The following is a 72,089-nucleotide window of genomic DNA, read 5'->3' on the forward strand; positions in this document are numbered from 1 at the left end:
AAGGAAATATTTAGCATTATTCAGCATCCGGGAGAGTCTCTCTATGATTACTGGGAGAGATTCAAGAAGCTGTGTACTAAATGTCCCCAATACCAGATTAGTGAGCAGCTCCTGATTCAATATTTCTATGAAGGTTAGCTATAGATAGATAGAAGTCTTATAGATACTGTCAGTGGAGGTGTTTTGATGAATAAGACCCCCCAAGATGCTTGGGAATTGATAGAAAGGATGGTAGAAAATTCTCAACAATTTGGCACAAGGGAGGATGACCATACTCGTCGAGTAAATGAGGTAAATGTCTCATCAATTCAACAACAAATATCTGAATTAATTTTGGTTATTCGACAGTTGGCTGTAGGAAAATTGCAGTAGGCCAAAGCATGTGGTATTTGTAAGGACACGAGTCATCCCACTGATTGGTGCCCAGTGTTACAAGATGAAGGAGTTGAACAAGTGAGCATGACTGGCAACGTGCCCACGCCTCGTAGGCAGTATGACCCTTACTCCAACATGTATAATCATCCAAATTGGAGAAACCATTCGAATTTCATCTATGGAGGCAACAAGCAGCAAAATTCTTTTCCTAATAGGCAACATGGTTTTCAATCGTGGTACCCCTCCAAATCCCAATCTCATTCATCAAATGCTGACATGTCTTTGGAGGATATGGTCAAGACATTGATTGCCAACACCATGCAACTCCAACAAAATGCCATTCAATACAAACAAAGGACGGACACGAGCATAAGAAACATAGAAAATCAGTTGAGTTAGATGGCCTCTACACTACATCGTTTGAAGTCTCAAAAGAAAGGAAGACTTCCATCTCAGTCTGAAGTTAACCCAAAGAACGTGAGTACCATGACCCTCAGAAGTGGAAAAGAAATTAAAGGGCCTCCGATTCTGAAGGATAAGAGCCAAGATCAAATTCAAAAAGAGATGGAAGATGAAAGGTGTGAATGGACATCTATAATAAGCAAATTGATTTCTCTAATTTATGAAGAATTGTCCTCACAAACCATCATCGACCTTAAGGAAGATGAGAATGCAATCATTCTAACAAGTGACATAGAGTTGCAAAAATCTCAAGAAGAAGGATTTAAAGTTGAGAAGGGAATTGAAGTGCAAGAAATGAAACCCCAACATCAAATCACTCAAGTGAATGAATCCGATGAACAATTTTCAAATGCGGTGACATCTCCTCCATTCCTTAATCAACATTCTCCTGACTTTTATTCTTTTATTCCTGTTAGCAAGATTGACTTTATTATATCAGAAGGTTTTGAGTTTCATGACAGGAATAAATTAAGAGTTGCGATGACAAAATATCTTGAACAAATAAGTGCGCATGATGGAGGAGTGAGTGAAGAATTAAGATTATTGTTGACTTGTTTGGCGCCATCTACTAGTCCATGGAAAATCGTAACTCGTGTGCTCAAGAATTACTCTATTTAAAAGGGCCATCAGGATTATGTAGAGGATGAAGTACTGAAACGAGCCACAAGATTTTATCCTTCCTGAACAAACATGACAATGTTTAGCCAAAAACGTTAAAAAAAGGCGCTTATTGGGAGGCAACCCAATTTCTTTTAGTTATTTCTTCAGTTTTATTTCATAGTTTCAATATGTTTTCTTAGAATTTTTCCAAGTTTCTGGTTTAATTTTTCATTTTTGATGATTAGTAGGTGTCCCCCTGACATGACGTGCCCGCATCAAATCACTTGGAGAGCTCTTTCTTCGATCCTAGAGTGGACTGATTGACATGACGCCCCCGCGTCAACAAGGCGCGTGGTAATGAGCAATTCTTGAACTCCCATCAGAATGGTTTCTACCCTTATGACGCGCCCGCGTCAACCGGGCACATGGTAACTTTCAATTCAACGATTTTTCATCAGAAGGGTTCCTACCATCATGACGTTCCCACGTCGTATCCTAGGGAAGGGTAAAAACAAACCGAGACAAAATTTTTTTTTTCCTTTTCCTTTTCCTTTTCCCTTTTCTTTTTTTTCTCCTTTTCTTTCTTTCTTCGCTCTTTCTTTTTTCTTCTTCTCTTTCTTTCCTTTTTCTTTCTTTCTTTCCTAGGGAAGGCAGCAAGACCGCAACTTTAGGATCTCAAATTCCACCACTACCCGTCGATTTCCGTTGCCGCCATTAACGAGCTCTGCATGCCCTTTTACTCGTCACCCGTAACTGTCCACGGACCCCCTCAATTCTAATGAAAGTTTCGTTGTCCCTTCTACTTCATCTTTTAATTCTTTATCTTTTTGGTGGCTGTCAAACTACCAAAAATAAAATTTATATTAGACCTACTACCAAAACTGAATAAGTATAGCGGTGAGTAGGGTCGTCTACTCAGGGAACTGGTAGATTTATCACACACAGATAATTGGGGGATTTTTGGAAGAGAAGTAAAAGAAACAAATTAAAGATGTAAGGTCACTAACTAAACAATTGCAAGAAGTGCAATAACTGAAGAATGGAATAAACAATTAATTGACACAACCTAGTCAAGGAGAAAATCTCGGCACCGGTTCACACAATTGATCATAGATACCAGGGATAATTCATACGTTCACAAATAAATTGGTTCTAGCAATTTAGCAACCGCCAAACTCCCAATCTCTCCTTAATTATATGGTAGTCCAGAGACGTTCGTAAACTACCCTCTTGTAAAATAGATAACCCCAGAAACGCTCGAAGGATTTAATCTAATTACAGCTTTAGGAATTAGAGAGACCCAATTCTAGTTAACAAACACACATGCGGGTTCATTTAAACTAGATTAATTATTCCTACGACCCAGATTAGACTGCTTACGAGGCAATGAAATTGGTACCGTTGCCACTAATTTAAGACATTCAAGTGATACGCACCCCTGTCCTAATTGGCGGTATATTATTTAGACAACTGAACAACTGGCTACATTAATTTAATATATCTAAACAATAACAAGCAATTCAAACAAAGAATAATTAAATACCCACAAACGTAGAACTTAGAATAATAAAAATGATGTCACAATTGTTTATGTTCCGGCCCTTGATTACTCCTCAACTAAATAAAAGAATTAGTCTGATCTCATGCTATTCACACGATTCGCAGTTTCCATGGAGTTTCGTTAATTGAAGGAGTAAAAGTTTCGGCCGCCAACTTACAACTTGTGTTCAAAAGTAGGAAGAAAAAACAAAGAGAAAAATCCAAGACAGATGATAAGATCCCTAGTCTACTGCAGTCCTCCTATTTGTAGTGTTTCCGCCGTCCTTTTTGCTAGCCGAAATAAGAAGTTGTTTCTCAAACGAATTGTTTCCTTAATTCCCTCATTGGATTGTTGCCAAAAGTCCTCTTTGGAAAAGCTTCCTGATCCCACGTAGCTACAATCACCTTCCAAGAATTGCGGCAGCCTCCAGGGAGTAGGGTTGCATACTCCATCTTTTTCATGCAGCTCTGCGTTGTCTGGCGTGGGCACGCCAGACAAGGCCTGATCTTCTGGAATTTGCCCCTCCTTTGTCACCACTCTCCTGCAAACAACACAAATACCACATTTGGGCAGAAATCCAGTGTTTTGCACACTAAGTGACCAAAATTAAGACCAAATAACAGTGTCTAAAACGTACAATTATCTCCCTATCAAATCCCCCCACACCAAGACAATGCTTGTCCTCAAGCATCTCAAAGCTCAGGGATACAATTACAGCTACACACATGCAGCAGTCCACCATGCGAGTACAAATGTCTCATTCCTCTATCAATGTTATCAAATTCAGAATATTGCAAGACCTAACCCTTCCTTATAGAATGGTATATGATTACTCATCACACCGACAAGAAACACAAAGGGTTACACTCGTCACACAATAAAATGATGTTACCATATGCTTGCTAATATATCACATCGTCACCACTGAAACTAAATCTAATGCAAAAATCAAAAGGTCTTTACGCGGGTTGTAATGGGATTTAGGCACAAGAAGGATCAAATAGGTAATTTAGGCTCATTATGTCCAAGAGAATGCCACTGATCCACTGCATGAATTCCAATTTTCTTCTTCATTCCACTGATCTTTCTAAAGCATACCCATAAATTTCCCAACAATAGCAAGTGCAAGTGCAACCAAGGCCTTCACCCAATTATCTCAACAAAACACATATGGACAAATGCACTCTTTTTTTTTCTTCTTTTTTGTTTCTTTTTTTCTCTTTTTTTTTTGGGTTGGAAGGCGTGGGCACGCCTTGTAACCCATAGTTTTCTTCTCTCTCTCTTTTTTTTTTTTTTGAAGATACGCACAACTACATATAAACATACTTGCTAACTTCAATTGTCTCCTTTCAATCCAATTTGAAATCATCATGCATTGAAATCAAGGCGTTCCTTTGACACTGGGTGGAAAAAAAGAGGGTTTGAACACGAAAGGTTTAGGGGTGCCAACATGGGTTTGTAAACAAAGAAAAAGTCTAGGCTCAACAATGGTCAACTAGGGGAGATCGGAATAGGGTTGGTCTTTAGAAAGCTAAAAATGGCGAACCTAAGTGCCCTTATCCTTTTAATGCATCAAACTCAGAGATATGATTTTGGCATGCACAATAAAGCAAGTTCTAGAACAATCAAATTAAGTGTGATATCACTCAAAGAAAGAAAATCGAGCACTTATCAATACAGAGTTCAATAGCTCAATAGCTCACAACAGGGTATCAACAGTCAAATCTTGCAAATTTCCTCATTTAATTCCATTAACCAGAAAATAAGACATTTATCCACATAATAACACTGCTCATGCTTGTAGAGTAATTGCAATCATCATCATAGTATAAAGTTCTAGACACTATCAACTGAATCCACACCTATTCTTTTTGTTTTCATTTTTTTGATTTTTTTTTAAATATCAAACCTAAAGAGTTAAAACTATCTACCAAACCTAAAAAGGCCAAAGCTAAACTACTCCCCCCATACCAGAATTTTACATTGTCCTCAATGGAGCAAGGAAAAAGAAAAGATAACAAGAAAGGGACAGGGGCTTCCCTAAGGGCCGCGAAGGCACGAGAGGACTGTGGAGGAGGAGGAGGGTGAGGAGACTGAAACCAATGTGGGCGTAGAAGGCGGCTTGATTCTCCGTCTGGATACGGGTAAAAACCTGCAGGGCTGTGAGACGACCATCTAAGTACTTTACCCGGGCACCCAAATCAGTAACTGAATCCTGAAAGTGACGAAACTGGGTGTCCCAAGACAACGGAGCAGCGGAGGAGGAAGGACCAGATTGGGCTTCCTCTGGCGCTGTGGAAGGAACTCGTGGCTAGAAAATATCTTCCCTAGGAGATGTGAACTGATAAGCATCCCCCACTTTGCGAATGACCCCCATCCGCTCAAGGCTGCGCAGGTCCAAAGGTTCAAGCTCGCGAGCCAAAGTAAGCTTATGCTCCTTATCGAGATCAAGGACTCCTAAGCGGATGGCCAAATAAGTGATGAGTAAGCCCATAATCAAGGGCTTATGACGCTTACTAAGGACGGACTGTAATTGAGAGGCCATCCAGCAACCAAAATTTACCTGAACCTGATTACACATACACCAGAGGAAATAGAACTCCGCCTTGGCAAGAGTGCCGGAAGAATCCTTCTGACCCGAGAATTTATATGCCAGAAACCGGTGAATGACCTTCAGCACTGAATCCTTAAGATATGAGGCCTTTGACTGACTCGGGTCGTAGGTTTGCCTGTCAGTAGACCACTCCCGCCAGATCTCAATGTAATTAGTGGCGAAGGGTCGGGTGTAGTCGCACGCGCTGTTGATATAGGCGCTGGAGGCGATGGTGTTCTCACTCACAAATCCCAACAACAAATTGAATTCGTTGATAGAATGGGTCTGTGGGATGCCTCTCAACCGATACGTGATAACCTCCGGTGAATCCAAGGCGAGATCAGTGGACCTCTTAAACTCGAAGGTGGCGTAGAACTCATAGCAGAGCTCCTCATACGCCGGGCAGTCAATAACCAGAAACTTACTCCACCCTATGGCAGTAAACAACTGCTCCACCTCCCGAACAATATTCAACTGGTCTAGAGTTGGAGGATGGAAGCACTTGCAAGGGGCGAACGGCCGGATCACTAATGAGTTCATGCGCTGCTGTTGCTCCAGAATGAGGTCCTTCAGATGTTCCCCCCACACTCCAGGAGACAAAGTACTCCTGGACAGTCCCAAACGAGACCTAGTAGGAGGTTGGACCGGGACCTGCCTCTTACGAGGATTGGAGCTCGATGCCCCAGATGTAGCAGCCTTTTTTGGAGCCATGGGAGGTAAATTTGACAATTCCAAAGGCACCAATGGACAAAGAAATACCAAAATGGAGACAGGGGACCAAAAATAGACTACCCACAGTCAACTACTAACAAATAACGGGCGATTGGACAAAACGATGGCCCACTTGCATCACTTGGGTAAATAAGAGCGAAGACAGGTAGACGCAAAACCTCCAAATTGCAATTAACAAGCAAGTATAAACAACCCAACACCAAGTAACGTGTATCAAATGCTAGGCATAAGTAACGAAAAGTAGACCCGAGGCCCCCCTAATTTCAATCAATAGTCAAATGGTGTCCAAGAATAGTAATAAAGAAGCCAACCCAATAGCAAGTGGAAATCCAGCAAGGAGAAGTCCAGATCTGAGTCACAAAAGCAACAAGAGTGAAATAGAGGTACCACGTAGCAATGCCGTAGTGGAGACGCACGGCGAACGTGTACGAGGGTGCGGGGGCTGGCGTCGAAGCACAGCCAGGGCGGTGCACGGTGTCGGCGCGATCTGGATGACGAGGGCGCGAGTCGGGGGAACGGCGTGCGCGTGAGCGGCTGCCGAAGGCGCGTGGGTCGCAGCGGCTGGCGTCAGAGTGCGGTGGGCGAGCAGGTGTCGCGTGGAGGAGGGCGGCACGCCGAGCGAAAACGAAAGAGAGAGAGTGGAAGAGGGGCGGCCAGTAGCGGTGGGAGCCGTGGGCGGCGCGATATGGATGTGTGGCGCGGCAGGCATGGCGGCTGTTGCAGAGAAAGGCAGCGGTGGCGTGCTGCGGCTGAAGTTGAGTGGTGGCGGTTTCGGAGACTGGGTCAAGGTCTGGGGTAGACTGAGGAAGACCACAAGGAATGAAAGAAAAAGACAAGAAAAGAAAACGAAAGTTAAAGAAGTAGGGACTAATGGTTGTGCAAGGGTAGTATGGCGTGGGTATGCCTTAGAAGTAGAAGTCTTCTGCCCATGCCATGAAACATTACTATCGCCACCAGCTGTGCGGCGTGGGCATGTCTTGTAACCGCAAGTCAAGTGAGCACCGATGGCTTCAGAACTCGTCGCCTGGCGCCTCCCTTCAGAGCGTGGGCACGCCTTGAAAGCGTAAGTCTTCTGTTCACCAACTTGTATAACTGTCTGCGTATGGGTAATACAAGGCGCGGGTACTCCGACCCATGGATAGTGTCTTCTGCCCACGAATGTGTGCTCCCCACCTACAAGGAAATAACACCAAACACACCTCGGATCTACAATAAAGATCATGCATCAATAAGAATCCCAACAACTTGATGTAAACACACAAACAAGAAATAAAAACACAAAGAATGATGAAAAGATGAAACTTCTTGGGTTGTCTCCCAAGCAGCGCCTCTATTTAACGTCTGTGGCCAGACGATGGGGAGGTCAATACTTAATTAGAACTGGGGTCGAGCAGATGAACTTCCTCCACAGTACCAATTTTTGAAATATCCAAAAATGGCTTGAGACGATGGCCATTCACCTTAAAACTCTTGTCAGTCTCTAGACTTCTAATCTCAACAGCACCATTGGGAAACACGTTGACAACAACATACGGTCCAATCCACCGGGACCGCAACTTACCTAGCATGAATTTCAACCGTGAGTTAAATAAATAGAAACACCTTCTGCCTTATAGAGAAATGCTTAGTGCGCACTAATTGATCATGGAAAGACTTTGTGCGCTCTTTGTACAGTCGGGCATTGTCGTAGGCGTCCAAACGGATTTCCTCAAACTCCTGAAATTGGAGTCTCCTTTCCTTCCCATCTCTATCCGTGTTCAAATTGCACTGCTTAACTGCCCAAAATGCCCGATGTTCAATAGCCACAAGTAGATGACACATTTTACCAAAAACCAGCCTATACGGAGACATTCCGATTGGTGTCTTATAAGCTGTGCGGTACGCCCATAGTGCATCATCCAATCGGATGCTCCAATCCTTACGACTTGGGTTGACCGTTTTCTCCAAGATACTCTTGACCTCTCGGTTAGAGACCTCAGCTTGCTCGTTAGTTTGCGGGTGGTAGGCTGTACTAACTCGATGGTGAACTCCATATTTACGCATCAATGCTTCAATGGTGCGATTACAGAAGTGAGTTCCCTGGTCGCTGATGATTGCTCTTGGTACACCATACCTACTAAAAATATGGGATTTAAGAAACTCTGCAACACCTCGTGAATCATTAGTCCGGGTAGCCTTTGCTTTCACCCATTTTAACACATAATCGACAGCTAAAAGGATATAAAGACAACCAAAAGAACTAGGAAACAGTCCCATGAAATCCATACCCCAGACATCAAAAATTTCACAGAATAACATAGGAACCTGGGGCATTTCATCCCGGTGAGATAAACTCCCGAACTTTTGGCAGTTTTCACATCTTTTACAAAATACGTAAGCATCACGAAACAAAGTTTGCCAATAAAAGCCATAGTCAAGTATTTTCCTAGCAGTTCTCTTAGGGCCAAAGTGCCCCCCACAAGCATAACTATGGCAATGAGTGAGTATAGAGGGAATTTCCTCTTGTGAAACACATCGCCGAATAATTTGGTCGGAGCCTATTTTTCATAAATAGGGCTCATCCCAAATAGAATTTCGGGAATTTGGACAATTATCCTTCGTTACTCTGCTCCATACCATTGGGAAATTTATGACTGACCAAAAAATTGACAATATCAGCATACCAGGGCTCCTCACCTCTAAGCTGAAACAAATGTTCATCTGGAAATATCTCAGATATGGGCACCCCTTCTTCGTCTCTAATCAATCGACTTAAATGGTCTACCACTGAGTTATCCACCCCCTTCCGATCTTTGATTTCCCAATCAAACTCTTGCAATAGAAACACCCAACGAATAAGCCTTGGTTTGGACTCCTTCTTTGCCAAAAGGTATTTCAAAGCTGCATGGTCAGAGAAAATCATTACTTTGGATCCCAACAAATGATCTAAATTTCTCAAAAGCAAAAACAATTGCTAAAAGCTTCTTTTCAGTGGTGGTGTAGTTATATTGTGCTGACAACAACGTCTTTGAAGCATAGTAGATGACATGACTACACTTCCCACTTCTCTGAGCGAGTACAGCTCCCACCGCATATTGACTGGCGTCACACATAAGCTCGAAAGGCAAGCTCTAGTCGGGAGGTTGAATGATTGGTGTTGTGGTCAACATACTCTTTAGTGTATCAAAAGACAATCTACAAGTTTCTCCAAAATCAAATGCTACTTCCTTTTGAAGTAATTGAAACAGTGATTGTGTAATTCGTGAGAAGTCCTTTATGAAACGTCTATAGAACCCTGCATGACCAAGAAAACTACGAACCTCTTTGGCATTAGTAGGGTACGGCAAGCTAGTAATCAAATCAATTATCGCCTTATCGACCTCAATACCCCTAGATGAAACAACATGGTCCAAAACAATACCCTCTTTGACCATAAAATGACACTTTTCGTAATTAAGGACCAAATTTGTCTCAATGCACCGCTGTAAAACTTTTGTCAAATGATGCAAGCATTGATCAAAAGAATCACCATAAACTGTGAAATCATCCATGAATATTTCGATGCAATTTTCAATCATGTCAGAAAAAATACTCATCATGCACTTTTGAAAGATCCCTGGAGCATTACACAACCCAAAAAGCAAACGACGGTAGGCAAAAGTGCCAAAAGGGCAAATGAAAGTAGTTTTGTGTTGGTCCTCTTGGGCAACCGTGATCTGATAGTACCCAAAGTAGCCATCTAGAAAACAAAAGAACACTTACCTGCCAACCTCTCAAGCATCTCATCTATGAATGGTAATGGGAAGTGATTTTTCCTTGTTGCCGCATTCAACTTTCTAAAGTCGATACACATTCTCCATCCATTTTGGAGTCTCATTGGCACCAACTCATTCTTCTCATTCCTCACAAGGGTGATGCCGGTCTTCTTAGGGACGACATGAACTGGGCTTACCCATTCACTATCGGAGATAGGAAAAATTATTCCTAACTCTAAGAGTTTGAGAATCTCCTTCGTCACTACCTCCTTCATGGCCGGGTTGAGCTTTCTCTGTCGTTCCCTCACTGGTTTTGCCTCTGGTTCAAGGAGAATATGATGCATACACATGGATGGATTGATACCTTTAATATCGGCCAACATCCAACCGATCGCTGATTTATACTCCCGCAAAACCCTTAGGAGTTTTTCCTCTTGTAACGCCATCAAATCATTTGTGATGATAACTGGCAGGGTGTCTTGATCTCCAAGGTAGGCATACTTCAAATGCTTCGGCAACTCCTTCAATTTCAACTCTCATGCGTGCTCCATAGAAGGTAAAATTCTTTCATTAGAAGTAGGCAATAGTAGGAAAGAGTCTACTGACCCGTCGGAAAATGCGGGAAGCGAGTGCAGTGACATAATGGCTTCTATAGTGTCCTCCTTATCCTCACTTTCCACGTCTGCATTCGTCTTGCTTTGTTGTAGCACGAATTCCAGCTTGTCCTCCATAAAATTCTGCTCAATGTGATCTTGGACAATGGAATTAGTAATACCAACATAGTTAACAGACTCAGTGTCATCCGGGTATTTCATTGCATCAAAAATATTAAATGTAATCATTTCCCCGTCAAACTCTACAGACAGCGTACCTTCATGCACATCTATTTTGGTTCTAGTAGTACTCATGAATGGTCTCCCCAGAATGAGTACGGCCGAGTTAACTGAGTTATCATCATTCATGTCAACGATGTAAAAATCAGCAGGGAAGATAAACTCATTAACTTTTACTAAGACATCCTTAACTACACCTTCGGGGTAGACATTGGACCTGTCTGCTAGTTGAATCACCACTCTTGTATCTTTTAGAAGTCCTAAGTTCAAAACTTTAAATATAGATAAGGGCATAACGTTAATAGATGCACCTAGGTCAAGCATACCCTTCTCTATCCTTTTTTTGCCTATGATACATGGTACAGTGAACATACCTGGATCTTTGCACTTTTGTGGCAACTTCTTTTGGAGGACCGCCGACACGTTCTCACCTACCCTTACTTTGTCTTGGAGGTTCAACTTGTTCCGGTTAGTGTACAACCCTTTCAGAAACCTTGCATACTTCGGCAATTGCTTAATTGCCTCTAACAGTGGGATGTTGATTTTCACTTTCCGGAAGGTGTCCAAAATCTCCTTCTCCGACTCCTCTTTCTTCACCTTAGCGAACCTGCCAAGAAAAGGAGGGTTTATGTCAAAAGTCTTAGGAATGGGCGGCGGGGTGTTTACCTCCTCTTTCGTAGGTTTCTTGGGCACTTGTCCATCTCCATCTCTGGTTGCCTCCGATTGGGAGGATTGCACCTCCTTCCCACTTCGTAAAAGCATTGCACTTGCATTCTCTTTCGGATTGGGGATTACTTGAGACGGTAGCTTCTCTTTACCATTTTTGAAGCTGCTCAATGAGGATGCCAATTGTGACATTTGTGCCTCCAAGATCCTAATGCTTGCGCGTGTCTCTTGTTGAAACCTCTGGTGATCTTGTTGCATTCTGTGTTGGTCCTGCTGAAATTTTTGTTGCTCCTGTTGAAATCTCTGTTGGTCCTGCCTCATTTGACAAGTGCTGTCAGCTTGTAATTTAACCATGTCTTCCAAGGACATACCCGAATCAGATGTGGGTGGTTGTTGAACAGGTTGTCTTTGCTGGAATGGTTGTTGAAAACCTGAAGGTTTCGGAGCATAGCTGAAATTGGGGTGGTTCCGCCACCCTGGGTTGTATGTGGGCGCATAGGGGTCATTTCTCCTTTGAGAAGATCCAGACATGCTCCCCATGGCACTAGCTTGCTCGTATGGGTCATCTTGAAGGGTCGGGCACATGTCGGTCACATGTTCGGACGCAGCACATATCCCACATACTTTCACTGCCTGTACTTGCCCTACCGTCATCTGACGAACCAGAGCCGTAAGTTCAGTCAACTTATTTGCCAAGTCAGAATGATTCACCTCGTTGACTCTCCTAGTCATGCCCTCAGATCGGACCCCTAATTGTTGAGAATTTTCAGCCATGTTCGATATCAGTAGTTTCGCTTCGTCTGTCATCTTGTTCACTAGAGCTCCTCCACTAGCTGCATCGATCATGCTCCTATCCATGGGTAGGAGCCCCTCGTAGAAATATTGGATCAACAGTTGGTCAGAAATTTGATGGTGTAGGCAACTGGCACACAATTATTTGAACCGCTCCCAATATTCGTAAAGAGTCTCTCCATTTGCTTGCCTCACTCCACATATCTCCTTCCTGATGTTGGCGGCCCTGGAAGCTGGGAAGAATTTCTCCAAAAATTGTCGTTTTAATGCTTCCCATGTAGTGATGGACCCCGATGACAGGTAGAATAACCAGTCCTTAGCCTTATCTGCTAAGGAAAATGGGAAGGCACGCAACTTGATTTGTTCCTCAGTGACTCCCTGAGGTCTCATGATCGAACACACCACATGAAATTCCTTCAAGTGCTTGTGTGGGTCCTCACCTGCAATACCACAAAAGGTAGGTAATAAGTGAATTAAATCAGATTTTAGCTCAAAAGCCTCCTCTTTGTCAATGTAAGTGATGCACAGAGGCTGTTGGTTAACATTAAGGGTCGCAAGCTCCCTCAAGGTTCTTTGGGCTGCCATTGTTTCGTTGGATCCAAGCAAATTTGTTTCCAGTTGGACTGGTGAATCACCAAAGTGAAAGTTTTGCTCAAATTCAGATGGTTGTGCCGTTGAGGCTTGTTGCTTTTGCAACTTCGTCTCCTTTGTCAACCTCCTGGCGGTTTTCTCGATCTTTAGGTCAAACTCAAGTCTTCTTGTATGGGAAGATCGAGGCATAAAACAAGGCTACACTAGCCTGTGCAATAAATCACTTCAAGAACCAACTCCCCGGCAACTGCGGCAACGGCGCCAAAAATTTGGTGGCTGTCAAACTACCAAAAATAAAATTTATATTAGACCTACTACCAAAACTGAATAAGTATAGCGGTGAGTAGGGTCGTCTCCTCAGGGAACTGGTAAATTTATCACACACAGATAATTGGGGGATTTTTGGAAGAGAAGTAAAAGAAACAAATTAAAGATGTAAGGTCACTAACTAAACAATTGCAAGAAGTGCAATAACTGAAGAATGGAATAAACAATTAATTGACACAACCTAGTCAAGGAGATAATCTCGGCACCGGTTCACACAATTGATCATAGATACCAGGGATAATTCATACGTTCACAAATAAATTGGTTCTAATAATTTAGCAACCGCCAAACTCCCAATCTCTCCTTAATTATATGGTAGTCCAGAGACGCTCGTAAACTACCTTCTTGTAAAATAGATAACCCCAGAGACGCTCGAAGGATTTAATCTAATTACAGCTTTAGGAATTAGAGAGACCCAATTCTAGTTAACAAACACACATGCGGGTTCATTTAAACTAGATTAATTATTCCTACGACCTAGATTAGACTGCTTGCGATGCAATGAAATTGGTACCGTTGCCACTAATTTAAGACATTCAAGTGATATGCACCCCTGTCCTAATTGGCGGTATATTATTTAGACAACTGAACAACTGGCCACATTAATTCAATATATCTAAATAATAACAAGCAATTCAAACAAAGAATAATTAAATACCCACAAACGTAGAACTTAGAATAATAAAAATGATCTCACAATTGTTTGTGTTCCGACCCTTGATTACTCCTCAACTAGATAAAAGAACTAGCCTGATCTCATGCTATTCACACGATTCGCAGTTTCCATGGAGTTTCGTTAATTGAAGAAGGAGTAAAAGTTTTGGCCGCCAACTTACAACTTGTGTTCAAAAGTAGGAAGAAAAAACAAAGAGAAAAATCCAAGACAGATGATAAGATCCCTAGTCTATTGCAGTCCTCCTATTTGTAGTGTTTCCGCCATCCTTTTTGCTAGCCGAAATAAGAGGTTGTTTCTCAAACGAATTGTTTCCTTAATTCCCTCATTGGATTGTTGCCAAAAGTCCTCTTTGGAAAAGCTTCCTGATCCCACGTAGCTACAGTCACCTTCCAAGAATTGCTGCAGCCTCCAGGAAGTAGGGTCGCATACTCCGTCTTTTTCACGCAGCTCTGCGTGGGCACGCCAGACAAGGCCTGGTCACCACTCTCCTGCAAACAACACAAATACCACATTTGGGCAGAAATCCAGTGTTTTGCACACTAAGTGACCAAAATTAAGACCAAATAACAACGTCTAAAATGTACAATTATCTCCCTATCACTTTTACATTGAGGACAATGTAATATTTAGGTATGGGGGGAGTAGTATATTGAAAAAATGAAAATATAGGCATTTTTGTTGGAATTTTTTGTTTGATTTTTTGTTGAATTTTATTCAATTTTTGCCTATCTTTATGCATACTTGTGGTTGTTCCTGATAAACGATGGTTAGACGTCTCAAATTTTTCTATTGCTAAGATTTTATATTCTAAATTGTTAAGTATGACATGGTTAAATCTAAGAGTATTTCTTTGGTGAATATTTGAGATTTTGTGACTTTTGCACTTTTGGGTTAACTTTTCTAAGTATTGTAAATATATGTCTAGCATTTTTTTGTGCAAATTGGTTCAACTATTAATCTTAGTTCTCCATATTTAAAAAATGAAGCGGATTTTTGTGATTTTTAATTTTAATATGGTGCTTATTTATGAACAGTATTTGGCTATACTCCACTAGTAACGTTGTCTAGTAACCGGAGATTTTCACCACAAGTGTCGATTTTCGCATCAAAAAGCGACGATAACTATGAGTATATGATCCTTTAACGATAAAAGTTGAGTAATTGGGCTCCTTTATTTGGCAGATGTCGGAGTTCATGTCAAAAGGCTTGCATGGCTAAGGACTAAGATTTTTTCCCTAAAAAAAAGAGAAGAAAAAAATGAGAGCTCAAGTATGGGGATATTTTTTAAAAAATGAACTAATAATGAAAAATGTGGAAGTGTTTGAATGAATTATTAGTCTGCTGATCCATGAGTTTAATGTTGAGATTTTGCTTAATAGTTGAACCGTTTGCTGGCGAATGTTACTTGAATATTTTATATTCTTAGATTAGTTAATCATAAATTGGAAGAGTCTTTGATCTTGAAAGCTAACTGGAGAGATATTTCTTACAAATTATCACTAATACTTGACATGTGTTTTAATTGTATCTTGGCAATAGAAGATTTGAACAATAGCCATTGTTTGAATTTGATTGCTTGTTTTGTTGTTCTCATTCTTGAGGACAAGCATGGTTTAGGTGTAGGGGAAATTGATAGGTTGCATTTTTGTCATTAATTTTATGGTTATTTCCCTCTTTTATTTTACCAAATATTGCGTTAATTAGTGGATTTTACTTATATTTGGTAATTGTGTTGATTGTAGGGATTTGGAGCGAAAAAGAGTTAAGAACATGAATTTTAATTAATTTATGTGCAATTCGGCATGGGCGTGTCAAGGTCCACTTTGTATGTCCGGAAACTCGGGATTTGGCACGTGATTTTCAACCTTGAATTGGAGTTGGTTTGAAATCATGGAAGTCAGGCTTTACGCCACAAAACTAGTCTCATATTCCTATTAGGACACTAGTATAGTTAGTCATCTTGACTTTTTCAGACAATCTTTTTATCTAGTAGAAAGTTTATTTTATTTAGGAATCTACAAAATAGGAGTGATTGGCTAGTTTCTTGGGTGATTAGTACTTCCGAAAAGGCAACAATTGCCATGACTATTCTGGGGCCAATTGGAACTTACTTTCATTTGGGTAGTAGTAGTTTAGTAGTAGTAGGAGTCTAGTTAGTAGCAATTTTCTTTAGTCGTTTCCTTATTTCTTTGTGAGGGAAGGAACCGTGACTCCTTGGGGAGGACGGCCGCTTGGCCTCTGGATTCTGTTGGCCTTTTCATTAGTTTTTGAGAAAAACTTATGCGATCAAATTCAAGGGAGTCTTGCGGATTTCCCTTGAGGATGTGTAGCTAAATCTCCGTTTTCTAGTCGAAAGTCAATTTGAAAATTCGGTTCCAAACATCTGTGAGATCAAATCATTTTACTTATTTCTTTTATTCATTAGTATTCGTATGTTTTCTGATTTAACTTCTTATGATTGTTTTGTTATTTGAATGTCAATGGCCCGATATTCGAATTAACCTGATAATCTATTGCCAAATTAACCGGTTAAATTCGTAATTGTTTGATTGGTTAATACCAGTGGTCACTAGCGTGATTGGTCCTATGTTAGGAAAACATATGATCTAATTTAAACAAACTCTCGTAGCGTGTTTGTTGATTAGGGTTGGACTTTTCTAATTCTTAATGCAATTGAGGAATTGAATCCTACGGTCGTACCTAGGGTTATTTCTTGGTTAAAGAAATAGTTAACACTCGTACCTTGACTATCGAAAAGTAAGGAAAAGTTGGTTGTCTATCACATGTATGGCAACTATAATCAATCTATTAATGAGTAATTGAATTATCATTGCATCAATGATCAATTGAATGAATCGTGTCTGAAAAGTTGCACATTTGGTTAGAGTCATACTTGTTATTGATTAATTTCTATTTATTTCCGTTAGTAGTTTTATTATTTGGTTAATTAGCTATTTTTTATTTTTCAAAAATCCCCATATTCTGAACTCTAGAAGAAACGAATTATCCCCAATCCCTGTGGATTCGACCCTACTCATCACTATATACAAAATTTGTATTTTTCTTGAGTAGGTAATTATTGTTATACAGGCTCGACAACCTATCAATTTTTATTTAGAACAAATCCATGGATCCTTTCGAGTTGTCTCAAGAAAACTATGCCTCAAGTAAGTCAATGACTTTATTGTCAAGCAGCAACACCTTAGTGAGAACATCCGGAGAAATGGGAGGATTTGATCCAAAGACTGCATTTGCAATAGTATTGACTCGTGGATTTTGGCTGTTGAAACCAGCAAATGCAACAGCATTCATCTTCCCAACATTAAATTGGAAGTGAATCAGACCTTCTTTTTTTTTTGATAAAACATAAGTCAATATTATTAATCATCTAGCTAGAAATCATCCAACACGATTTGCTTGATAAAGTAATCTGCACTAATGGCAAAAAATAATTGAAGATATCACAAATATATTTGATCTGAAAAATTATAAGATTTGACAGAGTTACAGAATATAAAAAATTATACTGTGAATCACAAATTATCAAATCTGATCAATTGAATGAACTGTTCTGTAGATATCTGTGCATATCTATTCACTCATATCTGTGATCTAACTGGTTCAAGTTCAAAGCTGATGTTGAGATCTGACAAGAAAGCCCAAGAAATTTTAGATCTAGGTTTTCCAGCTACCCTTGCTGCGGTATTCTTCCCACTGCTTTTGTAGCTATCCATCTTGTTATTAACCTTGGGCAGAGGCAACACAAGTTCGTCGCCAAAGTAGTCGGCGCAGATAACTTCCACTTCCACGGATGGATGAAACACCGACATTGTAAAACACTTGAGAGACTTTGGTTCAATGGATTGGTCTTCTTCTTCTCCTGCCGCTGCTACTGCTGTGATGAAAAGTACTACTATGTGAAGAAAACTGGGGAAAGAGTACCTTTATATATACATAGAGAGGAGCTACCAAATCCTATGCATATTTGGGGAATGAAATTGGCTTCATGTTTTCTTTTCTTTTGGGGAATGCCAGCGAATTTAGCAAGCGTTGGTTTCTGATGTTTATGCATATTTGGAGAATGAAATCGGCTTCATGTTTTCTTTTCTTTTGGGGAATGCCAGTGAATTTAGCAAGCGTTGGTTTCTGATGTTTCCTAATCTCGCAAAGGCACATCGTTGTTGTTGTGCATGTATAGATCCAATTCTATGGGAACTTGGGACTGGACTTCATTTTTTTCCACCTTGAATTCGGAATGTGGATTTTCCACGCCAAGAAGCCGACAATGGATATATTTGACTTGAGAGCATTTTCTTTTGGAAATACATAATTTTTTACCTAGAGAAGTATCCGAGTCCATGCATGAACCAAAGATAACGCGCATTAGGAAAGTGATTTACGATACCAATTTATTAATGGAATGCTTGAGTAGAATTTTTTTTTTGCCAGTCATCAACTGGGAAGTTCTACATGCTCCTTATTTTAAGTTTTGTATTTTTCAATATTGAATTCTTGTTTACTCTTACTATTGTTATGAACTACTCTATATCTATGGTTAGGATTTTGTGAAGGAGTTTTGATTATTTAGCCAACTTAAATTCTATACCTTTACCTTGGTTTATCTATTTTGATTTAATTACATGTTTGTGTCCAGCCATCATAGATTTGCTCTTAAAATTTGTATTGAATTGAAAAGGTTTATATAGCCGTGCACTAGATAAATAGATATATTTAACCTAATCATGAGAATAGGTCAAGGTTTGTATGATATAATTAAATTATCTAAGATTTTAAAGGGTTTAATTAAATATATATGATCTTGAAAAATACGTGAGATTGAATTAGGCACAATTTATATATATCAAGAGATAATTTAATATACTTTTGGATGATACGCTCTTGGTTTGTCCATAAATTAACTGGATTGTAATTCTAACTCTGGATCAAAAATCTGAACCCCGAATTTTGCCAATTGTTTTCTTACCACTACACTGTTTGGTTTGGTTATCTATTTAATTTCTTAATTAGTAGTTAAAAACCTTTTTAAATTTAAATTTATTATTTTTCATAGTAATTAAAGTAGAAAAATTAACTCCTCCCTCTAGATTCAACTCTTGGAATATTCCAAATCATTTTATTACTACGATTGACCTTGTATATTTGCAAAAATTTGTATCAGCTACATGTTCTGATAGTTGTAAGGAATTACTAGCAGTATTAGGATCATTGATTGCAACACAAAAATCCTGCAAAGGGCTAGGTTCAGAAGCGACAACAGGGGATAAAAGTAGTGCCATTGTGGCAATGATTATGAGGGATGAGATCTAGTATTTCTTACGCTAACTCTTTGGCTGATGGTTTGAGGGATTTGGGCAAAGATTTGAAGCTATATATAAGCATATTTCATTTGACAAGTCACCAAGTTTATTTCTATTAATTAGTTGAAGAAAATTAGAGTGCTTGACAACTAGGTCTGCAGGTTGGTTAATTAGTGACTTCTCATGCTAAAAAGTTAAGTCAGCAAGATGAATCCTTCCTCAACAAGTAGGTACATGCATTTATCTAGCTGAACTCTTTTTTTAAAAAAAATTTTTAATTTTTCTTTTTCTTTAATCTCCCCCTGCTGGTGGGCAGCCCCTCTCCTCAATGTTATGGCCCAAACAATATGATTATTTCTCGTTGGCTTGTCCTTCACTGGAAAATGTTCAAACTTTGAATGGGCACTTTTGCTTCTCTTAATGAAATTGGTTTGGGCACGTAGTCTACGATGTAACAAGGTGGCGCATGCTTTTGTATGAAATTTTAGATTTGTTACCACTTGATTTGTATTGTAGGATAGCATGTTGCTCCAAATTTATAAGCCTATCTCTTCTTATGGCTAATATTCTAAGTATTCAATATTGGTTTTTCCCTTCACTACAGCAAAAATGACCTTTCCTGACATGCCTATAAGGACACTTGCTGGTTTGTGTCATTATAGTAAACATATCATGACACTTATTAATAAATTCAATAATATGTACTATAATTTTTTTATTTTATCATGATATACAAATAATAATGTGCCTTTAGGCTACCTATGATGACACTCTAGAAAATGTGAGATGAACCAAAAAAAAAATCGACAAAACAAAGAAAACAACATCGTTTTATTTTGGCTCCAAAACACTTGCTGAAGTACTATGAAGTTTCATTTTGCCGGCAAAAGGACTTGGTGAAAATTTTCGTCTTCTCATCTCTCTCACCTCTCAGCATACAAGCTATCTCGGCTAGTCCAGAATGTTGGTAGCAATCGAAGCTATCTCCGCAAACAACCATCTTCATCTTTTCTAACCTCAACTTTAAATCCCTCGGCTAAGACATCTAGAAAGGTAGGCAGGGAGTAAAAGCTGAAGAACGGAGCTCTACATTAGGAAAGCGGGAAGATACTTCAGGTGCGCATATCTTGTTCCAAAATTGAAGTGGTAAACACAATGAAGCTGTTGCCCATAACTTGTTCGATAAAATGTCAATTCCCCCCTGTTTTTCATTTTTTTCTGTGAATCTCTTTTAATGATAATCTATGAAACTTTGTTGTAATTGAAGCTCTGTTTAGGCTATGAATAGAAATCGACTTGGAAGCTCTTTGATGAAGATCAAAATAGCAATGGGGTGACTGGAATGACCTTTTTGCAAGACAAGTGCAAAAGTTTAAGAAATAGGTTGATGAAAATTAATATTTAAGGACTTAATTAATGGACTTCTTGTTGAACTGCACATTGGTCATGTGCTGGTTATGCATCCGTGACAGATAGGTTCAGATTGTTGTTGAGCAAGATTATTGAATAGACAAACAAATATTCTGTCGTTATTGAGATGGGTGAGATCGAATGGTGTACCATTTGATTATGTAGGTGTGATTGACTCTAACTTCCATCCCTCGCAGTTCAGGATGACATAGCACCCTTACGGGTTCTGTTTTTTTTCTCAATTTAGTCCTGCTTCTAGATCAATTAGCTGAACAGTCATAGCAACTTAAAAGAATCCTGGGACCAAAAAAAGATTATGAGTATAAAATAAAAAGCTAGATAGATTCTCTTCTTTCTTTCACATTTCACTGTCTCTCTGTGGTGAATGCTTTTTCTTCATAAATATCTGCTGGTCTAACCGTGTCATAAACCTATGCTTTTTCTGTCAATCATTTTTTCCAATTACCTATGCCGTAAGTTGCATGCCTTTCTAAAAAGAGGACTTATAAAATTAATCACTACACACCAGAGATGTATGTATACTTTGATGGAAATTTAGTAAGATTCTTGAATTTCACCTTTAGTCTTCACGCTCATGTGTTTGTTTAACCTTTGACATTTCAGATTGAAGTTAGGAATTTTGCGAAGACGCGAGTGCAGGAGTTGGTACGAAGGGCTTTGTTCTACTATTAGGTAAATAAAATTTCTATTCGCTTGCTTGCAAATTCTGTTTTTACAAATTGTTGAGAAATTTTGCATTTTGTTGATTTCCTTTATTTGCTGGGCTGCTTTATTTAGTAGACTGTAAATTCTTGAACTTGAAATTAGGGACTTGTAAGCCATGGCCTGAGTTTAAAAAATCAGGGCGCTTCTTATTCTTAATGATTTTATGGGATTTGTCTAGTTTTCTAAGTACTAATGTGTAGTTGTTGTTTTCATGCTCTTGGAAGCTTGTTGGAGGACATTTATTTATATTAAAAGTTGGATGGATTTTCCAAGAACAAGTGAAAAGTATGAGGCAGGACTTCAAATGTTTCTAAACTTTGCATTTTCTAGATCAAGTTGTGACGGACTGATTTTGTGTCCTTGCAAAGATTGCGGCATGGGTGTTTGTGTGACTAAAATGGAAGCATATGATCATTTGAAAGTGGTAGGCTTTATCAAGGGTTATAATAATTGGATAGCACATGAAGAACTTTCAAACTACTATGAAGCCACATCTAATTCTGAAAATACATCAATTGGGGTTTCAAATGGGACTAATGACATGCAAGACTTGGTCCATGATGTATTTGGGATACCACATGGAACAAATGAATTGAATAGAGAAGGGGACTTTCCTGTTTCAGAGGCTGAAAAATTTTACAAATTGATTGATGATTCTCAACAGGATTTGTACAGTGGTTGCAAAAATTTCTCGAAGTTGTCTTTCATTATTCGTTTGCTTCACCTAAAATGCCTTGGTAAGATGAGTAACAAGATTTTTAATATGCTTGTTGAGTTGTTGAGAGAAGCATTTTCGGAGGCCATGACTAATTTGCCTTCTTCTTACTATGAGGCTGAGAAATTGATGAATACATTGGGGCTGGGTTATGAAAAGATCGATGCATGTCCTAATGATTGTTCTCTTTATTGGGGTAGTGCTGAAAAAAGAACTTCATGCGAAACATGTAACGAGCTTAGGTGGGTTGCTTCAGAAAATGATCCAACTAGTGAAAAAAGAAAAATCCCTCAAAAAGTATTGTGGCATTTTCCTTTAAAATCTAGATTACAAAGACTATTTATGTCTTCTAAAATTGCATCTCAAATGAGATGGCATGAGGAAAAACGTACAAAAGATGGTTGTATGAGACATCCAGCTGATTCTCCAGCTTGGCAAACTTTTGACCATCTACATCCAGAATTTGCTAAGGATTGTCGAAATGTTAGATTGGGGTTGGCATCTGACGGGTTTAATCCATTCAACAACATGAGTTCTACACACAGTACTTGGCCTGTAGTTTTAATACCATATAACTTACCTCCGTGGATGTGTATGAAGCAACCGTACTTCATGTTGTCCTTGTTAATACCCGGACCATCCTCTCCTGGGAATAATATTGATGTTTATCTACAGCCTCTAGTTAAAGAATTGACCGAATTGTGGGATTTTGGCATTCAAACTTATGATGCATCCCAAAAAGAAAATTTTCAATTGCATGCAGCTCTGTTGTGGACCATTAGTGATTTCCCTGGATATGCAATGTTATCTGGCTGGAGCACTAAAGGTGAATATGCTTGTCCTGTTTGTCACAAGTTCACTCATGCACGACGGTTGACTCATAGTTTCAAATATTGCTATATGGTCATCGGAGATTCTTAGATAGTAAGCATAAATTTAGAAAGCAAGCCCAATTCTTTGATGGCACCGAAGAACATGGAAAGCGACCACCATTGCAAACCGGGGATATGATTGTGAGTGAATTGGGAGACTTGCAAATTAAATTTGGAAAACTTGTGAAAGGTAATCCGAAGCTGCCTTTCAATTGGAAAAAGAGGAGTATTTTCTTTGACTTGCCATATTGGAAAGATAATGTCTTAAGACACAATCTTGACTTCATGCACATTGAGAAGAATGTTTGTGAAAATATTTGGGGGACATTGCTGGATATTGAGGATAAAGCAAAGGACCATTATAATTCCCGCCGTGATTTGAGAGAAATGGGAATAAGAAAAGAGCTGCATCCCATTGAGACAGAACCTGGAAAGGTTTACTTACCTCCATCTTCCTTTGCAATGGATAAAAAACAGAAAACTATGTTTTGCAATGTGCTAAAAAAAGTGAAAGTTCCAGATGGTTATGCAGCTAACATCTCAAGATGCGTTCGAGTAAAGCCACCAAGAATTTCGGGGCTTAAAAGTCATGATAATCATATTCTAATGCAGCAATTGATGCCTATAGCTTTGAGAAAGACTTTGCCAAAATCAGTGCGCTATCCTTTGATTTGATTGAGTAGATACTTCAGGCAGCTTTGTTCTAAAGTTATTTGTCCTCAAGATGTGGTTCGTTTGGAAAGTGAAATTGCCGTTATACTCTGCGATCTTGGCAACTGAAGTGAAATTAGGTGGCCTGGTGTATTATCGTTGGATGTATCCTGTAGAGAGGTACTGCTTGTAATTCTAATTATGCCTTAAATGTTTATTACTTTTTTTCTTTCTTTGATTTGTGGAACTAAACAGAGAGTTTGGAATGATGATACTTTAGGTACCTAGGAACATTAAAATCTTATGTTCGAAATAAAAGTAGGCCTGAAGGTTCGATTGCTCAAGGCTACTTGGCAGAAGAATGCATAAACTTTTGCTTGTTGTATCTTGCGGACTATGTTGAGACAAAATTCAATCGTCCAAGCAGAAATGAAGAAGTACATAAGGAAATTGAAGAGGGTTTAGATATATTCTCTAAATCAGGACATCCTTTGGGGAGGGGCAAGGCAACAGTTTTTGATGCTCATATCTTGAGTAAAGCACATCAGTATATTTTATTTAACTGTGATGCTGTCACACCTTACATAGAGTAAGTTCAACTACAACTTGATGCATTAAAATTTTATTGTAGAATTCAATGTATGATTACAATTTTGACTCATGTACTTCTAGGCAGCATCGTAGATTGATAGAAGAATGGCATCCTCAAGTTCCACAGCATCTAAAAGAGCGCTTGCACAGCGAAAATTTTGCTTGTTGGTTTGCTGAACATGTACGTAAAATTCTGAATATTAAGTACAATTTGAATTGTAGGACTTCAAATATAGTTTTATCATCTTTTTTTTTTTTTACAGATTGACAAGTTAGAACTTCCTCAAAATGTTTCGGTGTTGAGAGACTTGAGGTTCCTTGCTAAAGGTCCAGATGTTGTTGGAATCCAACATGACAAGTATGTTGTTAATGGATTTCGGTTTCACACCAATGAAGTTGAGAAGAAAAGAAAAACGCAGAATAGTGGTGTTACAGTCAATGCAACAACATCCAGTTTTGCAAGTATAAGGGATCAAAATCCAGTTTTGAGTGAACTAGTCTACTTCGGCGTCTTGAAAAATGTTGTTGAATTAATTTATGGAGGTCATCGGGTGGTGTTATTCAAATGTGATTGGATATCAAATGGTTCGAGAATGAAACAAGATGCTGATGGGTTTACTGTAGTCAATTTTGCAAATGTGAGGCCTCATGTTGAGCCATTTATACTCGCTTCACAAGCATCACAGGTTTTTTATGTGGAAGATCCAACTGATAAGGATTGGCAAGTTGTTATCTCTACCACTGCAAGAGGTGGATATAACATGGGCACAACCATGGATGTTGAGACATATTTGCAAAGTGATGTTGGCAATCCTGTTGTTGAGAATGAAAATGAGGAAATTAGTTGGGTTCGTGAGGATGGACTTGGGATTGAAGTTGATTTGTCCCAATATAATCTGATTTAGTATCTTTTATAGTTGCTAAGCTTGTTGGCCCAGAATTATTTGTTATATGTTTCAATTGCTAAGGCTCTACTACTGGCTGCAATTACTTGTCTACATTTCGTTGGTCTAAAATTACTTGAAGGTTGTGAGTTTTGGTTCGTTTGATTATTGTATACATCAAACTAAATTTGAAGGGACAAATATGGTTTCAAATTTGCGGAATTGCAGATCATGGTGTTTATTCAAGCACCTGCCCGTACACCATACATGGTCTCAATTGAAATGTTCTGTGCAATCTCTAAATGCCTTTGTGTTATGGGAAATTGCTATCCATCAAATTCACTTTCAAGTTTGATTATGATTCGTTAAATGTTTTAACAAAATTGTTATTATTATTTTTGATAATTACAATAATCATTTCTTTGTTTTGTTTTTTAAACTTTTGAGTGTAAGATATAATGCAATTTTTGCAAATCAATTCAGACCAAACATAAAACAACCCATTACTAATTTTAAGAGCCCAATGGGCTGGATAAATACTGGTCATTATTTTATAAGCAATTCCATTAATTGTAAGCTGTAATATTAATGTAGTGAATCATTGTATTATGGCCAATTTTTGATTTCCAATCACCCCTCTCTAATTTTTGATCAATAGAAATAATTTGAAACTTTAATCTGTAAATTTCTTAAATAATTTTTTAATACAATGGAAAAATTATTTTTTTAAAAAATAAAAATTCAAAAAGTGAATTTCTCTAAATTTCCGGTCCAACTGATGTTTGATCGAATTTAATCGGTTTAGTCGAAATTTTGGATTAACTATCAAAGTGACTGGAGACACGATGAAACCGATCAAGCACGATCGAATCGATCAAACCGATCATACTGATCAAACGTTGTTATTGCATATTCTGTATATATACTCCATAACTAATCTTTGATTGAAGGTTGTTCGGTTTAATTGAATTTTTGGATTAACCATTGAACAAGACTGGAGACACGATCGAACCGGTCGAATCGACCGAACCGATCATTCCGAACTTGGATTGTTATTGCATATATGTCCACTCCATAACTGATCTTTGAGCGAGTTTAATCGGTTTTGTCGAAATTTTGGATTGACCATCAAACTTTCCACTAATCTAACGTTTATTAGTGGAAAGTTCAAATTTAAGATCTTGTAAGTGTTTAATTGCTTCTAATTAACGCAAAGTGACTGGAGAATTGCTTTGGAATTGAAAACATTGAATATTCTAAGTGGTTGAGGAGACAAACAAGAAATTGGTACTTATGTTAGAATTAGCTACGTACAGATTTGGTACCATGTGCGCTTGGATCTATAAATTCTATAATAACTTTCATCTAAAATGCAGAAAACTTACTATATCAGTCATTACCAGATGTTCATTTTTCTTACCCCCATTAATTAAGTCTAAATCCACATTTCTTAATTTTGAATTTATACCTTTGTTGAATTCACGACCCATATATAGTATTCAAATATGTATAAACTGTGAATTTAATTAAGAAGTAGGGGTGTAAATTTAACACCTTTTTTTTATCCTTTTATTGTTTTCCCATTCTTTTAGTTAATTTCAAACTTTCCACTAATCTAATGTTTATTAGTGGAAAGTTCAAATTTAAGATCTTGTAAGTGTTTAATTGCTTCTAATTAACACAAAGTGACTGGAGAATTGCTTTGGAATTGAAAACATTGAATATTCTAAGTATTTAATTGCTTCTAATTAACGCAAAGTTGCACGGCAATTGCTTTGGAATTGAAAACATTGAATATTCTAAGTGTTTAATAGCTTGTAATTGACACAAAGTTGAATGGCAATTGCTTTGGAATTGAAAACATTGAATATTGTAAGTGTTTAATAGCTTGTAATTAACACAAAGTTACATGGCAATTGCTTTGGAATTGAAAACATTGAATATATATATATATATATATATGTTCAATCAATTCTAAGTGTAAGCCTAAGGTTTATCAGTGAAAAGTTCAATTTTAAGATCTTCTAAGTGTTTAATAGCTTATAATAAACACAAAGTTGAATGGCAATTGCTTTGGAATTGAAAATATTGAATATATATATGTTCAATCAATTCTAATCCTAACGTTTATCAGTGGAAAGTTCATGTATATATTCACAAGTTCATTTTCATGTTCCATAAACTAATTCGATCCTTCTAATGGCTTGTTAGACTACAAGCCGTACATAATTGCTAGCAGCATAAAATAAATTGAGTACCGAAAACATTTTGATTAAATTCATGTTTTTTGTTAGCTTCACAAAATTTTTAATTTAAGATATTTTTAGTTGTTATACTATATTGTGTATAGCTTTAACAAAATTTTTAGTTGTTATATAGCTTTAACAAAATTTTTAGTTGTTATATTTTTAGTAGTTGTATTATATTGTATACAATTGTAACAACATTTTTAGTTGTTATATTTTTAGTTGTTATGTAGCTTTAACAAAATTTTGCCCAAACACACAAAAATTAGCGCGGCAAATTGAAAAATTCAAGAGGCTTGACTAATTTACTTTGGCGTCATTAGTACCGCCTTCATTTCAAACATCTCTTCTCTCTCTCTCGTTGTCCTCTCCCTTTGCCCTCTCTCTCTGTTTCAAGCTCGCACCACCAATTTGGATAAACCCGTCTATGAACTCGAACCCATTTGGGTAACTTTGTTGAGCTCGCACCATGAAAATCCCTAATTCGGCTGTTGCATTGGCTTGGTGGCAAGAAATGAGAAATTAGGGCTTCAAAACTTGGGTGAAAGCTGGAGTTCAGATCTTTAAGCTTGGGGAAACCGAGAAGTTAGGGATTCAAGCCATAGTTTGAGGTAATTTCAGTATTTTGTGTCTAATTTTGCATTGCATGGTAGACATCTGTCTAATTTAGGTTGTTCGATTCCCATTTCTGACAAGCTCCTTCTCCGTTTCTGAGAAGCACATTTCTAGTTGCATAGGTCGAAAGCCTGGTAGAGATGATATCTGTTCTTCTTTCTTGTTAGATTAGGAAAATGTGGCTTGTGAGAGCTGTCGAATGCAACATAGTGTTGTGTATTGTCAGTTGCTTTCTGTTACAACTTTAAAGAGTAAATTTCCAAAGTTTTTTTTCCTCATGAATCTTGGACTTCTAAATTGTTGGTGCTGATTGTTTATGAGGAAATTTGTAGTCACAAATGAAAATGATAGCTTTGGATTCTAGTATGATTGTTGAAAATTGTAAGTGTCTTTGCTAGTACTTGGTAGATATTGGGTTCTAAAATGCCTATTCTATTAGTTTTGTTTTTCACCAGCAAATGATTGTGTACTGGACTGCTTGATTTGAGCAAGTAAGGGGTTTCCCCATGAATGATGGACTTCTTTTGGTTCTGCTCTGTTTTTACTTTCCATGGGAGCTTTTCAGTAACCTCTCAAATGGAACTACATGACCTGAGCAGACCTTGTGACGTGAGAACATTTTGTTGATAGAGATGATAGTATTAGGATTTTGAGAATTGATTTGTGGGTTTCGTCAAATTTACCCAACTGCAATCATCAAGTTCTTAAAGCTGTTTTCAAGTTCTAATTTATAAGCAAAAAGGTTTTTCAAATATAATTAGAAGCAAACTGCCCGAGTTTGATATACAATAGATTCAATAATATTCGTTGCAACTCAAAATTAGTTCAATAAAAGTATGCTTGAGCTCGGCTTGCAGTGTAAGCTGTAGTCAAGATAACTTGTTCATTAATTTTAGCTTGTATACTTTATCCACTATCCCAGATTGATGCACTGCTATAGGTAGAGTGTTTGCTTCAATAAAGGCTACACATTTACATTTGTCCCTTTCTTCCCCCAAAAAATATATATATGGTGGTGGACCTGGTATCAAATAAATGGTGAATTATGCAGGTATAGCCCGTAGAGGTCGAAAATGTAAGCGCGGTGCAAATGGATTGAGAGATGAACCAATTGAGCAACCTCCCTCATGTCATGAAACAAGGCAGCAGCCTCCACTTGGAACAAGCCATGAAAATGTAATTGAACAAGTTCAAGGAGAAGTTGCTCAGGCACCTCAATCTCCAATTCAGAATTCTACATTGGGAATAATGCATGAATCAGGCGACCAAGTTAATCAACAAGCTGATGGAGGTTCACAGTCGCATGAGCAGTGCCAGAACTCTCCAATTCAACAATCTCCACTTGGAACAAGGCACGTACCAACTGAAGAAAATCCAAATTAGGATTCTCAAGGTCCACATTCCAATGACACCACCTTCATGTTATGTAACTCGGACGCTGCAGGTATTACTAACTGTTTGAACCAATTCCAGAAGTGCATTTTTTATGTTCATAACTTGCACCTTTTTCTTATTTTATACAGGAAAAGAAACTGCAAATGATTCAAGTGAAGTACATCAGAAAACCCGAGGCCCTACATTTATGAAAGAAATTTGGGGTCGGCCTAAGGACCTTCCACGGATTGAGATTAAACTCGATGACAATGGGATCCCAATAAGTGAGAAAACCTCTTTCTCTGAATTCTTGGGTAGTTTGGCTAGGAATGGTATGTATTGTCCAATAGATGTTGAAAGTTGGCTTAAGGTGCCAAGGAAACTTAAAATGGACATGTTAGAAGTGATAAAGGTAATAGTAGCTTTTGTATTATGTATGCTTTCTACAAAAATTACTGTGAAGTTATGTTGATTTTCTTGTTCCTAACTACGTTTCAGGAAAGGTTTGCTTTGCCTATGGGACTAGAAGCTTGGACCTTAAGATCTATTAGCAAAAAATGGAGAAGCTGGAAGGCAGATTTAAAGGCTACATATTTTGATCCTGCCGTGCCAAATGCTGAAACTCGGTTTCAAAAGGACATGAGGGTACGGGAAGAGCAATGGATCAAACTTTGGACTTATTGGAAAAGTGAAGAAGCAAAGGTACAAATCAGCTACAACATTCTTCATAAAGTTGTGTTTATTCAATGCTGTAATCTTGCTTTTGATTTTGAAATTTAGAAACTAAGTGAGAGGAACAAGAAAGCTAGAGGGGAGAAGAAGATGAACCACACAACTGGAAAAAAGTCATTTGCTCATCTTCGGAACCACTTGGTGATATCTCATCCTTTTTTTAGTTGCTAATTTTTTTTACTCGTACATGTTTCATTATGTTAGCTTTTTTTTAATTATATGCTAAATGCTAAAACTATAATTAAAAAAATTCAATTTCTTATAGGCCAAACAATTGGGAAGACCTCCTACTAGAGTAGAAATGTTCAATAAGTTTTATACCCATGCCGATGGAACTCCATCAAGTACCATAGTTGCTGAGAATTTGGTAAGGATCCGAGAACACAAGCCTATAAATTCTACCATTGTTTTCAGACAGGCTTTTGCAATAACAAGTGTTTTCCTTTATTATGTAGGGAAAAATGAATGAGCTGAAAAATCAGCTTCCATCGGAGTCGCAAGATCCAGTTGGTCGCAATGATATATTTGCCCAGGTGGTTGGGCAAGACAAACATGGTCATGTTCACTTGTTTAGTGACGGTGTGAATCCAACGGACTTATGGGAAGACATTCCTAGTCGTAACACATGTTACCGTATAAGTGTTCAACAACAGTCAACATTGATCCGTTTGGAGGAAAGGCTTCAGCGACAAGATGATGAAATAGCCAGCTTGAAGAAAATGGTTTTAGTTCAACATGGAAAGGGCTCTCCAATTGACAGCTCGAGACATCCTTCATCATCATCTAACAATGTGTCAAGCCAAACTCCATCGCGAGCCACGCGACCTATTCGAGTAAGTATTTACAACTTTTAAACTTTCACATTTGTAATCTGGAATTTGGCATGAGTTTGATTCTTGTACTTGTTGGATCTTTACTAGGTAGGGAATATGGTTTGACTAAAAAGTTTGTTTGACCCAACAAAAATCGTGGCAAAGGGATATTTACGGAGTCTGAATCCATTGGATGAGGTCGGGGGACAAGCTCTTAGGCCAAATTGGTGTGAAATACTGATACAAGTTGCAATGAGTCCACGTGAGCAATTGATTAGACCGTATGATTTGCAACAAACAATTCAAGATGCACTCGGTGCACCAGTTGCTTGGCCTTGTCATTTGGTGAGATATGCACTTAAATACATAGCAGATTTTCTGGAATTTTAGTTCTAGCTATGATGATCTAATGATCCCCTTGGTCTTTGTGCACATGTGGAAACAACTGAAGAATGATGGGGACTTCATGGTTATGACTGAAGACTCTCAACAAAATGGAAAGTTTGGAAGCTACTTCTACTTCTTTCAACTTGTTAGGGATGAGAGTCTTTTAGTTTGTGCACAAGAAAGTCTTTCAAGTTATTGTAAATGACAATCTTTTGGTACTGGTTTGGGATTTTAGTACTTGCTTTTAGTACTTGTTTGCGATTTTAGTACTTGTTGTGTTTGTACTTGTTATCGACTTTTAATTCAATGAAATATATTTGAGTATTGACTTCTTCTTTTAAATTGCTATATGCATTTTGCTCTTTGGGATAATTTTACAAGTCCTTTGGGATTCTGGTTGATGCAATGTACAGCAGGGAGGACTAATTGCAGGTTGCTTCCATAAAAAAAAAACAGGGAAAAAACTCCTGGCAATTAAAAGTGTCAGCATAGCTTAGCTTCGAAAAACACTAATGACAAATGGCTATGTCGTCCAAAGCAGTGTAAATTCACATGGCTGCGTGTCCTTAAAGCCATATATTAAGACAACTGAAGATGCCTTCATAAATTGGATATCCTACTTATGTTCTAATGCTATACGGACACTTTCGATTATCACAAAAAATAGTTTTTGTTGGCAGAAGGAATGCTATAGCAGCATGGTTTTCCTGACACATTTGAATGCTGCTAAAGATTTGAGGCTATCCCCACATTGGAAGGGACAACACTCGCCCTAGGTGTGAGGATAGATAAAGTGTCAGGTTAGATTATTTAGACTGACACCTTTAAATGCCGCTAAAGGCCATTTTTGTTGTAGTGCTTCCTGTTCCTACAGAAATAAAAATAAAAAAGAAAGGTGTATACCAATTGGAACGGTCTTCTATCAGCTTTAATTTCCTGATTAAAATTTTACTTTGATGGTAAAAAGTTTGGAAAGGTCATGAAGTTGTTCTTGAAATCCATGTATTTCTAGATATAATGATTTTTTCTTTTGAACTTCCTCCAGCTAATATCGAGTACTTCCAAAAGATTCTAATGATATGGCTTTTTATTTATTTATTTTATAAATAAGAGATTTTGAATCCAAGAACTGCTACTTATAATGCCTCCCTCGATATGCTTTGTTTGAATGGTCAAAGTACAACTAATACTTCGAAATTACTCCTTGGTGCAAGAGAGTTAGCTATGAGAAGCAGCCAGAAATTCAATCTTAATTATCCTTTTTAAGATTAGATCCTCTGACTAAATATACTTAGTTGGATATGCAATAATGAATTAGAGCATTAACTTGATCCAAACTCAAAAGTTTTGTGATAAAGAGTACCATCCCAGGCCATTGTATTTTTCCATATCACCTAGTCAAACCTTATTTATTCTAGGAGTTAAGAAGTTAATATTCATGCACTTCTGCCCACTGTAAATCCCGAGAAATTTTGTTCCACAGCTAATCTCAGTTGCAAAGTCCTCTTAATATTCAGTTAGCGGTATTAGTTGATTCAAAAAGGTCATGATTGCAACTTAAACTCCAATACTAATCCAGCTTTAACTCTAGGTAATCATTTTTCATGACCTGGTTTTTGAAAATATGGAAAGTAGTTAACTCCAACCACGTAATTGAAAAATCATTCACTTCCAGACTGGCCAGAGGAATTTCTTTGCCTCTTTCCTGAAAATGATATATGTACTTACGTGAAGGATAAGGGATGCTCGAAAGTCTTTGTTACTAGTTCAACTAGACGAATAAATATCTGTTGCCTTTTCCTAGGATAAGAATACATAGATGCAGGAAAGACTTGATCCCTGATTATCTATATACATTTAAAATGATATTTGAAATTGATTTAGATTTTAATATGGTATAGTCACAGGTGGCGTCTTAAATTTCAAATTAGAAGTTGTAAACAATTAACTAAAAAGGTAATTAGTTTTGTTACAAATCTGATTTAGTTATCTCCATCGACCGGATTTGGATCGCTTGACCGGCCGGCCTTTGTAGTCCACGCTTCCTTCAACGATGTCGAGGAGTTTCAATGGCCTCCGTGGCTGTAGAGGCAGCGGCCACGATTCAAGTCTCCAGCCAGCCAGCCCACGGAGGTGCAGTTTTCACCTGCGTGTGGAGCTACCTGGAGTTTTTTTATTTGTTTTTTTTTGGCTGTTGGTTTAATTTTTTCACTTGTTATTGTTTCAAATTATAAGCTGGCGGTTGGATTTGAATCGTGCCACAGAATTTGTGGTGTTTGCATGCTAACTATTACTTTTTATTCATTGAGCTTTTAGAAGTCGAGTTGACTTTAATTCACTTTACTCGAAGCCTAATCGAATTCAATTAAACTTAATTGAGCTCACCTAATAAAAATTTATATTTTACATATAATTTAAAAAAAATATATAATCAACATTTCACAATAATAAATATAAATATAATATAAATAAATAATATATATATATATATGTATATGGAGGAGGGATGAATTAAATAGTGCCAAAGGAGGGAATGCAAGCCCACCTTCCACTTATATACTAATATATATATTGAAAGCTCATGAGTTTTTTTGACCGAACTACTCGAGCCGGTGATTTGTTGTCACGCACTCCCAATGATGATTTCATTTGTATCGAACTTTGCCCTTTTTGGTGTGAATTGGACTTGGTGCTTATTTGTTTTGTCACATATCCATCAACCCCAGAAGGGAAAAAATGACAGAAGACAAACTTAACGATATGTTATTTGTCTTGGACTTTGCCCTTGTAGAGGTAGGTTGGACTTTGTCTTATTTGGTTTGTCGTGAACCCAGCAACCCATAAAGGAAAGAAAAAAGACAAAGTTGAATATTCATTCTTAGACTTGAGAAGTAATGGCTGGGCTTGAACTTGCAACTTCTACCTTAATAAGGCGATGTTATGACCAACTGAGCAAGATTCCCCACGTCAATCGATGAGACAAATCCCATCTTATAAATTATTTTTTACATGTCAATTCAATTTAAAATTTTCCCCTTTTCCTCTGTGTTCTTCAATTACTGTTACAAAAATAACAATTAAATTTCTTAATAATGATGACTAGCCAATATTTGTCTTATTTTGCCACTTTGATAATTGCCCAAGAATTCGGCAATTCGCCAAGCGGTACATGAGTTGGTTTTAGAACGTCGTGAGACAAGCATTAGGCATTCTAGCCTAGCCTTGCTGCACGGTTGCATGTTATGTTTATCGCTGGGAATTTGACACTGGACGAAGGATGTGGGCTGACACTAGGCGGGCTTCTCTTTTTCTACACTCTTGGCGGTTCCTTCTTTGAAGAAGCACAAGCAATATATATTCCTGTTTACATACACTTGCCTTAGAAGTATCAAAAATATTTTGACATGTTAGACCCTAACTAAATGTTTACTGAGAAACAGAAGAGATAACTGTAGTGTTTAGCTAACTTTTTTTAGTCAATTTTGTAGCGAGTTAACTGATGCCGATTAATTTACGTTTGCCAAATTTTAATAATTCAGTCCTCTACCCGAACAATGTCGAAATCAAGTCGAATCAGTAAAACTCACCAAGGTCATTATGTTCTAACGCTGTCATCTTCATTTTTTCTTCCGTTTCAACAAAAATAACTTGAACTAAAAAGGAGAACTTATTTAATAATATATCACTTTATGCTCACACATATAATACAGATTTATGATATTATCATATCAATCTTTGCAATGCCCTGTGCATACATAGCACAAAAGTCATGCTAGTAGAATTTAGGACAAATCCATGGGTCCTTTCGAGTTGTCTCAAGAAAACTGGGCCTCAAGAGCGTCAATGACTTTCTTGTCAACTTGGAATGCCTTAGTAAGAACACCTAGAGAAATGGGGGGCTCTGTTCCAAAGACTACATTTGCAATAGTATTGACCCCTGGATTTTGGCTGCTAAAACCAGAAAATGCAAGAGCCTTCGTCTTCCCAAGATTTTGTATGAAGTGAACCAGACCTTGTGGGAACACAAAAACATCTCCTGGATTCAAGACTTTGGTAAAAAGGTGATTTTTCATGTTATTTGGTGGATTTGAAGTGACAAAACTAGCAGCCAGAGTGCCCTCTACCGCAAATATGACCTCGGTTGCACGCGGATGAGTATGGGGTGTGTTTACACCATAAGGAGCGAAGTCGATACGAGCTAGGGAAATTCCAAAAGTGTTGAGCCCTGGTAGATTGTCAACAAGCACACGAGTGACATTAGAACCAACTGGATTGTTTGTATTTCCAGGTATGTTGAATCCCTGGAAGAAGAAATCGTTGGCATTCACAACCTTTGGATCCTTACAAATCTTTCCGTTCACAAACACTGCATTCAAAAAACTAGCTGTTAATAATGTGATAATGCGGAAAAAACAAACCCACATTGCTTTTTGCATGTCTTACTAGGTATCATGCACAATGTAGTGAAAAATTAAATAAACAAAGAGATAACTTATATGTCAAGGCAAACATGACAGGACACAAAAATCGTACTTAGAATAAAGAAACATGTTTCGCTACATTTTCTGCTAGTTAGAAGGAATTACCAGCAGCTTTGGGATCACTGATTGCAACACAAAAATCCTGCAGAGGGCTAGGATCAGAAGCGATAGCAAGGGATGAAAGCAGTGCCATAGCCGCTATGGTTATCAAGAACGGAGCTCCCATGGTGATTGTGGACGAGATCTAGTATTTCTTGTGCTAACTCTTCGGTTGATGGTTCGAGGAATTTGGGCAAAGATTTGAAACTATATATAGGCATATTTCATTCGACAATTCGCCAAGTTTATCTCTCTCACATCAAGAAAATTACACCTGACCGACAATTAGGTCTACAGGTTAGGTTGGTGGCATGGCTTTTTAATACTTAAATATTAAGTCAGTAAGATGACTCTTTTCTCAACAACTTGGTACATGCATTTATCTACCTGAGACTCTTAGCTGAACTTTCTGATAAGTGACTAATTTGATCTATATTTAATGAAATTTTATGTTATTTTCAGTCATTTTTACAATGCTATAGGAAAAAAATAGATTATTTTGGCTATAATTAGTTTAAAATGCTCTTAAGTGTTTAAATGAGGTTTATTTCCCTTTTTACTTGCATTTTGTTCATAATTTTGATAGAAGTTGGAAATAGACTTCATTTGGATGAAAAAGAAAAATTGACAGGTTTGATACATTTTTGTATTTTGGCTATAACTTGAGCTACAATCATTAGATTGAAATGATTCTTGAACCATTTTTAAGATAAGAGATAGGTTTACAATTCTTGTGAAGACGTCGAAATCCAGTTTAAAGGTTTTCTAGGTCAAAAAGCTGAATTACAGCAGCCAATTTCTATGGTCAAAGCTGAAACTAGGCATTGAGCAGTCAAGGGTTTTTCAGTCATTTTGTAGTCTACATAAATCCAAATGAGGTGATTCTTCATGCATTGGAAAGTTAACTCAATGAACTGCAAGTCTTATGTTTTGGTCAAGAGTTAATTCAGTTCCAATCATTGAGAAAAGTTCAGTTGAATTTGATGCAAAATTGGAATGACCTTGAAGACTGAACAGAAATTGAGAGGCAAAGTAGGGGAGCAATCCGGCCATAGTATGGCCGGATTTTGGTCCGAAATGGCTGCTCTCCACTTGCACAACTTGTTTCCTCCTCTAATAATTCACAACTATTGATAGACGTGTGGCAACCACTTTGTAGCTGTAAAAGTAATGTTTGAAACTTCATTTCTTGACTAAATCCATCTATAAATAGCCATGGAGTTGCAAGAATCAAGAAAGTTTGTTAAGTACAAGAAATACCACTAAAATGTAGTTCTTACATTTTCTTAGGGTTAGGTTAGTATAGTATAGGATAGTTTAACTAGTTAGTTCATCCTTCTTGTTTATTAGCTAGGCAAAGATGAAGAAGGAAATGAATTCATGTGACAAGAGTTACATTTCTTTCCAAACTCTTTATCTTTTATACTTGATTCTATTGTTTAGTTAATATACAAGTTTAGATTCTATGTTTATTATATGTTTCTAAAGTTTATGCATTGAGTTTGGTTGAACTTTCTATGATTGTTAATATTTATTATTTGACTATTTGACGATATTATTTTGAACAAGTTATTTAGCACTTTAGCTCTTTAAATCATGATTAACATAGTACCATTAATTGTGATTATCTAAAGGTGTTGTTTGTTCAATGAAAATTGAGATTTAATACTAGTTCAAGAAGTGCTAAACCTAGGGAGTACACTCACGAGAGTAGAGGTGCACCTTTGTGGGTTTAGTGATTCATTTCATAGAAGAAATGAACTTATAGTTAATTTCATAACCACGAGAGTAGGTATAGATTAGTTATAAGTATAGTTGATTTACTACGAGAGTAGGTTTTACATGCATAAGGAAATTACGCCATAACTAGCCAAGATAGTAGTATTTATTGATCCAAAAATAGCACTTGCATGAGTAATTAGGAATACCATAACCTAAAGAGCTTTCAATTGTTATTTTCTTGTATAAGTTTAGCATAGTTTTGTTTCTTTTAATTCATCGATCGTCCAAATAATAGAGAAACTTTAGTAGTATCGATAATTGTCCAATCTTTCTCGTGAGATCGACCCGATATATGTCCCAAACTACTAATTTGACCTGTATATTTGTAGTCAAAACGGATATAAATTGGATTTAAACTTGTATACATATAAAAAACCCGTCACTTTCTTTTTTTCTCTCTATACTTTTCTGGAATCATTTTTTTCTCAATGTTATACCCCAACCAATCCGATCATTTTTCTCCATGGCTGGTCCCTTACTGGAAAATGTTATACTTCCATTGGCACTTTAGCTTCTTTTAATTAAATTGGTTTGGGCAGATAGCGTACGATTTAACAATGGGGCGCATGTTTTTGCATGAAATTTTAGATTTCTTGCCATTCGATTTTTATGGGAGCATGTTGCACCAAATTGTTAACCCTATATCTTCTTATGGCTAACATTCTGAGCATTCGATAGTGGTTTTTCCCTTCCTGTTCTTATGGAAAGTTAAAAAAAAAGAACAAGAAAGGTATATACTAATTGGAACGGTCCCCTATCAGTGTTAATTTCCTGATTAGAGTTCTACTTTAATGGCAAAAAGTTTGAAAAGTTCGTGATGTAATTCTTGAATTCCTCGTAAGGTCTTCCAACAGGTACTCCTTAGAGAGCCCTGATTGATGCTTAATTTTACATTCTTTTTGAGGGATACTATTGAAAACAGAGTACTATTACAAAAACTTAATTTTATTTAAGCCGCTCAAAAAAAATTCTTTTAAATGTACCACTCTATTTCCTCTTCCTTTTTTGCAATCAACTGTCACCTGTGAATGATTTGGTGCTTTTTTTTAACCTTCCATACTTTTTAACCGTTAAGCGAAAATAATTCCCGGGAAGAATTGTGTGGAAAATAATAGAGAATTAGCTATGAGAAGCAGCCAGAAATTCAATCTTATCTTTTTCAGATTTAGATCCTCTAACAAAATAATTTTTTTTAAATAAAAGTTTGGATAAATTAGAATCCTCTGACTAAATAAACTTAGTCGAATATGCAATAATAAATTAGAGCATTGATTTGATCCAAAATCAAAAAGGTTTTGCGATACTCTCTCTGTCCCATTTTCATGGTCCTGTTTTCCTTTTTCATCTCTCCCAAATTGTAATCCACTTTCCAATTGAAAAATGTAGTTATCTTTTAATTTCTCTAAAATACCCTTATTCAATGTAGGTTGTTAACTTGTTATTAGTATAAACTACCTTATCTAATATAGATTTTTATTGAATATAACCTACCCCATTTAATGTAAAATGATGATTGATTCTTTCTTGACCATTAATTCAAATTCTCATAAACTATCAATTCAAGTTTCCATGAATAATTAATATAAAGTTGTACTCTATTTAATGTAAGGATATTTTAGAAAAATTACAATCTAAATTTATTTTTCCAACAAAGTTAACTACTTTTTCTTAAACTATGTAAAAAAAATTAGAATTATCAAAATGGGACAGAGGGAGTAAAACATATTATCCCAAGCCATTGTAATTTTCCATATCACATAGTCAAACCTTATTAATTGTTTCTAGAAGTGAAGCAGTTACTAATCATGCACTTCTACCCCATTATAAATCCAGAGGTGTTCGATGATCTTTTTTGATGACCTGGTTTTTGGAAATACAGAAACTTCTGTGCCTCTTTCTTGAAAATCATATATGCACTTACGTTAAGGATAAGAGATGCTCGAAAGTCTTTCTTAGTAGTTCAACTAAAGCAATAAATATCCTGTTTGCCATTTTCTACTATAAGAAAAGTAGTTCAACTAAAGCAATAAATATTCTCTTTGCCTTTTTCTACTATAAGAAAAGATACATACAGCAAGTTTAAGGCTTGATACCAGCTTAGCTATATACAATTAACATGATATATTTTAAACCCATTGGAATTTCAATTAGGTATGGTCACTTGTGGTGGTAATGTAAAACATTCTGTTATATCAGTTACTGTTCTTTAGCATCAATTAGGACCTTACCTTATATAATTTCTCCCAAATGATCTCATGTGCAAACTGGAGTTGGTTTCCTTGCAATCATCTTGAGTTTGAGGGGATGTTATTTTAAAATTATTCTTTTATATCAATTACTGTTCATTAGCATTAATTAAATTCTTACCTTGTATAATATTAATCTAGATTCATTGGTTTTAAATGTCAAGGTTCATTTTACAAAGCAGATATATGGGCAATGTGCTGTTGTACAAATCAAGAATTCAATAAACAATATTCTCCCAAATGAATTCCTCCAACATGTGGTAGCTTAAATTCCAAATTAAATGCTGTAAACAATTAACTAAAATGGTAATCCGTTTATGTAACACATTAGTTTGGGTCTATGAACTAGACAGTTAGAAGGCTACATATACTATACATCTTGCAGTTTTTCCTGCCTGTAGTTGACTGCCCGAATTTTTCCAGTTTATTTTTGGTTAATTCCAAATATTTTCCCATATAGTGGAAATAATTTTTTTAACATCATGTTAATTAGTTCAGTATATTAAAGAAAGGCGTTATTCTCTTTCTTAGTTTAACTAGTTTTAAACCCTGTTCGTTGCACCGGGATTAATCTTGAGAGCGTTCGGTCCATTGTAATACTAATCGAAGTACATGCGGCAGAATAATAATTGAAACTTCAAAGATTTGAGATAAGGCTTATTTGAAACTTCAAAGAGTTGTGATAAGAATAAAGGAATTGAGATTGCGTCTAGTCAATTAGGTATTAATTTTTCCATACTCTCTACGGTTATTAGGATTACTCAAAACTCAAATACTGAAGATTTTATCGAATCAATTCATAATTTAAGGATGTTAGTAAATTACACACTGATGTATTAAGAAATATGATGCGTGTCAAGCAACCCATAGCTGACAGGTTGTCAGCATGTGCAATAATAAAAACCTGCTCAACTAAAGTTAATTTTTGTAAATAGTGGCAAGCATGGTCGAATCCACAGGGATTGGGTGTAATTGTTTCTTTTCAAATTTACAGTAACAAAGGAGGTGTTTTTGTGCAGAAGGTAACAATCAAAGAAATTCAAATAAAAATATAAAAATAAATAACTTACTAGAAATTAAATGACAATTCACTAAACTAAGAGTAACAATAATTGAAGGTCTAAAACAATTAAAACAAGAAAACAATTAAAAATCAAATAAAATAGGCAACTAAAAATCAAATGGCAATTCGCTAAAATCAAGGTAATAATAATTAAAGATCTAGCCAAGAAATAACTTCAGCAATGGTTCACCTAATTGATCATCGATGCACAAGCAATTTCAATTATTTATTAATAAATAGGTTATAACTGCCAAACAAGCGATGACAGTCAACCCCTCCTTACTGTGTCGATGATTAAGGTACGCCCGTTAATCACTACTCTAATTGAGAAATAATCTTAGGTACGCCCATAAAATTTAATTCTCCAATTGCCTTACGTATTAGATGAGCTCTATTCTAACCAAATAACGCACTATCAGGGTTATTTCAGATTAGCCCACGTATTCCCCTGACACAAACCCAATCATGCCAGTTGTCACTATTTCAAGGCAATTAAACAATTACGAATTTAATGCCCTAATTGACAATAGATTACCAAATTAACTAATTATCTGGATCCAAGACAATCAATTAATTAAATAATCATAAGCACTACAATCCAAGAATATGCGAATACCAATAAATAAAAGAAAAAAATTAAATTAAATCGATCTCATAATTTGTGGACGAATCAAAGCATCCATTGTCCCTTGACTAGACAAAGGGTTTAGCTCATTGTTGATGAGAAAAACCCATACAAAACTGAAGCAAGAATCGCTGCCATTATCTGCGTTTAGGAAAGCTCAATTCGTCTGAACAAATGAAAGGGAAACGAAAGTCACAGAGTCTGATGGAATCTTTCTATTGCTCCTGACATAACAGGGAGCATTACTACTCAAAGCCACGAAAGAAAAGTCACGGAAAGCTAAGCTAAAGGTCCTAATTAACGAAGAAGGAAAAAACTACCAGAGAAAAGCCAAAAAGCTAATGCCAGTCCTCTCCCATCTCAATTCCCATTCAAATTGCTACTTTTTGATGCCTCTGTGCGGCGGCCCACACCAGGAAAAGGAAAACTTCGGCCAAATTGTCTAAAAAGGGCTTGCGTCTCTTTTATTCCCAAAATGCCCCTGTATGCCTTTCATTTGAATTCTTTCTTGATGGCTGTTAAATTGGTCTTGGTTGTGGTATTTTCGTTCTACTCCCTGAAATAAATGCAAATTACAAAAAATGAGTAGAATCTAATAATTAATCCACATCAGATCAGGTAATAGGAAAAATTAATAATAAAATAAATAATAAAATTGCAACCTATCAATTGCCGCCTCTTTTGTTGACTTTCAAGTGGAGATGGCAATGGATGGTGTTATGTCATTATCATGTTTGTATTAGAAAACTTCAATCCTAACCTAACTTATTAGACTCGTGTTGGGTTGACCCACCCAAACCCACTCGTGTGATTTGTTAAACACTTTATACGATTAAAATAATTTTGATATGATGGATTATTTTGCCAAATCAACTTACTGGTTTATGCTAGAAAGAGTCTAGTATTTTAATCACTTATTTTAACCCCATTTGATCATGTAATCGATTCAATATTGCTGGTATTAAAGCACATCATAAATTTTTTGAAATTTTTTATATCTATATGTTAGATCTAAAACTTCTTGAGTCTTCTCATCAGATCTCAATATCAGTTTTGAACTTGAACCAGTTGGATAGCATATCTGAGGGAATAGACATGCACAAATATCTATGGATGAATTTATTTTAGATTTAGATCTATCTCGGCAGATCTCATCATCTTTATTGGACCTTAAAACTGTTGATTAGCAGATCTGACGATTACAGCATGCACAGAGTGAGCTTCAGCGATTTATTCTATGATGGAATGATTTTAAAATTTCTGGTACTTTTTAGATCAGTCCTTAATTTCTCAAGTCTTATGTATTTGTTAAATTGCAGACCTATAATTTTAGTGCATGTTTTATCTGCCATTAGGGCAGCAATATATATCAATCATGCTGGACGATTTCCAGTAATCCGTTATTGAAATATGTTTTCTTATCACAAAAAAAAAAAGTAGACTTCAACTATTACCCTGTTATTGAAAAACTTGACGATGACTTTGTTTCTAATTTCAACAACCTTGTTATCAATTCATTAGTCAAATCACATCTTACAACTAATCAATTAGCCGTAACATCAGTTGAGAGGTTCAATAGATCACTTAATACAAAAAAAATATAGCAAAGCTAGCTAACTATTACCCAATAATAATTGATATGGACAATCCTGACTGGCGCCCCATTATGCATCTCCCGTTGGAATTAATATCCAAATAACTATGATTAACATCGCCATTAGAGTTGGAAAATTGCCCAAAAATTCAAGGGAGAATTAGACCAATCGTCCCTCACACATCATTGATGTGAAAATTTAGTTCCTTAAAACGAAAATAATTAGTTTTAATCCATAACAAACAAAAAATGATCACCTTTAGTCCATTTTCACTTTTCTGAGTGGATTTTAGCCAAAACTTAACGAGCCCACATGACTTGCCCAATTTTTAAAGGGTAAGAACGATAAACCACCTTGACCAGAAATGTGAGGGACCAACGATGCAAAACTTTAATTAAACATTAATCAAAAAATACATAACTAACCCACAATTACTAACAATTCATCTCAACCTAGAACAACCCTAATTGCAAACTCCCAGAAGCTAATTGAAATTCATCTGTGGAAATTGCTGATTGAAATGCTAGATGTGTTGGGTTCAGAGACAATGATGCAACAAGCGCTAGCTGACTCGGCGATCTTGGCTTGATCGATGGATGCAACTTCCACTATTTCTCCACCTTCCAGCATTTGGGCCATCCTGACTTTGATGGAGAATGGGTTCTTCTTGGCTTCAGTAATTGCACTTCCGCTGTAGACCGTGACAACACCATCATCGGCCATCATTGCAAGTGTTTGTTTTTTTTTTTTTTTGTCGAAACGATAGGATAATTTCATTATAGTAAGGGAAAAATTTACAAGTGCGAGCAACGGCTCGAGAGAACTTTACAAAAGTGTTCAAAGACACTGAGGAACATTCCTTTCCTCATCCACAATAATGCCTAAAGCATCAACACTTAATTTTCTACTATCTATCATATTTTCTTCCCTACTCAAGCAAAAGGAGCACATGCAAAACAGTCTTTTCACATTCACAATATCCTCCAGCAATGTAGCCATTCTGCTCCCCAAAGGCTGTGTTTTTGTTAGTTGTTTCAGCAGCTCCTTGTTGGCAAAATTGAGCCTGATTCTGCTCCACTGATATTGCGCAGCTTTACACAAGACTAGCTTTAAAGCTAGTGCATCATCCAGGCTTTGGTTCCCCAGGCTTCTTTCTTTCAGCTTCCATTCTGCAATCTTGGTGCCTGCAGTTGTTCTAACTGTGACTCCAATGCCTAGATTGTTTTGACCTTTCCTTGTAGCTGTTGACAGGTCCATGATCATAGCTCCCTGAGCTTCATTGCCTTGGCTTTGTTGATCATGCATGTGGGCTGTTTCTTCTGTACTCGTTCTATCTTTTGATTTCTCTATTTCCACTTGCTCCAGCCACTCTCTGGCTGTAAAATGTCTGAATGTAATGTCTAACTGGCTAGAAATTGTATGTGACTAGTGTTAGGATACGAAATATGGAAAAAAAAAAAAAAAAGAGGATAACATGAGAAAAGAGCTTAAGCAGAAGATTAGGGAAATCAGAATGGGGCGTTGAAGTATGGTTCAAGAAGCTTCTGACAGGTTATTGTGCTAGGCTCGTAGGAAGAAAATTAGACAATGTAGAAAGTTTCGATGTCTACAGACTCCAGGGAATATGCTTTACTATGCTTACCTGCTTCATGTACCATCTATGGATTACCTTTCTTTTCTTTTTTCATTTTTTGCATTTATCTTTTATAGTACATTTGCTTGTTATTTTCTTGTCTTCAATCACCAATTTCCTTCAAATGAATTTCTATCAACTAAGAGGAGCTTGCAAATAGGGTTCATTTTGGGTTGAGATGAATTGGAGATTTGCAGGTAATAGTGGGTTAGTTTTTGTGTATTTTGGTGAATATTTAACTAAAGATTTGCACCATTAGTCCCTCACATTTCTAATTAAGTTGATTCGCCATTTTTATCCTTTAAAAATTGGGCACGTCAAATGAGTCCAGTAAGTTCCAACTAAAATTCACTTGAAAAAGTGGAAAGAGATCAAATGTGATCATTTTTTGTCTATTAGGGACTAAAACTGATCATTTTTGTTTTGAGGGACTAAATTTTCACATCAATAATATGTAAGGAATGATAAGTGCAATTCTCCGTTTAATTTAATTCACATATACATTCATAAAACATTCAAAAGTCAAGGGGTGATTAAGTAGGCTTCAACTGTTACCATGTTATTGAAAAACTAGAAGATGACTTTGTTTCTAATTTCAACAACTTTGTTATCAATTCATTTGTCAAATCACAACTTACAACCAATAATTAGACGTAACATCAGTTGAGAGGTTCAATAGATCACTTAATACAAAAAATTTAGCAAAGCTAGCTAACTATTACCCAATAATAATTGATATTGACAATCCTGACCGGCGTCCCATTGTGCATCTCCCGTTGGAATTAATATCCAAATAACTACATTTAACATCACCGCTGAAGTTGGAAAGTCACCCAAAAATTCAACTTTTTCAGCAGAATTTAACAAAAAAAGCGGAGAACTTCGAACATTCAGTTAACTAACACTTGATTAAATACCTTGATGCTTTATTTGCCCCATTCCTCCAATACCAGTCCTAAAACAAAATTCCACTGCGTAATTGTCAGGCTTTGAATTAATTGAGGTAAATCAAGCACAAAAAAAGGTTGATACTTTATAATAAACTAGGAGGCATAAACACACTTTGCACGATGGAAATGTAAAATGCCATGCCCAGTTTTGTATAGAGCAAAAGGCAAAATATATGAAGTAATAAAAATAGTAATTTATGTAGATAAAGTATGCTAATTATTAGTAAAGTGCAAAAGGGATGGATTTTTAAATATATAATCTATGGAGTTAAGCCTGTTCAATATTTTGTTTTGCATACGGAAACTATTTGCAAAGGAATTCTTATCAGTATTTAGCAAACTATTTGGCAGCTACAAATGATCACCTACAAAACACATTAGCATAGAATGTTAAAAAAGTGTACATATCATCATTATCCATAAATACATATAAAAAAAGTAAGCCACGTACAAACTAAAATGGCAATTGAGCCATATTAATCAACCACCTAGCTACTACAAAATTTCTGTGGTTGAGTTTTTTAACAATGATACATCTAATGAAACCGTTCTCTAGAAAAATGCTAAACAAAATAAAAGATTACAATAATCAATTTAACATTGAGTTGCGCTCCTAATCAGATGACATGAATGCTTAATACAGGACAATAGATTCCTTCCTCTTAGCTGCTCTGCCACATGATCACTCAATTCAACATTTTAAAGCAAAAAATCAGAAGCATAGCCATAAACTGCATGAGTATGAATAACCAACATCTAATGAAGCCGTTCTCTAGAAAAAAGCTAAACAAAATAAAAGATTACAATAATCAATTTAACATTGAGCTGCATTCCTAATCAGATGACACGAATACCTAACACAGGACAACAGATTCCTTCCTCTTAGCTGCTTAGCCACATAATCACTTAGTTCAACATTCTACAGCAAAAAATTAGAAGCATAGCCATAAACTGCATAACTATGAATAACCAATGTATTCCTAATTTGCAAACACTACTTATTCACAGTGAAAATCCAAACCCTTGTCTGTCTTACAATAATCAATTCAACAATGAGTCACATTCCTAATCAAACCAGATGAATACCTGACACATGATCACTTAATCTGACATTCTGGAGTAGGGCTGCAAACGAGCCGAGTCGAGTCGAGTTTTGGACTTATCGAGCCGAGCTCGACTTAAAAATGGGTGAGCTCGAGTTCGAACTCGAGCTCGACGAGCCTATAAGAATTGAGCTCGAGCTCGACTCGACTAAAAAAAGCTAAGCTCGAGCTCGACTCGTTAAGGCTCGCGAGTTGATGCTCGATTTCTGGCTCGCGAGCAGCTCGATTTCTGGTTCGTGAGCAGCTTGATTTGTGAGGTCGAATTTTTTACTCGTTAACGACTCGTTAGCTCGAATTTTGGGAATTAATGTAACAAAAAAAATCATTTTATCAACTAATTCCTAACCAAATTATGAGCATAATCATAGCTTACAATTCATGCCTATAATTGACCATAATTTTTCACATTATCATAATCAAAAAAGGCCTACAAATTTTTCACTAAATACAATCATAAATTTAGAAATACATGCCACATAAGTCTAGAATTTAAATGCCCAACACTTCATACAAGTTCAAGATTCTCGGTCACAAAATTTAATATCAGAAAATAAGTAAATAACAACCAAAAGCAGGCCAAGAACTTCTTACTACAGAAACTTATTGAATTACAAATTACAAACTAAGCACAGTCATTGAAGTCATTGAAGTCACGAACTTCTTCTCTTCTTAGAAATGTCAGAGGATTCATAGTTCCAGCTCCAACCTGCTCAATACGTCCAAAAATAAATAAGTGCCAATCAAGGAGCTATACAAAAACATCACTAGCATTCATTGGTTGCTCTTTCAGACCTGTACTCACTGAACATATAACTAAACTAATCAAGGGGACTGAATCTAATACCTAGTTGAATGAGGAAAATCTACTCTGTAAGTTAACTAGACAGCTTAAAGCAAGTATTTTACTCAAAGGGGGAAGGAAAACCTGAGCATCAAAATTGTAAACAATCCACAGCAACTGGACAACTGTCTTATAATTTAGAGGAGAAATTCATTCACATTCGAGTGCAAACTAGTCAGTCATATCAGTAGCTTATATTGATCATCCTAATTTTGTAGAAACCACAGTTAAAATTTGGACAGCCCACCAAGACTAACAAGCGCAATTCTCGAAAAAAAATTCATTTTGTTTAAGCAAATCTCCATTGAAAAAAATTGACCATCTGCGACATGAATTAGATCAGACTAGGAATCCAAACGAGCACCATGCACACTCAATGCTAACACCATTTCTATCCTAACAAGGATATAAACAGCAATAACTTGACCAATCCACAGCACCTGATAACCAAATGCACATTCAGCAATAACTTAGCCAAAACACGCCTGTTTGCTGAGAAAATTTTCTTTTACTTCTAATTGCATGCTTCTGCAAATACTCAACTAAGCCAAACACGTATAGAACTCAAAAGAAAATTTGACAAGCAGCACAAACTGGAAGCTTACAATCTTGGTACTGAAAATGTAGGTGGAAAAACGCACCTACAGCCAATAATGCACCAATAAGCTGCAGCTGCTGCACAGCCAAGAAAATCAGGCAAATAACTTCCATTTTAGTTGCAATGAAACCAGCCACCAAATAAATCATATACACATATAAAGAAACCAGCAGCCAAAAAACTGAGAATATAGATTACCTAAAACATGAAAAAGTTCAAGGAATAGGCAATGAAATCTCTTGTGCTGACTTCATTTTCTGCAAAGTAAAAAAAAATAATAAAGACCAAGATTAAGCCAACTATAAAACATATTGTAATAGATGAAAAACGTAATTTATTATTGCATAAATGGGAATCCGTTTGATTTTTTCATCACTCCCATGATCACCAGTTCACCACCACTACCCCAATTGGGCTCAAATCTTTGCCACAACAAGACATAGTAGCAAATCAATTTAAGTAGGAAAAGATAGTTTTTACATGTTATTTTCCAAAACTATATATCAAAAGATAAGAAAATCAGTAGATAAAAAAATTATAAAAAAAAAATTGTATCCTTGTCACCAAAAAATCCTAAACGCATAGGAGGAATGATTCGGAGCTAAAGGTAGACAACACACGCAGGTGTGCAAAAAAAAGAAAAAAGCAATAATTTGAGCTCAAAAATGTTATTTCAGCATCTATTCCAGCTAAAATACCAGTTAAATTAACTAGAGGGAAGCAACAAACTTCAGACAAGAGAAAGGAAGACGGAGGGGAAGGAACGCCGAACGGCCCGAACCAACCTTAAATTGGAAATCAAATTGAGGGCTTTAAGATGTGCCGTGGAGTAAGACAGATGGTTAGCAGTCCTTAAGATGCACCGTGGAGGAAGTCAAGCCTCTGTCCAAATACAGCTGAGCCAACGACGAAGGCGAGTTGCAGTCGAATTGCTTCGAGAGGAAGAAGGTTTCTCTCGAATGAAGTCGAATTGCAGTCGAATGAGGCCTGAAGGGTAGCAGTGGCGGTGCCGCGGTGGTGGCTGTGGTCAGCGTGGTGCACTCGTGGGTGGTGACGGCGATGGCTAGGGCTTGAGAAGGTGTGAAGGAAAGACCAAACAGAGATGCGGTAGAGGAGAAGTAATAAGAAATGGAATTGGGGAAAGTAATTTTTGCTATGAGCGAGCCTCCGTCTGATACTCGAAGTCGAATTCCATCCCAATTCCCATGTTATAACTTAGTAATTAACTATATAAATAAGGGTATTTTTGTAATTTCACAAAGCTCGTCGAGCGGCTCAACGAGCTAACGAGCCTAATAGAGGATGGCTCGAATTCGACTCGATTTATAAACGAGCCGCTCGAGCTCGACTCGAGCTCGAATTTGACCGAACTCGACTCAAGCTTTGACTCGAGCCGCTCGCGAGCGGCTCGAATCGTTTGCAACCCTATTCTGGAGCAATGAAAATAGAGACATAAGCATAAACTACATAAGTATGAACAATCAAACAAAAACACATTACAAAAACAATCACGAAATACCTCATGTTTTCATACTTCATAAACATGAAAAGCAGCCAAACAAATCAATCTCTCGCCTCCATTGCCAAAGGGTAGAACATTCGCGAAGCCTAAACCAGGAAAAATCTCTTTAATAGACACAAAATACTAATAAGAGAATACTAACGGTATAACCAATCTATTCCTAATATGTACACACTACTTATTCACAATCCTTTCAAGAACTATGCCATTCTTGGAAACAACACTACTTATATACAGCCTTACTTAATTGATGACCTTCCCACAATTCTTTAAGACAAGTTCCACGTACTGAAACTTTGCAATATACTCTAAATATGCACAATCACTAAACCCAATTGAAACTTTGCAGTCACAATTTAAATTCAACCAACAAGCCTAGATCAAGGCAACAGTTCAAAAGATTAAGCGCATAATAAAAATTCCCTTCTATTCATAGCTCATTCCTAGAACAATGTGGACACAATTAATCAAGTTTCCTTGCACTGAATACATTCAAAGTTATCTTACAAAACTTGTTTGAAAATGAACCAGCAATTCTAATTAATTAACTCCAAACATTCATTTTTTTTTATATAGAAGGCCGGAAAGTTTCACAAATCTTCAGGAGAAGATATGTCCAGCATGGAAGAATAATTACCCCAAGAAAATTAATGAGAATAAGTTTCACCTTTAACTTTAGCTGCCAGATTTTCAATAAAGCTAATCACTCTATAGAGTTGGTACCAAATATACCAAAATTCTTAACAAAACAGCAGTTTAATGTCTAAACTCACTTTTTAGGTTTTAATCTATCTTAAATCAAAATAATGAAGACTACTCTTTGTAGTTCCAAATTACACCCAATACAGATTTAAATTATATAAGAAAAACTGCTTTAAGTTCAACAACTCATACCTGGGGTCAACTATCCAACCATAGTAGAGTGGAATGTCTAGTAGATCAAACATTGCACATCCCAGAGTAAATTCAAAATCAGCAATTCTGAATGATAAAAATGCATTAGTTACACAATAGGGCAGCTTAAAACAAATAAAAAAGAATGCAAGTAAACCTACATAAACATAAAAAAGCCATCATTTACCTCCTGAATTTTACATTTACATCAATCCCAGTTGCTAGTCTAGGAAGCAAATCAATGGCATCAGCAATGTTTTGTTGCTGATTTTCAATGTATCCTGCATCTTTGTCCTGCAAAATTGAACCAAAGCCAACAGAAAAAACTTACATTTGTATGGTTTGACATGGATTATAAAGAATAAGAAAAAAAAAGAATTAACAACCTTCAAAAAATACAGAATACAAAATTTTTGTCCTTGTTCTTAGTTCATCTATAGAATAAGTAGTATGTACACACTACTTATTCACAACCTAAACCCTAAACCTAAGAAATCGAACTGGAAATATCATAGATCAAATTAACCCCTTGTTCAAACCCTATACCTATGTCTCAAAATCTGGAAACTTACATGCCATTCTTGACCCAAATAAACAGGAAAATTTTTTTCTTGCTTTAACTATATATAACCTATAAGTTTATTATTCAACCTAATTATTTCCTCACACGGCGAGTAAACCAAGATCTCAAAATCTTGAAATATGCATTTCATTTGAGGCAAAAAAATGAGAAAAGAATAGGAAACCAAGCAAAAAACACCAAACCACCAGTTTTTTGAAAAAATCTCCCAGGAAAAAATACAACAGATCAAGCTGTAAGAAACCAGTAAATCAGTCCAAGTTCCCAGCACTATTCTAGCCAAATTGCCAACCAGCGAATGCAAAAATGAAAAAACAAAAAACAATAAAAGAGAAGAAGAAACGGTGAGGAAGAAAAAAAGAAAATAAAAACAAAAAAAAACAAAAAGAGAAGAAGATCCGACAAAAGAGATGGATTAGAGATGGAGAGACAAAGACTGTTAATGATTAGCCAAGACGGCGAGGAAGACAAATGCAAAACAAAAGCTGGCGATTGTGGATGGAAGATAAATTCCTCTCTCTACCTCACCAGATTTTATATTGGGTCTTTGGGTCTGCCGTTGTTTTCTCAGTGGAGAACTAAAGCTGTTGTAGAGAACTCACCAGATGATTGTCTGCCATTGTGGATATCTCTAACGGCAGACCCACTGTAAAACTTGAATGCAAAACAGCTTTTGTGGAAAACAAATGTAAAACAACGGCAGAAAATCTGGTAAGTTAGAGAGAGGAATTTAGGCCAAACAAAAAGGTGGAGAGAAAGAGAGAGGAAGTGCATAAAGAGAAGAGGTGGAGAAGAGGCAGTGGAGAGAGAAATCTGAGGCGGAACAGATGGAGAGAGAAAAAAAGAAGAGAAGCTGAACTTGGGTCTATCCGCGCGATGCGCTAAACAAATAAAAATGAGCGTCACGTGAGAACGATGAAATCACGCACAGAACCACCAAGTCTTTAGCTCTTTTATTAGTTATGTAGATAAGAGGAATTGAACAAAATTTCTATGCAAACAAGCTCAAACATAGCCTTCAGGGATTCAGAACATATTCGTTCTCGAGTTTATGTAACATGTTAGTTTGGGGATTTGAACAATGATAGAAGTGCTTATAATTAAAAGGCTACATATATTATAGGGATAATTTTAGAAACCATCCTTGAGATTTGTGACAATATCACTTGGCATTTTTGAAATTTGAAAAATATCACTTACTTTCCTTTTTTTAAACTTTTTATAACATTATAAATCCATTTTAAAATATATTATTAGAAAAACTCATTTTTGGGTAGAGAATATGCATTCAATCCAGCATTGCCCTTTTCTTGTGCGCCTGTTTGTTTTCATAACAAATGTATTTAACCCTTTAAACTTTCAAAAACTTTGTTGATATGGTCTTGTAGTTAAGAATTATAGGATATTAACAAGATTGAAAAACATTGTCATTGCTTTCATGCCATTAGTTGGCACAATAAATATTAAACTATGAAATTCAAAAAACTTTTTAGAAAACATATCAAATGAGTTTGTAAACATAATTTAATTTTTTTTCATTTTCTAAAATTCTAATAATTGAAAAACTCCTCAAGTTGATTGTAAACACTTTGTAATTAGTAATATTTTTTGGCTTGAAAACACCTTAAGTATACTCTTAAAAATAAAGTATTAATACCTTAAAGCACCTACTATTATATTGTATCGCACTAAAATTGCGCATTCACTCAATCTGTCTATTGATTTCAAGCTTTTCTTAATATACTTTTAATTTTGAAAAAAAAAAGTAGGACGAGAAAGGGCACTTTTGGGATAAAAACATCTTCTCTATTCAAAAATGAGTTTTTTAATAGTTTATTTTGAAATGAGTCAATAATATTACAAAAAGTTAAAAGTAGAGGGGCAAGTGATATTTTTGAAAATTCGAGAGTACTACAAGTGATATTTTTTAACATCCAAGGGTACTAAGTGAATTATCCCTATATTATATGGCTTGCAGTTTCGTCTCCGTAGTTGAGTGCCAATATTTTTCCAGTTTATTTTTTGTTGATTCCAAATATTTGCCAATATGGTAGAAACAAATTTTTTTACATCATCTTAATTTGTTCGGGATATTAAAGAAACCCATTATTCTCTTTCTTAGTTTGATTCAAGCATAGTAAATATGCAACCGTTATACAGTCACGTTCTCTCTAAATGCTTCCAAATGGAGGTATCTTATCAGCATATATACGGTAATAATTTATATGCAAGAGAGAATGCAATACAGGTCAATGTTATTAACGTTTATAGTCTTAATAATTTACCAACTATTCTCTAGATCATCGCTAACGGCAGTGGCTCTGGTGTCACCATCAAAGTTTTAAATTATTCTGGTTGGTATGTAACGGCTCACCACATATATCCATCACCAATGGGGAAACCTTTATGGTATGGACGCTTTGACTGTACCTATGGTATATGGTAGGAAGGGCTGCAGAGATCGACACGTGTTGGAGTTGAATGGAGTCCAAACGGAGACATTAAATTGTGGCAGAGCGCGTGGAGAGAAAAGATGCATGCACCGTCTGCGGATGCAACCAAAAAACCATACGGACTTTCGTACGATGTTGTAGGTTGGGCCAGGAAGGGTAATTGCAGGTTAGAACCAGAGGCATTTATGCATTTGCAAATGTACCCATTACCAATGGAAAAATGCTGCAAATGCCTTCGACAAAAAATATGCGTAAAGAAGGTACCAAAATTTTAACAAATAATAAATGTAAATCTCACACATGTGGGGGATAATAATTTGGAAGAAGGAAAAGTGGAGGTAAACGTAGTAGTTCCACGGCAACTCGAAACACAAAAGGATTCAAGCCTTCATTATATTTATATACATATATAAATTTAGTACCCAAGCATTCAGCTTAAGCATCCGGGAAAATGGTGTAGTAACTATCGATTGGTAAAAAAACAGTTTTAGACATGATATAATAGGTTATAATAATTTTAGCGACCATTTGATTACCTGTTGGACTTATCCACTTGAATAGAATAATGGGTAAAAATAAGGAAGTAAGTTTCTCATCTAAAATAGTAAGTTAACGTAATAAATTAGTAACTTTTGCAGTCCAAAAGATAAATTGAAAGTAATATGAAACATACTTTTTAAAGAGATAAATTACTATTTTATATCCCAAATATACTTTTGAGGGAGTAAGTTTATTTCAAGTAATAGTATGTTTTTATACATAAATAGTGATTTTTACTTATAACATAATAAATTTGATTAATGACCAAAACATGCTAATTTATGGCACAAATATTCTATTCTGCTTAAAAAACTTATACCAAGCCCATATTTTATTGTTATTTGAAATAACAATAAAATGTTTTATTAATGATTAAAACTGAGTACCTTACTTAGTAAGTACTCTTAATATAGTTGTATACATACTTGATTGTATGTATAATTTAAAAAAATTTTGGGTCAATTTATTTTAAAATATTTTGACCTTTGACAAAACCTTATAAAATAATAAAATTTTGTCGTATTATACATTTGAATAATTTTTTAAAAGTTTAAAAGTTTGGATAATAATAACAACACATGTTCCTACTTATGTATGGAATATCACTTATCTATATAATTTTTATAATTTAAAACCTATGAATATAATAAGACGATGAAGTTTTAATATATGTATTTTCTGGGACACGAGATATAATAAGAATTAAACTTGTATTAATGTAGACCTAACAAAATGAGAGAAATAGCGTAACAATTAATACAATAATAAGAATAACAGAGTTAGTATAACAAAATTAGTATAGTCTGGAATTTTTTTTCGTCTGCAGATAGTTCACGAATATAAGATTCGACCACTAAACAAAAATGACATGCATATGTAATCTATAACTAAATATAAATTAAATTTAGTTACATTTTGTCATCGGGTCCATGGTACAAGCCGGAGTTCAATAATGCAATGCCAAAGTTGAAGCTTACTTCAAATGCCATTGGCAAGAAGTGGGGTCACAAAATAATTGGTACAAAGGAAAGACACGGAGCAAGGGAAAAAGGGTAAAATGAGCACTTTATGGAGGAAAGCCAAAAATAAATAGCAATTAATGGGAACACAGGTATTACATATTAAACCCATTTATTCACTAGAAATTATACTCTGATTTTATCCTGTGAATAAATTAGTATTTTTGGAATTTATACATAATTAATTTTTTTCTTTTGCATTTCTATAAAAAATTAATCGAACTTATTTTTCCGAGAGCACAAAAATCCACAAGTCAAAAGAGTTGGTCTAAAAGGGAAAGAAACAGCTAAATATCATTGTTTAAAGTACTAAATAAATAGATGTCAAATGCTCGTTAAAACCTGGTACTTTGATCATATAATGAAGGAAAGCCATAAATAGCAGGCCATTTACGGGAAAAGTTTTCATTAATAAAAATACCAGCTCTTCACGGCTTTCTTACCAGTCCTCCAACGTATGAGCAAAGTTCCAATAATTAAATTAGTAATTTTTTCGATTTATACATAATTAATTTTTTTTTTTTGCATTTCCACAAAAAATTAATAAAAATTTTTTGTCAAAAAGCACAAAAGTCAAAAGGATTGGTCTAAAAGGGAAAGGAATAGCAGATATGTACAGTACTTGTATTTCACATTCAAAATGCTACAGTGCTGTTTTTTAAAAACATCTCCAAAAACATCTAATCGAAACGGAACAATACCGATATTTTATGGGAAAATGGTCACTTTATGCAGTGTGACAGCCCCACCTCACCCTAAGGCGAACCAGAGGGTTCAGCAGACCGCCTGCCCAACTCTCGCCAGGACTACGGAGTCGAATCATACAAATCCGATATTACGCGAGAGGACCCAAAAGAAATGAGCGATTGAAGACCGCCAAGCTTAAACATGGGGAAAACGCTTTCATATATACATGTCACTAGGTTTACAATTCAAATGGAACCAGTGAAACGAAATACATTTAGGGTTTGCTCATTCTCGAGGAGCTATACAAAAGAACAAAAGATTTTCTAATTAGCTCAACTCGCTTCTCAAAATCATGATTTCCAAAAGAGGTTCCTGTAAGGAAAACAAAGATAACGAGGAGGGGGTGAGCTTACGCCCAATGAGGTACCAAACATGTAGCAGAAAAATCAGGTATTTCACGTTATACAAACCAGATACACATGCTCGCTATAAAGTAAGACAGGTAAACACAAGAACTCAAATAGGAAGGATACAGGTGGCTCTCAGGAGCCAGCTTTCCAGCGCAGTACTTGATCCAAGCCGGTTGACTCTCCGTCAACGTATATAGAACCAACACGTCTGTAGACCCCACTTTACACCAAATTCCGTCCACCAAACACCCCTTTACCGGGCCCGCTCACCTCAACAGAAACAGAAAGGGTAATACTCGAGTATACCGGAATCAAGAGTCTCAATACCCAAAGATCCCAAAACAGACTACCGTGGTTCGTTATCTAATCGTCCAGGCCCTTGCCGGCCCGACTCGAATAACTTAGCCACAGGATTTGAGCTCATAAGTCATAGAAAGGTCGTTGGTTACAAGTTTCCAAACGACGTCCGAACAGATACAGATACAGATACAGATACAGATATCAGATACACAGATTCAGATTGACACCAAAATTGGCATATGAACAGACAAGAGAACGAGTGTGATAAAGTACACCCTCGTCTCAAACAAATTAAACAGATTGCAGAGCAGAAATCAAGTTAAACAGCAATGGAGGGGAGTGGTACACTCACCGGTTCAAGTACAGATACCTCAAAAGTTTTCACTTCGGATTGGCTTTAATCGCCAAGAAACTCTAAAATAATCAAAGTAAACCAATTGAAGGTTTCACATCCAGAATCGAGTAAACAAAATACACATGTGAGGCTCGATTACTAGTCGTATGCCTCGCCAAATAATTACTAATGCAAGGGTACAAAACATGATTTTTGGGAATAAAAAGGTAACATGAAGACCTAGGTTCAACAACCCAAAAGTCCTTCATTTCTATCACAAGCCAATTCAAACTTAAAGGAACCAATTGGCCTAGAAAAAAATTGGACAGCACTTCCCCTAAATTTCTTACTTTTCCAGCCATCACGGCTTCATTATTTTCCTCAATCAACTCCCAAAGTCATACTCAATATACATTCATCACCACAGCCGTTCAATAGGCTCAAAGTTATCCAAGTACAAAAGTTAGCTAGGAAAATGACCGGAAATAAAAGTCAAGCCCTAGAATATTCCAATAAGCACAAGAAGACTCGATTACAAGTCATAAACCGATGCCAACACGATCACAATAGGGTTCCATAAGCATATATAAGCATTAGAGGAAACCAGAAAAATCCGGAAATGGAATTAGCTTTAGCCCTGAAAAAAAACAGTTTTGACCTCATTTTGCGGTAATGGCACTAATTTCACTACAATTATTGGATGAGGGTGTAAGACCCACCATTTCGAAGCTAAAAGACAGGGCTACAACATCACAGAAGGTCACTCAACCCAATTTTGAGTGCAAACAGGTCAAAAATGCAAGATACTACATCAAAACGTAAAACAGATTCACCAAAATGCATTCTAGCGGAAACATCACAACTCAGGCTCTCCAAGTCCAAATCCAGAAATTCCAAAACCAGCTGAAAGCTAAGAAACAGGGTTAAATTTCATCAGAAGGCCTTGACAACCAATTCGGAAGCAATTCCAGCCAAAACAACCCATTACAGGCGCAATTCTTACATTCGGGTAAAACCAGAACAGCAATAGTAATTTCGACTTTTCTCATTCTACACTACTCCGATTGACCTGAAATTTTTTAGGCACCTCTAAAATGTCATTCCCTACAACTTTCAAGTTTTAATCCAAGGCCAATTCGGCCTCTATCTAGGACCTAAAAATTCGGACAGAATGCTCCTTCAAGAACCCTAGTTTTCTGAAATTTCTTCCAAACCAGAAATTGGTTGCAATTAATCACTTTTTCCACCTCCTAGAGTCATTATATATCATTTCCAATCATCATAGATAACCACACAATCATGCTTATATTAAAACAGAAAAATCCCCAAAAATAATAAAACTTCATCATTTCAACCACAAATCAAGAAATAACCCATAAATTTGCATCTCATACAATCACTAAGCATGATTTAAGTATCAATTAAGGGAGGAGGGTGGTTCTTCACAACTTACCTTTAAAACAAGAGAGAGAGAGCTAGTGGTCACCTTAACTTTCCAAATAACTTCACCAATCACCTCAAAATCACTAAGTGGAGGAGTTTTATGGAGCAATTACAAATTTAACCGGTTGAAGTTGGAGATTGAGCAAAGTTGGAGACCAAAATTGTGAAGAGTTTTCTTTCCTTTGTGCTTGAAAGAAGTCGGCCAAGAAGAGAAACAAATGGTGAGTTTTTGATCAATTTTGATATTAATTTGGTAAAGGCATGAATAGTGGTCAAATGGCAAGACTTACTCTTATGGTGACACTTGTCACCTTTTATTAAATATCTACCTAACTTGTCTCTCTCATATCAATCCAAATTGCAACCTCTACTTATCTCTTAACACCCGGTAAATTAACTCCAGTATTCAAAACTTAATCTAGTTGGCCGAATTTTACCGAACTTTCCGCACTAGCGGGTCCCACGTCCAATATACGCTCTTAATTTCTCAAAAACTAACCGATACTAGAAAAATCATTTAAAAGCTATATTTACTCATAAAATTTATTTGCACAATTTTTCGAATAAAGAAAAGGTGGGAAAAACGTATAATTAAAAGAAATTAAAACCTAGAAATTAAGAAAATTACGGGTCCTCACATGCAGCATACCCGTAAATAGGTAGTAATTTATGAATAAACGGGTATAACATATTAAACCCACTTATTTGCCATTTGCTCTGATTTTATCCAATAAATAAATTAGTAATCCATCGGTGCCGTACAATTATGAAAAGGAGATTGGTGGTTATGCATCCAACAAAGTTACATTTGTGTTGCTTTGTTTTGAATGTTTAAAGTAAGGGGGGCAAGTGAGTTTCAGACCCCCAAAAAAAAAAAAGAGAGAAGTGAGATTTTTCAATATTTGTGAGTGCCAAGTAAAATTGTTAGAAACCTCCGGGGAGGTTTATGAAATTATCCCAAACAAAAATTTAGAATGAATAAGTTGCTTTTTATAACGGTTCTAAAGGTTCCTTGAGACTTAATAAATCAGATGTCTTGAGTTTGCAAAAATGATTTCTTTCATATCTAGAGCTAGTGGAAACGGAGTTTAAACTTGCTATAGGTTAGTTTCTTGTTTTCCATTGTATCCTAAAGGGTAATTTGCTATTCAACCTAATTTTATTCTGATTTTATCCAACTAATAAATTAGCTTATGAAAAAATGAGAAAATGGATAATTTATGGAGGAAAGCCATAAAGAGCTGCTATTTTATTGGAAAACGGGTTTATTTTTATTTTATCCGATAAATAAATTTGTTTATGGGAAAATGGGTACTCTGTTCTTATAATGGAGGAAAGCCATAAAGAGTTGGTCTTTTATGGGAAAGTGATACTTTACAGAAAGTGACCGCGATTTGGTTTATGAAATTATCCCAAACAAAAATTTAGAATGAATAAGTTGCTTTTTATAATGGTTCTAAAGGTTCCTTGAGACTTTATAAATTAGGTGTCTTGAGTTTGCAAAAACAATTTCTTGCATATCTATAACTAGTGGAAACGGAGCTTAAACTTGCTATAGGTTAGTTTCTTGTTTTCCATTGTATCCTAAAGGGTAATTTGCCATTCAACCTAATTTTATTCTGATTTTATCCAACTAATAAATTAGCTTATGGAAAAATGGGAAAATGGATAATTTATGGAAGAAAGCCATAAAGAGCTGGTATTTTATTGGAGAACGGGTTTATTTTTATTTTATCTGATAAATAAATTTGTTTATGAGAAAATGGGTACTCTATTCTTATAATGGAGGAAAGCCATAAAGAGCTGATGTTTTATTGAAAAACGGGTTTATTTTTATTTTATCCGATAAATAAATTTATTTATGGGAAAATGGGTACTCTGTTCTTATAATGGTGGAAAGCCATAACGAGCTAATTTTTTATGGGAAAGTGATACTTTACAGAAAGTGACCGCGATTTGGTTTATGAAATTATCCCAAACAAAAATTTAGAATGAATAAGTTTCTTTTCATCACAGTTCTAAAGGTTCCTTGAAACTTTATAAATTAGGTGTCTTGAGTTTGCAAAAACAATTTGTTGCATATCTATAGCTAGTGGAAACAGAGTTTAAACTTGCTGTAGGTTAGTTTCTTATTTTTCATTGTATCCTAAAGGGTAATTTGCCATTCAACCTAATTTTATTCTGATTTTATCCAACTAATAAATTAGCTTATGAAAAAATGGAAAAATGGATAATTTATGGAGGAAAGCCATAAAGAGCTGGTATTTTATTGGAGAACGGGTTTATTTTTATTTTATCCGATAAATAAATTTGTTTATCGAAAAATGGGTACTCTGTTCTTATAATAGAGGAAAGCCATAAAGAACTGGTGTTTTATTGGAAAACGGGTTTATTTTTATTTTATCCGATAAATAAATTTGTTAATGGGAAAATGGGTACTCTGTTCTTATAATGGAGGAAAGCCATAAAGAGTTGGTCTTTTATGGGAAAGTGATACTTTACAAAAAGTGACCGCGATTTGATTTATGAAATTATTCCAAAAAAATATTTAGAATGAATTTGTTTGTTTCGAAAGTTGTATAACGGTCGTTAAACTTCAAATATCTCTTCCTTATACTTCAAAATCATCTCCACACAATCACACACTCCAAAAATTCTTTCTTCTTTATTTTATTTGAAGTATACATTTACCTGTTTTATTATTATTCACTACAAAACTTTTATCATAACTCCCACAATTTTCTAACCTATTAACAGTCAAATACAAGTTTTATTAAACTTGTAATTGTTATTATAAGTTTAAACAACTTAGGAACAATTTTATTCTACCCAAACATGGTATAATTCCCTTAACTTAACTTCTATCTCTCAATATACAGAAATTGCGTCAAAATTAGAATTGTAACCATATCTATATCAACGGTCAATAACAAGGCCAATATTTCATTTGACCGTAGCTGTTGGTTTGAATAGCTCGCAAATTTGGGTTGACTGACTTAGTTTAACACCACCTGTCACGCTTAGTAGTTCGCCTTTTCATTGCATGTTAACAATCAAAATAAATTTTCATGCCCCTCAATTTTTGACCGATCACGAAAACTATTTTTAGCAACCAAATTTAATTACGAATGGTTGTTAGTCGGTTTCGGTAAATTCACACTATTTTGGAGAGTAAGTTTACTTCAACTAACATTAAGTTTTTATTCATTGATACTAAATCTTAGTAGTAACATGGTAAATTTTATTAACGAATAACACTTACTGATTTTTGCAATACATGTACAGTTTTACATTAAAAACTGTTGTCAAACTAATATTATGAAGTTTATTTTAAATAATGATAAGAGGTTTTATTAGTCATTAAGGCTGCAAGTACCTTACTTAGTAAGTACTCATAATATACCTATATAATAAATGATTATAGATATTAATTAATTTTTTTGTATTTTTTTTAAATACTATGAAAAGAAGTTTCACTTTGTTGATAACCTTGGACAAAAATTATTAACATTTTGTCACATTATAACTTTTTAATAATTTTTTATTTTTAAAAAGTTTGAAGGTTTGAATACCAATAACAACAAATCTTCATACTTATATATAGAATATCACTTGTTTATATATCACAATTTTTATATTTTAACACCTACGAATATACTAAGATGATAAAATTTTAATAAATTTTCATCTACGACACAAGAATTAATAAGAGTTAAAGCCCAAACAATGTAAGAAATAGTACAACAATAACAAAATGACAAAATTGGTATAATAATAAAATCAGTATGGTCTCGAACTTTTTCCTTGGCAGATTGTTCATAAAAAAAGATCCAACAATTAAATGAAAATCACTTGCACATACAAATCTTTTGTATAATTTAAATTAAATTCAGTTCACGTATACAACGGTCCAAAAATAATTAGCGCACTATGATACAATGTTATTTTAACAACAGCACTTTTTGTTATTCAAAGTCTCAAATATCCATGACATACATGTGAGGGATGTTTTACCATATTTGCACAAATTTCGTTGCCGAAAATAAAAGACATGAAAACTTGCACAAATATCAAATTTATTACATATATTAATAATATAGTTAGAATCTCAAAAAATTCTTTCTTCTTTTCATAATTACAATATCTAAAAATTATTGAATCAAAGAAATTAATCCCCTAATACTTCCATTCGAAAGCACTCGTAAATAAATTATAATTACTCAACCTTTTTTGGAACTTTTTAATGTAGTAGTTATGTTTACTTAATAACTAGTAAACCATTCCTACAATGCATTGCTTCTCCTAAAAGTATTAATATTTTGTAAATAAATTGATTCTACTTTTGTAAAAAGATTTTAAGCATTTTCACTAATATAATCAAGAGAATTTTGCAGCTTTATAACATAGATGGAAATAAAGGCAAATGGTATGAGTATTCGGTGACCAAATGCAATGTATATCACATCATGTGTTTAGATACGATTTGTTAAGTAATCAGTAATTTACTCCTGGTCAATATATGATGCATATTGATTGCTTATGAATACGAATATAATTTAGCAATTATGCAGTAACAGAAATCGTAGTTTGAATGCAATCAATTGAGCACCTGTTTCCTTTTTTTAAAATAGCTATTATTTATTTCATTATTTAGGTTATATTTTTCACATGTAAAATAACAACAATAGCATGTCAGTCCTCGAACCAACACGACTTCAATTTTTGTTAACTAAACTAATTCTACATTCATAAAAATTAGTCTACAAACTGAAATGTTAATGGCAACAATTGGGAAAAAATAGCAATCTTTTATTTTTGGGAAAATAAAATATAACTTCCAAAATATTTCGCAGATATTTTTTCCAAAAAAATCTCAACCTGTTAATTACATTCGAACTAATTTTATTATAAAAAATATTCTTCCTGAAATTAACATCAATGATTACACATGAGATACAATATGGGAAAACAAGAGATGAAAAGATGCTAAAATACCTCTCATACATATATCATGTATATTGGAGACTTTTGCCAAAAAGTATTTTTTGTTGTTAAAATAATAGGGTATTGTAGTGTACTAATTATTTTAGGATCATTTTGTACATGAACTAAATTTAATTTATATGTAGTTATTGATTAGATATACATGACATTTTTGTTTAGTGGTTGACTCTTATATTCGTGAACAATCTATAGAGGGAAAAATAATTCCCGACTATACTAATTTTGTTATACTAACTCTGCTCCACTTTTCCTTCTTCCAAATTATTATCCTCCACAAGTGTGAGATTTACATTTATTATTTGTTAAAATTTCGATACCTTCTTTATGCACATTTTTTGTCGAAGGCATTTGCAGCATTTTTCCATTGGTAATGGGTACATTTGCAAATGCATAAATGCCTCCGGTTCTAACCTGCAATTACCCTTCCTGGCCCAATCTACAACATCGTATGGAAGTCCGTGTGGTTTTTTGGTTGCATCTGCAGACGGTGCATGCATCTTTCCTCTCCACGCGCTCTGCTACAACTTAACGTCTCCGTTTGGACTCCATTCAACTCCAACACGTGTCGATCTCTGCAGCCCTTCCTACCGTAGGCACTATCAAAGCGTTCCTACCATAAAGGCTTCCCACCAAATGGCAGTGACTCTGGTGTCACCATCTGGTTTGTAGGCCCTCACCACTCATTTACTCTTCTGTCGGAGTCTAACTTTGATTAGAAACTCTGTCTTATTGCAATTGTATCCTTAGAACATGCCAAGAAAAGAATTGTCTTCTTAGTGTCCCACAATTCGATAGGAGAAATGTACATAGAGTAGATGCAAACATTTATTAATTTTCATAATTTTTTCCTGTGTTATATAGCACTAAGTTAAAACCTCAATCCAACCAACCAATAATTGCAGTAGTTTGCAATTATCCAGCACATTCACCAACCAAACAGTTATCTTTCTTGTCTAGGCTTGTAGTCATTTTATGGATTTCTTGATCATATGATAATCGACAGAGAATTAATTGTACAAATAGTGTGGCTGTGAGTCCTTTAAGGTATAATGAATTTTCCATCAGATGCACTTACTTTGATATTCAGTATATCGTTCCCACTGCGCCTATGATGTAATACTCGGTGGGCTTGATAGGTCGCAATTTTATCATTTCTTTTATTATTAATTTCCCCTATTACCTGACCCCATGTGGATTAATTGTTAGATTCCACTCACTTTTGAAAATTTGCATTTATTACAGAGAGTGGAACGAAAATACCACAACAAGTGCCAATTTGACAGTCATCAGGAAAGGAGTTCAAGTAGCAGTCAACACAGGGGCATTTTTGGGAAAACAGGGAACCCTTCCCTTTTTTTGGTGATTCCCGAAGGAAGCGGAGAAGACGTGAAGCTTCATTTTTTCTTCCTTGGGGGCTGCCGCAAAATAGGAGATTTGATATAGGCAATAGGGAGACAACTAGCATGACGTTTTCTTTAGCTTACCTTTTGACTTTTTCGTTTTTTTGGCTCTTAGTAGTTTTTCCTTCTTGGTATGTCATACGAAGTGAAGACCAGAAGTAACTTGCTGGAGCTTGCTTTTCTTATTGATTGAAGCGAATTGAATTCTCCCAATTTCCAAGACAATGGCCACTACTTTCTCTATAGCTTTGTATGGGTTTTTCTCATCCACGATGAACTAAACCCCTTTTTTTCTAGTCAAGAAACAACGGAGGCTTTGGTTCGTCTAAAAATTGTGAGATCGATTTAATTTTATATTTTTCTTTTATTTATTGGTATTCACATATTCTCTGATTACAGTGCTTATGATTGTTCAATTAATTGATTGTCTTAGATCCAGATAATTAGTTAATTTGATAATCTATTGTTAATTGGAGCGTTAAATCCGTAATTATTTAATTGTTCTGAAATGGTGACAACTGGCATGATTGGGTTTATGTCGGGAGAATACGCGGGCTAAGATGAAATAACCCTGGTAGTGCATTATTTGGTTAGAATAGGGCTCCTCTAATACGTAAGACAATTGGGGAATTAAATCTTACGGGCGTATCTAGAATTATTTTTCAATTAGAGCAGTGATTAACGAGCGTACCTTAATTACCGACACAATAAGGAGGGGTTAACTGTCATCGCTTGTTTAGCAGTTATAACCTATTTATTAGTAAATAATTGGAATTGCCTTTGCATCGATGATCAATTGGGTGAATCATTGCTGAAATTATTTCTTAGCTAGACCTTTAGTTATTATTACTCTGATTTTAGTAATTTGTCATTTAATCTTTTGTTGGCTATTTATTTTTATTCGAATCATTTACTTATTGTCATTGCTATAAAAAATTCTCCATTGTTACTTTGAACATAAAAGAGAGATAATATCCCCAGTCCCTGAGAATACGACCCTACTTGCCCTGTTTACATATTAATAATTATTTGTGAAAAAGTCACCCCATTCGGGTATATCGGATCAAACAAACTCTTCGGGAACATGGTGAATCAAGTGACCCATTGCACACCTAGAGTCCTTGATCTAGTACTTGGAATCGGCTTTTGGTTATTTTAATTAGCAATTAGATTTATTTTTATTATTGCACAGGCATCGACAACCTGTCAATTTTTGGCGCCGTTGTCGGGGACTAACGTTAATTATTTGTTTCTTTTTTAAGTGTTATTTTATTTTAATTCCATGGTATTTTTTTCTAGTGCATGCCTCGTTCTTCTCGTACAGGCGAATTGATCTTCGACCCAAAAGTAGAGAAGACTACACGCCGAACTAGGAAAGAAATTAGACAGCTCAGAGAGGAGCAATACAGTGCTGCACCTCAGGGACTTAATCCAGAGGTGAAGTCGACAAATTTACGTGGTGATAATTCAAGTGATTCGGACCAAGAGGAAGTCACCATGGCAAATGCACGAACATTAAGGGAGTTGACTGCTCCTGATTTAAATCAGCAGCCTTTATGCATTACTTTTCCAAGTTTGAATGATAACACTCCATTTGAGTTAAAATCTAGTCTAATTCATCTCTTGCCATCTTTTCATGGTTTATCAGGTGAAGAGCCTTACAAGCACTTGCAAGAGTTTGATGTCGTTTGCAACAGTATGAAACTCCCGGGGATTACAGAGGAACAGATAAAAATGAGGGTATTCCCCTTCTCCTTGAAGGACTCTGCAAAAGACTGGCTGTACTACCTACCGCCAGGTAGCATCACCACGTGGGACCAGCTAAAGAAAAAATTCTTAGACAAATATTTTCCTGCGTCTTGAGTTGCAAGTCTAAGGAAGGAGATATGCGGCATTAAACAATATCCAGGGGAATCGCTCTATGATTACTGGGAGCGATTCAAGAAGTTGTGCATCAAGTGCCCTCAACACCAAATAAGTGAGCAATTACTCATACAATATTTGTACGAGAGTTACTTTTCAGAGACAGGAGTATAATTGATGCTGCAAGTGGAAGGGTATTGGTGAACAAGACTCCTCGAGAAGCGTTAGAGCTAATTGAAGAAATGGCCGAGAATTCGTAGCAATTTGGTACGAGGGAGGATGTCCCAACACGCAAGGTGAATGAGGTGGAGATATCTTCTATCCAACAGCAGTTGACTGAGTTAACATCTTTTGTTAGGCAACTGGCTGTAGGAAATGCATCACAGGCCAATGTGTGTGGGATTTGCACTACTATGGGTCATTCTACAGAGATGTGCCCAATGATTCAAGAAAAAAGTATGGAGCAAATAAACATGACTGGCCACGCGTCCGCGCCAAGAAAGCCCTATAACCCGTACTCGAACACGTATAATCCGGACTGGAGAGATCACCCTAACTTCAGCTATGGAGGAAATAGGCAGTCCAATTTTGTACCAAATAGACAGCAAGGGCAACAGCAGTATCAGTCTCGCCCGCCACCATCCCCTTCGAACTCAAGTCCGTCTATAAAGGAGATGATGAAGCAATTAATTGCTAATCAACAAAAGACGGATTCTGACCTACAAAGTATGAGGAATCAACTGGGACAGATGCAAACAATGCAAAATCAGATGAATCAAATGGCAATAGCAATCAACCATTTGGAATCTCAAGTTTACGTAAAATTGCCATCTCAACCTGAATTGAACCCGAAGAATGTAAGTGCAATGACCTTAAGAAACAGGAAAGAAATTCAAGAACCTGAATTCATGACTTCAAAGGACAAGATGAAGAGAAGATTGAGAAAGAGCTTGAGGCAGAGAACACAAGCAGCAAAAATTCAATGGTACTCCCTGACTCGATCATAGACGTTAAAACTAATGCCCCTCCATTTTCTAGCAGGTTGGAGAAATCGAAAAAGCAGGACAAGGAGAAAGAGATCTTGGAGGTGTTTCGTAAGATAGAAATCAATATCCCCCTACTAGACGCAATCAAACAAGTGCCAAAGTACGCAAAATTTTTTGAGAGATTTGTGCGTCAACCGAAGAAGGCTGAGGGGAGATGAAAGAGTCATTGTGGGGGAGAACGTGTCAACAGTTCTCCAGAGAAAGCTCCTATTGAAGTACGGAAATCTAGGTATGTTTACTATCCCATGTACGATAGGTAATACTTTGATTAGGAATACCATGCTGGACTTAGGAGTATCGATCAACGTAATGCCTAAATCTTTCTATGCATCTCTGAACCTAGGTCCATTAAAAGAAACTGAAATAATAATTCAATTAGCTGATCGAACAAATGCATACCCTGTTGGGTTGGTCGAGGATGTGCTGGTTAAAGTTAATGAATTGGTATTTTCAACTAACTTTTACGTACTTGATATGGATGATGACCATTCTCCCGACACCTTATCTTTGCTATTAGGTAGACCTTTTTTTAGTACAACCCAGACAAAAATTGATGTTCATAAGGGTACCTTATCCATGGAATTTGATGGAGAAATAGTCCACTTTAATATTTTTGATACAATGAAATATTCTGTTAACTCTCACTCTGTGTTTGCTATTCATACTATTAATCTCTCTGTGCAAGAATTTTCTGAGTTTGCTTGTAGGGATAAATTCAAAATTGTTGCGAATAAATATCAGGGGATGAAAGCAATTTATGAGGTAAAAATGAATAGAAAATTAAGAAAGAAAGCTGCACTCAATGGCTATTTGGATCCCGGAGGAGGGCCACCGATTACAAAGAAAATTGAATTACATCCAGATTGAAGAGTGGTGTTTAATGTCTAACCAAAAACATTAAAGAGAGGCGCTTTTTGGGAGGCAACCCAAATATTGGTTATGCTATTTTTTGTTGTTCAATTCTTTCTATTGGTCGTTTCTCATTTGGGGTACTAGTCAATCTTCATATTTTTCTCTACTGTGACCAGGACAGGGAATCTTAGCGTGCCTACGCCGTGTCAGTGACTCCCAAGGTCAGTGGACGTTTACCAATCTTGACGTGCCCACGCCATGTTTGTAAGACCTCAACATCTCGCGGCGTTGGCAGGAAGTTTAATCTTGGCGTACCCACGCCGTGTTTGACGACCCAAAAACAAAGGAATTTTTTTTTAAAATTAAAAAACAAAAAAACATTAATTAGAAAAATAAAAATATTTTCCGTTTTCACTTTCAGTTTTGGTGTTCCAAATTCAAATTTTAAAATTTCAATTCAATTCTAAAAAAACCCCCCAAAAACTATTTTTTTTTCTTTTTTCTTCTCTCTTTCTTTCTTTTCCTTTCCTTCTTTTCCTCTCTTTCTTTCTTTCCCTTTTCTTCCCCGCTTCTTTTCCCCACTTCCCCTGCTTCTTCCTTTCCTTCTTTTCTCTTTTAGCCGAACCCATCCACAGTCATCGATAGTGCGCGCTCCTCCTCCCCAACCCCACGCGCATTCTTCTCCGCTCCCCCACTTCGCTCATCTGCCGCCTCGCTTTCCACACCCACGGCCACCGCTGCTCTCTCCGCTCACTCATTCTCTCTCTCGTTGCCACAGCCCACGGCCGCGCGCCTCTCTCGTCGGCTCTCTCTCTTCGCCGCCAACGCCGCACCGCCCGTCTCTCCGCTTTCCCCCTTGCCACGCCGTCACCACCTGTCAAAAATAATTTTTGACAGGTGGAGGTATTGTACTTTCTCCCTCGATTTGTACTTTTCCTGGATCCTAAATTGCTGGAATTTGTGCCCTTTTCTTGGGTTTCTTGATGGATAAAAGCAGGAGGTGATTTGCTTGATTTTCTCTTTCCCGTGTTGAATTGTTTGGGTGTTTCTATTGCGATCTTGGGTGGGGTTGAGTTCTTTGTTGAGAATTATTGATTTGTCTGACCATTATTACTACCCCTTGTTTGTTTTCTCAACATTTTTGTTGGAACTATTTGCGTTCGAGCACTTTGTTAGACGTCCTCTGCCATTGATTGAACTGCTATATTGTTTGTGAATTTGCTTGTGTGACCCCGACGCGGTCCTCGTGATTTCAGGAAAGTTCCGTTGCCCTTCTCCTTGCCTTTGCTGTTTATTTGTTACATTGAGGGCAATGTGTCATTTAGGTGTGGAGGGGGGGCTCAGCTATGGTGCTAGTATTTCTAGTTTTTAGTTTTTAGATATTTTTCCTTTATTCTTTTGTTATTTGTTCTATTTTTCAATTATTTTCTTTTCTTTTCTTTTATTAGTAATCAGCGCTTCTATGACTACCAAGGTTTGATGTTGGATTGTTGACTCTAATTCTGCTATTGCCAAGTTTTAATAATAAAAGTGTATCAAGTTAACGTGGTCGAGTCCTAGAACATCTCTTTGGTGAATATCGATGATTGTTTGACTCTTCTAATTTTTGGTTAACTTTTCTAGGCATAGGGAATGATTATTGGCATTTTCATGTGAATTGGTTCAGTTATTAATTTTAGTTCTCCATGTTTGAAAAAATGAGGCTAGCTGCTTCTATTTCTTTGTGATATTTTGAGTTATTGTATTATCTGACTGTAAATAAGAGTTGATTGTACTCCGCTAGTTGTTACTATTGAGTAATCGGGGATTTTCACCAAAAGTGTCGACTCTCGAATCAAAAAGTAGTAATTGCTATGAGTACGTGGTCGCGTAACAGTAGGAGCTGAGTAACCAGACTCCTCCATCTAACAAATGTTAGAGTTTGCGTCAAAAGGCTCTAATGGCTAGAGACTAAATCTTTTGTTCCCATTGAAAAAGAAAACAAAAGAAAAAAAAGAGAAAAATAGAAAACATGATAAAAGAAGGTGAAGGTTGTGTCAGTGTGTGATAAAAGTCAGCTTGCCGGTTTGTAGATTTAATGTTGAGATTTTGGTTAATAATTGGACCATTTGCGGATAAATGTTGAGCAACCATTCCTTTTTCTTAGATTAGTTTGCTTTAAATTGGAGGAGTCCACTTTTTAGAAGCTAATCGGAGTGATGTTTCTTGGATTTTGACCAGTGATACTTGATATATATTTTTCTGGGTATTTTGGCAATAAAGTAGATGGAGCAATAGCCATTGTCAAATATGAGTGTTTGTTTGCTGTTCTCATGCTTGAAGACAAGCATGGTTTAGGTGTGGGGGGAATTGATAGGTCGCAATTTTATCATTTCTTTTATTATTAATTTCTCCTATTACCTGACCCGATGTGGATTATTTGTTAGATTCTACTCACTTTTAAAAATTTGCATTTATTACAGAGAATGGAACGAAAATACCACAACAAGTGCCAATTTGACAGTCATCAGGAAAGGAGTTCAAGTAGCAGTCAACACAGGGGCATTTTTGGGAAAATAGGGAACCCTTCCCTTTTTTTGGTGATTCCCGAAGGAAGCGGAGAAGACGTGAAGACGTGAAGCTTCCTTTTTCCTTCCTCAGGGGCTGCCGCAAAATAGGAGATTTGATATAGGCAATAGGGAGACAACTAGCAGGACGTTTTCTTTAGCTTACCTTTTGACTTTTTCATTTTTTTGGCTCTTAGTAGTTTTTCCTTCTTGGTATGTCATACGAAGTGAAGACCAGAAGTAACTTGCTGTAGCTTGCTTTTCTTATTAATTGAAGCGAATTGAATTCTCCCAATTTCCGAGACAATGCCCACTACTTTCTCTACAGCTTTGTATGGGTTTTTCTCATCCACGATGAACTAAACCCCTTTTTTCTAGTCAAGGAACAACGGAGACTTTGGTTCGCCTAAAAATTGTGAGATCGATTTAATTTTATCTTTTCCTTTTATTTATTGGTATTTGCATATTCTCTGATTACAGTGCTTATGATTATTCAATTAATTGATTGTCTTGGATCCAGATAATTAGTTAATTTGATAATCTATTGTCAATTGGAGTGTTAAATCCATAATTGTTTAATTGCTCTGAAATGGTGACAACTGGCATGATTAGGTTTGAGTCGGAGGAATACGCGGGCTAACCTGAATAACCCTGGTAGTGCGTTATTTGGTTAGAATATGGCTCCTCTAATACGTAAGGCAATTGAGAAATTAAATCTTACGGGCGTACCTAGAATTATTTCTTAATTAGAGCAGTGATTAACGGGCGTACCTTAATCACCGACACAGTAAGGAGGGATTGACTGTCATCACTTGTTTGGCAGTTATAACCTATTTATTAGTAAATAATTGGAATTGCCTTTGCATCGATGATCAATTAGGTGAACCATTACTGAAGTTATTTCTTGGCTAGACCTTTAGTTATTA

The 72,089-nt window shown here is 36.2% G+C and overlaps 3 protein-coding genes, 2 long non-coding RNA genes and 1 other non-coding gene across 6 annotated transcripts; 1 reads left to right on the top strand and 5 right to left on the bottom strand.

Moving 5' to 3' along the window:
* Positions 1–10,572: 10,572 nt before the first annotated feature.
* LOC113750423 lies at positions 10,573–12,393 on the bottom strand. Its single transcript, XM_027294398.1, has one exon. It carries the CDS (start codon positions 12,391–12,393, stop codon positions 10,573–10,575), a length of 1,821 nt encoding a protein of 606 aa, XP_027150199.1.
* Positions 12,394–21,751: 9,358 nt separating this feature from the next.
* On the top strand, positions 21,752–23,637 carry LOC113750424. Its single transcript, XM_027294399.1, has 2 exons — positions 21,752–22,916; positions 23,012–23,637. Exons 1-2 carry the CDS (start codon positions 21,752–21,754, stop codon positions 23,635–23,637), a joined length of 1,791 nt encoding a protein of 596 aa, XP_027150200.1.
* Positions 23,638–34,902: 11,265 nt separating this feature from the next.
* On the bottom strand, positions 34,903–36,000 carry LOC113749400 (germin-like protein subfamily 1 member 14). The gene is made up of 2 exons (XM_027293125.1): positions 35,841–36,000; positions 34,903–35,620 (listed from the first exon to the last, which is right to left on the bottom strand). Exons 1-2 carry the CDS (start codon positions 35,959–35,961, stop codon positions 35,070–35,072), a joined length of 672 nt encoding a protein of 223 aa, XP_027148926.1. The 5' UTR covers positions 35,962–36,000; the 3' UTR covers positions 34,903–35,069.
* An 11,314-nt stretch (positions 36,001–47,314) lies between these two features.
* LOC113750856 lies at positions 47,315–49,691 on the bottom strand. Its single transcript, XR_003464667.1, has 4 exons — positions 49,056–49,691; positions 48,469–48,527; positions 48,314–48,347; positions 47,315–47,537 (listed from the first exon to the last, which is right to left on the bottom strand). It is a non-coding gene; the product is annotated as an uncharacterized LOC113750856 (long non-coding RNA).
* Positions 49,692–50,686: 995 nt separating this feature from the next.
* LOC113748789 lies at positions 50,687–52,041 on the bottom strand. The gene is made up of 3 exons (XR_003464470.1): positions 51,869–52,041; positions 50,874–50,980; positions 50,687–50,773 (listed from the first exon to the last, which is right to left on the bottom strand). It is a non-coding gene; the product is annotated as an uncharacterized LOC113748789 (long non-coding RNA).
* A 14,684-nt stretch (positions 52,042–66,725) lies between these two features.
* LOC113750972 lies at positions 66,726–66,832 on the bottom strand. Its single transcript, XR_003464736.1, has one exon. It is a non-coding gene; the product is annotated as a small nucleolar RNA R71 (small nucleolar RNA).
* Between the last annotated feature and the right edge of the window lie 5,257 nt (positions 66,833–72,089).

The sequence above is a fragment of the Coffea eugenioides genome, chromosome 10 (genome assembly GCF_003713205.1).
Source record: "Coffea eugenioides isolate CCC68of chromosome 10, Ceug_1.0, whole genome shotgun sequence".
NCBI classification, from domain to species: domain Eukaryota; kingdom Viridiplantae; phylum Streptophyta; class Magnoliopsida; order Gentianales; family Rubiaceae; genus Coffea; species Coffea eugenioides.

Coding starts and splice junctions, on each gene's coding strand:
- LOC113749400 (XM_027293125.1), bottom strand. CDS start 35,961: ATGGGAGCTCCGTTCTTGATAACCATAGCGGCTATGGCACTGCTTTCA. Junction 35,621..35,840: donor CAGTGATCCCAAAGCTGCTG/GTAATTCCTTCT, acceptor TTTTGAATGCAG/TGTTTGTGAACGGAAAGATT.
- LOC113750423 (XM_027294398.1), bottom strand. CDS start 12,393: ATGGATAGGAGCATGATCGATGCAGCTAGTGGAGGAGCTCTAGTGAAC.
- LOC113750424 (XM_027294399.1), top strand. CDS start 21,752: ATGGGTGTTTGTGTGACTAAAATGGAAGCATATGATCATTTGAAAGTG. Junction 22,917..23,011: donor ATCTGGCTGGAGCACTAAAG/GTGAATATGCTT, acceptor GGAGATTCTTAG/ATAGTAAGCATAAATTTAGA.